Source organism: Bos javanicus, chromosome 17, assembly GCF_032452875.1.
Source record: "Bos javanicus breed banteng chromosome 17, ARS-OSU_banteng_1.0, whole genome shotgun sequence".
Lineage (NCBI taxonomy): Eukaryota > Metazoa > Chordata > Mammalia > Artiodactyla > Bovidae > Bos > Bos javanicus.
Window position 1 is genome coordinate 27,469,425 of NC_083884.1, and position 72,089 is coordinate 27,541,513.

General features: G+C 38.0%; 1 pseudogene; it reads left to right on the forward strand.

Annotated features, from left to right (window-relative positions):
* The first annotated feature begins 6,939 nt into the window (after window positions 1-6,939).
* Window positions 6,940-38,299, forward strand: LOC133229273 (craniofacial development protein 2-like; annotated as a pseudogene).
* Window positions 38,300-72,089: the final 33,790 nt, after the last annotated feature.

Here is a 72,089-nt window from a genome sequence, read left to right on the forward strand (position 1 = left end):
TTCTTTTTATACTTTTTATCCTTAATCAGATTAATGAAATTCTCTTCTAATTCTGGCTTGCAATTAAGTATAATTGGATAATGGGTTTTATTAAATGCTTCCCTTCTACTTTGAGATGATCAAATGATTTATGGTTTGAGATGAGCATGATTTATATATTACATTGTGTTGTTGATTTGTACATGTGAAAAAAACTTAAACAATTCCCCAAATTAGCCCACCTTCATTGCTATAAGTTGTTGTTGTCACTAAATCCTGTCTGACTCTTCTGCAACCCCATGAACTATATATAGCACACCAGGCTCCTCTGTCCATGGGATTTCCCAGGCAAGAATACTGGAATAGGTTGCCATTTCCTACTCCTGGGGACCTTCCTGATGTAGGGATTGATCCCCTATCACCTGCATTGGGAGACAGATTCTTTATCACTGAGCCACCTGGGAAGCCACATACTGAGACATTAAAAAACATAGTCTTTTAATGGTCTACAGGGCTCTGCAGTATCTGCAGGTTTATTAACTCCACAACCATATCTCTTACTATCTTTTCTCTGGTTTACCATGCTTCAATCATAGGGCCCTCCTTGTTCCTCACACAGAACTCAGGTATTTGCAAAGAGCAGTTGCCTTTGTCTAGAATGCTGCTGCTGCTACTGCTAAGTTGCTTCAGTCGTGTCCGACTCTGTGCGACCCCATAGACGGCAGCCCACCGGGCTCCGCCATCCCTGGGATTCTCCAGGCAAGAACACTGGAGTGGGTTGCCATTTCCTTCTCCAATGCAGGAAAGTGAAAGTGACGTCGCTCAGTCGTGTCTGACTCCTGGAGACCCCATGGACTGCAGCCCACCAGGCTCCTCCATCCATGGGATTTTCCAGGCAAGAGTACTGGAGTAGGGTGTCATTATCCATCGGAGAAGGCAATGGCAACCCACTCCAGTACTCTTGCCTGGAAAATCCCATGGACAGAGGAGCCTGGTGGGCTGCAATCCACGGGGTCGCTAAGAGTCGGACACGACTGAGCGACTTCCCTTCACTTTTCACTTTCATGCATTGGAGAAGGAAATGGAAACCCACTCCAATGTTCTTGCTTGGAGAATCCCAGGGACAGGGGAGCCTGGTGGGCTGCTGTCTATGGGGTCACACAGAGTCGGACACTACTGAAGCGACTTAGCAGTAGTAGCCGCAGCAAGCTAAGGGAACTTAAGCCGACTTATCCACAACCACTCAGCCATGAGTTTGGGAAGCAGGATTTAAACATAAACTTTCTATTGCTTTAATTATTATTGTATATTGCCTCTTGATTGTAAATTTCACACACAATTAAGCACAACAGGGTAAGGGACTGTGACTCTTCATTTGATGGTTTATCTCCACCATCCACTCAGTAATAGCTGATATGCTGTGGAAACTGAATAAATATCTGTTTATTATATTAAAGGTAAGTTTTTTTAAATTTGATAATGGATTCTTTAAACAGAGTATTTAGTATAAAATATCTGCATTATAGTCAAGAGATAATTTTAGCATCCACTACAAAAAGGAAGTCTTTAAAACCACTGAAAGAGCAGACTTGAAGGAAAGCTACAGGATGAATATGTGGTTGAAACTTTTTTTATATAATGTTCAATTTAAACAGTCTGTTTCTGATCATTCCATTAAAAATGACCAATATATAAAAAACGGTTAATAATTAGTTTTCTCATAAACACTTAATAAAAAAAATAAAACACATTACTAAGAAAACAGGAGGTTAATTAAATTATAAATTATTTTAGACCTCTCAAAACTGTCAGAGCATTGTGGAATTTTTATAGTCCTTTTCACATCTTCTGTCATTTTTTACTTATGCCAAATTTATAGTATAAATAATGTAAAAGCTATACTGATTTTGAAAACTTTGATTAGTTACATTTTCACACTTATCTTTATCTATAATTAACCCATAATGAGTTTAAGCATGTGCTAAATATATTTACACAAAGAGAATCATATTCAAAATTTAGATTTAATTATTTTGGACAAATATTTATTTTAAAGAGAGAAAAATTCAAGATTTATTGCATAATACATCATATTAGGAACTCAATTTTAACTCATTTCAAGTTCCCTAAGCACCACTTACCACCCACTGAATAACTTTTATAGTAATATCTTCTAAATTACATATTTCAAAACAACATATTATATATTACATAGCTAAAAATAAAAGTAGATAAGACAGGAGAGGACAAAGGAAAAGTTCTACCCCCATTTTGTAAAAAAGATTTGTTGTAAGCATTGACACAGGTATCCTGTCACAAGTAGGAAAGCACAGAGATTATAGGAGTTAATGGCAATTTTAATAATGAAGAAAGAGAGAAGAGAAAGATAGAACCATGGCTATCCGCTAGTCTATGCTGTGTAACTACCAACCACAAGCTTTCATGGGTATGGAATAATAAACATTGCAAATGTGTTTATGACTGGACAGGGGCAGAATGACTTTGCTAACCCTCTCTGTGTTCTGGGCCCTGGTCTGAAGGAACAGGAGCTACAGAGAAAGCTTTGCTTGTGGCAACAACAGAGACACAAGCATGTATGAATACATGCTTTGCTGTGCCAACAGATTTTAAATTCCTGCTTTAAAGAATTTTATCATAAATGGGTATTGATTTGCCTCAAATATTTTTTTTAACAAAATTAAGTTTGTCAAATTATTTTTCTGATTTATTTTTTTACTCTGTAATCACTATGAAGTTAAATTAAGAGAAAAATAAAATTTGTTTTAAAGACTAGATAAATTATTTTATTTATTGATACATTTATATAAGGGAGGTTTCCCTAATGGCTCAGCAGGTAGAGTCCACCTGCCATACAAGAGATGTGGCTTGGATCCCTGGGTTGGGAAATTACTCTGGAGAGGGAAATAGCAACTGACTCCATTATTCTTGCCTGAAGAATCCCAAGGACAGAGGAGCCTGGTGGGCTACAGTCTAATTTGCCAAGATTCGGACATGACTGAGAGACTAAGCAGGCAATCACTTTCCAATTCTGGTACAAATACAAATTCAACATAATATAGTATGGCTTTTTATATATTACTGCTTTCTATTTGCTAATATTATGCTTATAATATTTGTGTCATATTACATAAGTGAAATAGGCTTATAGATTTTCTCTTCTATCCTTTGTGGAGTTTGATGTCAAGGTTATGCAATCTTCTATAATGCATGGGGAGCATTTGAATAGCATAGCATTCTGATTTAAAAAATGTAACAGCACTATAGAGAATGTGTCAAAATTACAGATTTAAAGACACTTTACTTTTAAGATTTGTTACATCATCTAATTCTATCCATAGGATTTGTATAGAGTGTACCAGGATTATAAACTTAAGAACATTTATTTTATCTGTAAGAATAGCTACCTTTAAGAGTAGAAAAAGCACCAAGCATGCAAAATGTGGTGCAAGCTATAAGCAAGACTAACTGATTGCATCAAAGCTTCTTCTCTTCCACATGCTCCCAGCCCTGGTCCCTGAAATGTCAACCTAACTTTGGGTTCTGCCTATCAGCATTTCTATCATTTTCATGATTCCATTTGATTCCATTAGGAACATCTCTATATTGACAACTGATTTTCTCAACAGAATTATAATCTGTTTTCTCCTTTCCTGATTTTCTAATTATTTTTCCCCTTGAGATTCGTCCCTGGGATTCTGCAGGCAAGAACACTGGAGTGGATTGCTATTTCCTGCTCCAATGCATGAAAGTAAAAAAGTGAAATTGAAAGTGAAGTCATGTCCAACTCTTAGCGACCCCATGGACTGCAGCCTACCAGGCTCCTCAGTCCATGGGATTTTCCAGGCAAGAGTCCTGAAGTGGGGTGCCATTGCCTTCTCCATTTTTAGTAAAAATTCCCACATAAAAACCCTAGTAAAGGCTACTCTACAATGACAAAATCCACAAGTCACTAGTCTCCTAGTTTTCTAGGAGAGGAATAGAGAGATAAACTACAAAGGGGCAAAAGTTAATTTTTTGGTGATAGAAATATTCTATATCTCATTTGAGGTTGTTATTACACGGGTGTGATACTTGATACATATATTTTATTGTTTCTAAATTATACTGCAATACAGTTGATTAAAAATGAGAGAAATATTCTTTCTGGAGTTTATTAGCTATTCATTTATAAGATGTTCTATTTAATCTAGGTGCAGTGTTCTTTGAGCACATCGTCACACATATAGCATGTGATAGAAGGGATGCAAGGTGACACTGGTTAGAGATGTCCTCTTCCACACTATTATTTCAGTTCTTCTTTAGTTGGTATCAATTTAATACATTTTATCTGGTCAAATTTATGTCAGGGCACTTGATAACTATTGAATTTAACAAGATTAACTTCTATAGTATATCATGAGCCCTTAAAAATATCATTTCATGCTAGGAAGGTATAGAACTTGGTCATACCAAAATGAAAAGAATTCTATAGAAAAATTACTTTTAAAATGACAATTATGTCTTACTGTTTTGGCCCTGATTTGCAATTAATTAACTTATGAAACTAGTCGTCATCCACCAGATAATATACTGGCTTTTTATGTAGCATAAGTTATATAAATGAAGACAGACTAGTGGTTTCAGGAAACATACTCATAATACAGATATGATTAAAATATAAAGATTCTATGAACCCCATTATCTTTGAAGTGGAAAGCATATATTAAAAACTCTTGCTACAACTGATGGTTTATAGAGATTCATTAATGACTCTACCAAGAAAATTACCAAGACAGAAGGAAAGTAGGCCAGGTTGAACATCACGTGAGTAAATACAAGTTCTCGCAAGAACTGAAAATGCCACACAGAGCATTCTGCACGTCTATACACTGCTCTTTGTAATCAGTCAGTTCAGTAACTTATGTGTGTCCTACTCTGTGACCCCATGGACTGAAGCACACCAGGCTTCCATGCCAATCACCAACTCTCAGAGATTGCTCAAACTCATGTCTAATGAGTTGGTGATATTTATGAAATATTTGCTTTTTAAAATATTTCAGTTCAGTTCAGTTCAGTCACTCAGTTGTTTCTGACTCTTTGCAACCCCATGAATCACAGCACGCCAGGCCTCCTTGTCCATCACCAACTCCCGGAGTTCACTGAGACACATCCATCGAGTCAGTGATGCCATTGAGCCATCTCATCCTCTGTTGTCCCCTTCTCCTCCTGCCCCCAACCCCTCCCAGCATCAGAGTCTTTTCCAATGAGTCAACTCTTCACATGATGTTCCCAAAGTACTGGAGTTTCAGCTTTAGCATCATTCCTTCCAAAGAAATCCCAGGGCTGATCTTCAGAATGGACTGGTTGGATCTCCTTGCAGTCCAAGGGACTCTCATGAGTCTTCTCCAACACCACAGTTCAAAAGCATCAATTATTCGGTGCTCAGCTTTCTTCACAGTCCAACTCTCACATCCATACATGACCACTGGAAAAACCATAGCCTTGACTAGACAGACTTTGTTGGCAAAGTAATGTCTCTGCTTTTCAATATGCTATCTAGGTTGGTTATAACTTTCCTTCCAAGGAGTAAGAGTCTTTTAATTTCATGGCTGTAAGCACCATCTTTAGTGATTTTGGAGCCCAGAAAAATAAAATCTGACACTTTTTCCACTGTTTCCCCATCTATTTCCCATGAAGTGATGGGATTGGATGCCATGATCTTAGACTTCTGAATGTTGAGCTTTAAGCCAACTTTTTCACTCTCCTCTTTAACTTTCATCAAGAGGCTTTTTAGTTCTTTTTCACTTTCTGCCATAAGGGTGGTGTCATCTGCATATCTGAGGTAATTGATATTTCTCAGGGCAATCTTGATTCCAGCTTGTGCTTCTTCCAGCCCAGCATTTCTCATGATGTACTCTGCATAGAAGTTAAATAAGCAGGGTGACAATATACGCCCTGGGTCATAAATATAGTGTTTGTATAATTCTTTTTTTTTTTTTTTAATCTACCTTGTCTTAATATCTTCTCCTTCTGTTAAGTCCATACCATTTCTGTCCTTTATTGTGCCCATTTTTGGATGAAATATTTCCTTGTCATCTCTAATTTTCTTGAAGAGATGTCTAATTATTAACATTATGTTGTTTTCCTCTATTTCTTTGCACTGATCACTGAGGAAGGCTTTCTCATCTCTCCTTGCTAATCTTTGGAACTCTGCATTCAAATGTGTATATCTTTCCTTTTCTCCTTTGCCTTTAGCTTCTGTTCTTTTCTCAGCTACTCGTAAGGCCTCCTCAGACAGCCATTTTCCCTCTTTGCATTTACTTTTCTTGGGGATGATCTTGATCACTGCCTCCTGTACAATGTCATGAACCGCCATCCATAGTTCATCAGACAACCTGTCTATTAGACCTAGTCCCTTAAATCTATTTCTCACTTCCACTGTATGATCATAAGGGATTTGATTTAGGTCATACCTAAATGGTCTAGTGGTTTTCCCTACATTCTTCAATTTAAGTCTCAATTTGGCTTGTTATAGTTCATGACTGAGCCACAGTCATCTCCTGGTCTTGTTTTTGCTGACTGTATATGATTCTCCATCTTAGGCTGCAAAGAATATAATCAATATGATTTCAGTATTGACCACCTTGTGATATCCATGTGTAGAGGCTTCTCCTGTGTTGTTGGAAGAGGTGTTTGCTATGACTAGTGTGTTCTCTTGGCATAAGTCTGTTAGCCTTTTTCCTGCTTCATTTTGTACTCCAAAGCCAAATTTGCCTGTTACTCCAGGTATCTCCTGACTTCCTACTTTTGTATTCCAGTCCCCTATAATAAAAGGTATCTCGTCACGGCTGCTCCAGCAAAGCTCAGCCATTGCTCCTTACCTTGGAGGAGGGGTATCTCCTCACTGACACCCTTCCTGACCTTCAATGTGGGATAGCTCCTCTAGGCCCTCCTGTGACCATGCGGCCACTGCTCCTTGGACGTGGGGTTGGTCCTCCCGGTCACCACCCCTGGCCTCGGTCGTGCGGTTGCTCCTCCCCGCCGCCACCCTTGGCCTCGGGCTTAGGGGCTTGGGGTAGCTCCTCCCGCCCATCACCCCTGGCCTTGGTCTTGGGGCATGGGATATCTCCTCCTGGCCGCTGCCCCTGGCCTCGGACACTGGGTATCTCCTCTTGGCCGCCCCCCTTGACCTTGGACGTGGGGTAGCTCCTCTCAGCTGTTCCTGTGCTGTCGCAGTCTGGTACTCTCGGCCGCTGCCCCTGACCTGGGACGTGGGGTAACTCCTCTTCGCCACCGCCCTTTGGGCATGGGGTCCTCCCAGCTTCTGCCCCTGACCTCAGGCATGGGGTGGCTCCTCTTGGGCGCTCTATGGCACAGGGTCGCAGCTGCCTGCACTATGAGGCGACCGTCGCAGCTGCCTGTGCTATGGCACGCCCGTCGCAGCCGCCTGCATCAGAGGACAAATACACTGAAACGAATCACAGAAAACTAGACAATCTAATCACACTAGGACCACAGCCTTGTCTAACTCAATGAAACTAAGCCATGCTCGTGGGGCAACCCAAGATGGATGGGTCATGGGGGAGAGATTTGACAGAATGTGGTCCACTGGAGAAGGGAATGGCAAACCACTTCAGTATTCTTGCTTTGAGAACCCCATGAACAGTATGAAAAGGCAAAATAATAGGATACTGAAAGAGGAACTCCCCAGGTCAGTAGGTGCCCAATATGCTACTGGAGATCAGTGGAGAAATAACTCCAAAAAGAATGAAGGGATGGAGCCAGAGCAAAAAGAATACCCAGCTGTGGATGTGACTGGTGATAGAAGCAAGGTCCGATGCTGTAAAGAGCAATGTTGCATAGGAACCTGGAATGTCAGGTCAATGAATCAAGGCAAATTGGAAGTGGTCAAACAAGAGATGGCAAGAGTGAATGTCGACATTCTAGGAATCAGTGAACTGAAATGGACTGGAATGGGTGAATTTAACTCAGATGACCATTATATCTGCCACTGCGGGCAGAAATCCCTCAGAAGAAATGGACTAGCCATCATGGTCAACAAAAGAGTTCGAAAGGCAGTACTTGGATGCAATCTCAAAAATGACAGAATGATCTCTGTTCATTTCCAAGGCAAACCATTCAATATCATGGTAATCCAAGTCTATGCCCCAACCAGTAATGCTGAAGAAGCTGAAGTTGAGCGGTTCTATGAAGACCTACAAGACATTTAGAACTAACACCCAAAAAAGATGTCCTTTTCATTATAGGGGACTGGAATGCAAAGGTGGGAAGTCAAGAAACACCTGGAGTAACAGGTAAGTTTGGCCTTGGAATACGCAATGAATCAGGGCAAAGACTAATAGAGTTTTGCCAAGAAAATGCACTGGTCATAACAAACACTCTCTTCCACCAATACAAGAGAAGACTCTACACATGGACATCACCAGATGGTCAACACCGAAATCAGATTGATTATATTCTTTGCAGCCAAAGATGGAGAAGCTCTCTACAGTCAGCAAAAACAAGACCAGGAGCTGACTGTGGCTCAGACCATGAACTCCTTATTGTCAAATTCAGGCTTAAATGGAAGAAAGTAGGAAAAACCACTAGACCATTCAGGTATGACCTAAATCAAATCCCTTATGATTATACAGTGGAAGTGAGAAATAGATTTAAGGGCCTAGATCTTATAGATAGAGTGCCTGATGAACTATGGAATGAGGTTCATGGTGTTGTACAGGAGACAGGGATCAAACCCATTGCCATGGAAAAGAAATGCAAAAAAGCAAAATGGCTGTCTGGGGAGGCCTTACAAATAGCTGTGAAAAGAAGAGAAGTGAAAAGCAAAAGAGAAAAGGAAAGATATAAACATCTTAATGCAGAGTTCCAAAGAATAGCAAGAAGAGATAAGAAAGCCTTCTTCAGCGATCAATGCAAAGAAATAGAGGAAAACAACAGAATGGCAAAGACTAGGGATCTCTTCGAGAAAATCAGAGATACCAAGGGAACATTTCATGCAAAGATGGGCTCGATAAAGGACAGAAATGGTATGGACCTAACAGAAGCAGAAGATATTAAGAAGAGATGGCAAGAATACACAGAAGAACTGTACAAAAAAGATCTTCACGACCCAGATAATCACGATGGTGTGATCACTGACCTAGAGCCAGACATCCTGGAATGTGAAGCCAAGTGGGCCTTAGAAAGCATCACTACGAAGAAAGCTAGTGAAGGTGATAGAATTCCAGTTGAGCTATTCCAAATCCTGAAAGATGATGCTGTGAAAGTGCTGCATTCAATTTGCCAGCAAATTTGGAAAACTCAGCAGTGGCCACAGGACTGGAAAAGGTCAGTTTTCATTCCAATCCCAAAGAAAGGCAATGCCAAAGAATGCTCAAACTACCACACAATTGCACTCATCTCACATGCTAGTAAAGTAATGCTCAAAATTCTCCAAGCCAGGCTTCAACCATATGTGAACCGTGAACTTCCAGTTGTTCAAGCTGGTTTTAGAAAAGGCAGAGGAACCAGAGATCAAATTGCCAACATCCGCTGGATCATGGAAAAAGCAAGAGAGTTCCAGAAAAACATCTATTTCTGCTTTATTGAATATAAATATGCCAAGCCTTTGACTGTGTGGATCACAATAAACAGTGGACAATTCTGAAAGAGATGGGAATACCAGACCACTTGATCTGCCTCTTGAGAAATTTGTATGCAGGTCAGGAAGCAACAGTTAGAACTGGACATGGAACAACAGACTGGTTCCAAATAGGAAAAGGAGTACGTCAAGGCTGTATATTGTCACCCTGTTTATTTAACTTATATGCAGAGTACATCATGAGAAACGCTGGACTGGAAGAAACACAAACTGGAATCAAGATTGCCAGGAGAAATATCAATAACCTCAAATATGCAGATGACACCACCCTTATGGCAGAAAGTGAAGAGGAACTAAAAAGCCTCTTGATGAAGGTAAAAGTGGAGAGGGAAAAAGTTGGCTTAAAGCTCAACATTCAGAAAACGAAGATCATGGCATCCGGTCCCACCACTTCCTGGGAAATAGATGGGGAAACAGTGGAAACAGTGTCAGACTTCGTTTTTCTGGGCTCCAAAATCACTGCAGATGGTGACTGCAGCCATGAAATTAAAAGATGCTTACTCCTTGGAAGGAAAGTTATGACCAACCTAGATAGCATATTCAAAAGCAGAGACATTACTTTGCCAACAAAGGTTTGTCTGGTCAAGGCTATGGTTTTTCCTGTGGTCATGTATGGATGTGAGAGTTGGACTGTGAAGAAGGCTGAGTGCCGAAGAATTGATGCTTTTCAACTGTGGTGTTGGAGAAGACTCTTGAGAGTCCCTGGACTGCAAGGAGATCCAACCAGTCCATTCTGAAGGAGATCAGCCCTGGGATTTCTTTGGAAGGAATGATGCTAAAGCTGAAACTCCAGTACTTTGGCCACCTCATGCGAAGAGTTGACTCATTGTAAAAGACTCTAATGCTGGGAGGGATTGGGGGCAGGAGGAGACGGGGACGACAGAGGATGAGATAGTTTGATGGAATCACTGACTCAATGGTCGTGAGTCTCAGTGAACTCCGGGAGTTTGTGATGGACAGGGAGGCCTGGCATGCTGCGATTCATGGGGTTGCAAAGTGTCGGACAGGGCTGAGCGACTGATCTGATCTGATAATGAAAAGGAGATCCTATTTGTGTGTTAGTTCTAGAAGGTCTTGTAGGTCTTCATAGAACCATTCAACTTCAGCTTCTTCATCATTACTGGTGGGGCATAGATGTGGATTCCTCTGATATTGAGTGGTTTGCCTTGGAAATGTGCAGAGATCATTCTGTCATTTTTGAATTGCACCCAAGAGCTGCATTTTGGACTCTTCTGTTGACTACGAGGGCTACTCCATTTCTTTGATGGGGTATTCTTGCCCACAGAAGAATTAATGGTCATCTGAGTTAAATTCACCCATTCCAGTCCATTTTAGTTTGCTGATTCCTAAAATGTCAATGTTTCATTCTTGCCATCTCCTGTTTGACTACTTCCGATTTGCCTTGATTCATGGACTTAGCATTCCAGGTTCCTGTGTGATATTGTTCTTTACAACTCCCATCACCAGTCATATCCACAACTGGGTGTGTTTTTTTGTTTGTTTGTTTGTTTTGTTTTGCTTTGGTTCTGTCTCTTCAATCTTTCTGGAGTTATTCTCCACTCTTCTCCATATCATATTGGGCACCTGCTGACCTGGGGAGTTCATCTTTCAGTGTCCTATCTTTTTGCATTTTCATACTATTCATGGGGTTCTCAAGGCAAGAGTACTGAAGTGGTTTGCCATTCCCTTCTCCAGTGGACCACATTTTATCAGAACTTTCCACCATGACCCATCCATCTTGGTGGCCCTACATGGCATAGCTCATAGTTTCATTGAGTTAGACAAGGCTGTGGTCCATGAGATCAGTTTGATTAGTTTTCTGTGATTGTGGTTTTCATTCTGTCTACCATCTGAGGGCAGAGAAGTCAATGGCACCCCACTCCAGTACTTTTGCCTAGAAAATCTCATGGATGGAGGAGCCTGGTAGGCTGCAGTTCATCGGGTCGCTAGAGTTGGACACGACTGAGCGACTTCACTTTCACTTTTCACTTTCATGCATTGGAGAAGGAAATGGCAACCCACTCCAGTGTTCTTGCCTGGAGAATCCCAGGGACGGGAAGCCTGGTTGGCTGCTGTCTATGGGGTCGCACAGAGTCGGACACGACTGAAGCGACGCAGCAGCAGCAACCATTTGAGGGATAAGGATAAGAGGCTTTGACATCAGATGTCAGCAAACTTTCTCAGTAAAGAAAAAGATGGTAAATATTTTAGGATCTATGGGGTATTTTGCTTCTTTCATTCTATTCCATTCTGCCATTGTAGTGTGCAAATAGTTAAAAAAACTATTTTCAGACTTTCCTTGTTGAAATTATTTTCTATCCTCTTTCTGTGTGTTTGTTTTAGTTATATGAATTTTCTTTTCAAACAAGAGAGCTACTAGTAAATGAATGACTGTGTCTATGTTACAGTGAAAGTAAGAAAGACAGGAGGCTGGGTGGGAATTACCTACAGGTTGTACTGACTCCTGTTCTAAATTATCATTGGAAAACATATGCTACACATTCCAATAGGCTGCTATACTTTATGCTTGCCTCACATAAATTTAGGAATATTTAAAGGTTATACTGTTACCAGAACTGTCATTTCAATGATGTGTAAATGTAAAAGCTATTTTATATTCCCCACTAGTAAGGTAAGTTCACAAGTGAGTTAGAATGCAATAAATTATATTTAATGAAACTTGTTGGAGTGTTATAGATTACAACACTAACTGAGCAGTGTTGAGATCTTTGAGGTGGACTTTAAAATATGGCACACTTCAATTTCAACCAAGTTCTTCATATGTGAGAAATAAACCAGTTAAATAAAATAAAAACCAAAATATCATATATATTTCTGAAAGAGGCCAGGTCAAAGGAAAGGGCTTAGTGGGAGAGACAAACTGTCCTGCTAAATAAATCTAGAATTAAGCATATTTGTCCAACCTACAAAGTAATGCTATAGTTTATGGACCTCTGCCCTTAAGGAGAAGAAACTAGGACTGTTCTATACATTGTGAACTTCAAGAAAGGGAAGGGAATACATCAAGGCTGTATATTGTCACCCTGCTTATTTAACTTTTATGCAGAGCACATCATATGAAATACTGGGTTGGATGAATCACAGGCTGGAACCAAGACTGCTGGGAGGAACATCAACAACTTCAGATATTCAGATAATACCACTCAAATGGTAGAAATCAAAGAGGAAGTAAAGAGCCTATTGATGAGGATGAAAGAGAAGAGTGAAAAAAAAACTGGCTTAAAACTAAGTATTAAAAAAATAAAACCATTGCATCCTTTCCCATCACTTCATGGCAAACAGATGGGGTAAAAAGGAAACAGTGACAGATTTTCTTTTCTTTGGCTCCAAAATCACTGTGAGCAATGACTACAGCCATGAAATTAAAAGATAATTGCTCCTTGGAAGAAAAGCTATGAAAAACCTAGGCAGCATATTAAAATAAGCAGAGAGACATCACTTTGCTGACAAATGGTGTGTAGTCAGAACTATGGTTTTTCTAGTAGTCATGTAAGGATGTGAGAATTGAACCATAAAGAAGGCTGAGCACTGAATAATTGATGCTTTCAAATTGTGGTGCTGGAGAAGACTCTTGAAAGTCCATAGAACAGCAAGGAGAGCAAACCAGTCAACACTAAAGGAAATCAACCCTGAATATTCATTGCAAGGACTGATGTTGAAGCTCCAATACTTTGGACAGCAAAGAGCTGACTTACTGGAAAGACCCTGAAGCTGGGAAAAATTGAGGGCAGGAACGGGGGGCGGGGGGGGGGGGTGCGGTGACAGGATGAGATGGTGGATGGCATCACCGATCCAATGGACGTGAATTTTAGCAACTCCAGGAGATAGTGAACAACAGGGAAGCCTGATTTGCTGCAGTCCATGGGGTTGCAAAAAGTCAGACACGAGTTGATAAGTGATCAGAACCAACAAACCAGTGATCCCTCCCAAACTGACTGATCATTCATTTCACCTCCCATAATCAGAGTGACCCAAGCATAAAGGAAGACTGAATCATTTTCCACCAACAAATAGATCATGTCTCTTATTAGAGAATTTATATTTTGTACAACTATTATTCCAATACATCTAACTTGCTTCTTCTGACAAGTAAACATTATTTTCACTATCTTAACTTCAGAGACTACTGTTTGATACTTGTTTTAGTTACTTTACAAAAATCATTAATCTTTGGTGGGTTCTAAATACATTTTTTCAATTACTGCAATCACAGTCACTAAGCATATCAGTGATGTTTTAGTGATTATAACACTACTGATTGTAGTGAAGTCATCTGAGATTTATGTAGAATAATATTAATATTTATTTCCATAAAATATTCTACTGCAATGTAGAATTAGTTGAGTTTGGCTGATTTTTGCAGTTTTGGGGGGCTGCCAAAATTTGGTTTTTGTGTGTGTTTTCTTTTCTCATTGTTAATTATGTTAAATAATATTTCACTTTTACACAAATGAAATTTTACTATTAAACTAAGCATTTACAACTGTCAGAAATGATGAACGAAACCTCCTAATTTTATGCTGATAAGAGGATTGGAAGTGAAAGTTAAAGTGTTAGCCACTTAGTTGTGTCTGATTCTCTGTGACCCCATGAACTGTAGCCCTACAGGCTCCTCTGTCCATGGAATTCTCCAGCAAGAATACTGAGTGGGTAGCCATTCCCTTCAGGAGATCTTCCTGACCCAGACATTGAACCCAGGACTCCTTCACTGCAGGTGATTCTTTACTGTCTGAGCTCCCAGGGAAGCCCAGTATGAGAATTCGACAAATAAAATAATATTGTCCCACATTTTTTAATTGTAACTTTATACATATAATGTACATACAGATTATTTATAAAAAAGGTATCATTGCTTTTTTATTACTTTTTCTCCAGTTTAAAAAGAAAACAAAATTGAAATAATCCCACTCGATAATTTGATAGCTAAAGTTTCAGAAGGAAAACACTTAGAAGTAAATTAAAAGAGTTTCTGTTTGCATGCATGCATGTGTGTGCATATTTTTTGCCTAAATAAATTAAGACTAGGCATTGGTTGGATGAAAAAAGTTAAAATACAACACAAAAGTGCTATGAAAAACATGCCCTGAACATGAAAGCATATTTTCCTTATGGATCAGAGTGTTTATGTGAAAGGACTGATTTCAAAATTTGGATAGCATTTTCTCAAAAATTTACCTCTGAGTTACGTTTGTCTCCAGTCAAAACCTGTTTTTCTTTTTTTTTTCCCCTGACACATAGTAAGCAACATTTAAAATGTGGATAGATAGATAGAGCAGATAGGTAAATAGATAGCCCTATTAGTAAAATCTTAGAAACAGAATTGTACTTATTTCTCAGTGATATTTTAAGTTCAAAGTACTATGACTTTAAGAAGGGATAAGCTAATTGTGAAGTTGCTTCATGTCTCTAAAATACACCTTAGCACAAGAGAATGCTCCCTCTGATTTCATTTAGATTTGTGACATTTCTTTTTTTTTTTAATTAATTTTTCTTTTTTTAAATTTTATTATTATTTTTTTTACTTTACAATATTGTACTGGTTTTGCCATACATCAACATGCATCCACCACGGGTGTACATGTGTTCCCCATCCTGAACCCCCCTCCCAACTCCCTCCCCAAACCATCCCTCTGGGTCATCCCAGTGCACCAGCCCCAAGCTTCCTGTATCCTGCATAAAATCTGGACTGGCAATTGGTTTCTTATATGATATTATACATGTTTTAATGCCATTCTCCCAAATCATCCCACCCTCTCCCTCTTCCACAGAGTCCAAAAGACTATTCTATACATCTGTGTCTCTTTTGCTCTCTCACATACAGGGTTATCGTTACCATCTTTTTAAATTCCATATATATGCATTAGTATACTTTATTGGTGTTTTTCTTTCTGGCTTACTTCACTCTGTATAATAGGCTCCAGCTTTATCCACCTCATTAGAACTGATTCAAATATATTCTTTTTAATGGCTGAGTAATACTCCATTGTATATATGTACCACAGCTTTCTTATCCATTCATCTGCTGATGGACATCTAGGTTGCTTCCATGTCCTGGTTATTATAAACAGCGCTGCGATGAACATTGGGGTACACGTGTCTCTTTCAATTCTGGTTTCCTTGGTGTGTGACATTTCTTATACTTCCTTTTGTCCTTGCATTTTTTTTTTATTTTGGATAATAACTTAAATGTGTATGTGTCATTTTATTCATGGTTCACTTTATTATACTTAGCAGTGTTGTGTTTTTTTACAGATTGAAGGTTTGTGGGCAAGCCTGCTTTAAGCTAGTCTATCGGCACCATTTTTCCAATAGTATTTGCTCAGTTAGTGTTTCTGGGGCACCTTTTGGTAATTCTCACTGTATTATTATTATATTTGTTATGGTGATCTGCGATCAGTGATCTCTGATGTTACTACTCCAAAAAGACTATGACTCGATGAAGCCTCAGATAATGGATAGTACTTTTCAGCAATACAGTATTTTTAAATTAAACCATGTATATTTGTTTAGACAAAATACCACTGTACATTTAAAAGACCACAGTGTAATGAAAACATAACTTTTATATACACTGGGAAACCAAAATATCATCATGGCTTGCTTGGTTGCAATATTTGCTTTACTGTGGTGATCTGGAACCTAATCTGCAATATGTAGTAGTTTATTCAGATTATTATAAATATCTTTATAATAATCTGAATATACTACATACTGTATAGATTAACAAAGATGAATACAGAGATTACTTTTAAAAACTTCTCCAGCAGCCTCTCTGCATTGTACTAAACCCCATGACAGTTTTTGCCTTCCCCTAAGTCATTGCTGTGATGAATTTAGAGTTCATTTCCTGAATGTTTATATACTTTAACTAACACACAAACATAATCTACAACACAAATGATTCTTAATGAGTGTGCTATTCTAAACTGTGTTTCTTTCCTTCAAAGACACTTTTCATAAATGTCAAGTTAATAGATGAAGGGTGAGTTAATTTTAATTATTTAATAGAATTCCAATGGTTAGATATTAAACATGCGTTTATTCAACAACCATTGATAGACATTTAATCTATTTCAAATTCTCTCTTAAACTATGCTACATTAAAAAAGAAGTGTATGAAAATTCTCATGTTCATTTGTGACTTTTTCTAGAAAATATATATAGAAATAAAATCCCCAGGTTTTACCAAGATATACCAAGAGTATATCTGATTATAATTACCCTTGCTGAAGAGAAAATTCATCAATTTCTATTATAATTTATGCTTTTGTGGTTTGTCAAAGAAAACTTTTCCTATTTATACATCACATAGCTTGTCTCCTATGTTTTTCCTCTTACACTTAAGTTGCCTCAATATTGAACTGGAGAAGGCAATGGCACCCCACTCCAGTACTCTTGCCTGGAAAATCCCATGGATGGAGGAGCCTGGTGGGCTACAGTCCATGGGGTCGCTAAGAGTAGGACACGACTGAGCCACTTCACTTTCACTTTCGTGCATTGGAGAAGGAAATGGCAACCCACTCCAGTGTTCTTGCCTGGAGAATCCCTGGGACAGAGGAGCCTGGTGGGCTGCCATCTATGGGGTCGCAAAGAGTCGGACACGACTGAAGTGACTTAGCAGCAGCAGCAGCAGCAATATTGAATATTGTACCCATTGAAAATTATTTTATTCGTGGTGTATTGCATTAATCTAAATTAATTTTTCTCCACATATTACCAATTGTCTCAGAAGAGCTACTAGCATTTAATATTTTACACTATCACATAAAGTTTCCACACATATGCTTTTCTCATTCTGAGGTTGTTAATCTTACTTATCCATTTACCTAATTAAAACTATTAATAATAGTCATAATAATAAAATAATAATTCAACCTAGTACTTTTTAATGTGTCACATATTGCCCTTAGCACTTTATAAACCACTGTTTAATCTTAAAGCCATTCTGCAAGGTAAATACTTTTTTACCCCCATTTATGGTAAAAAGAACAAAGAGTGTAAATAATTTGCCTAGATCTCATATACAAGGTGGATAAGGCAATAGCAACCCACTCCAGTACTCTTGCCTGGAAAATCCCATGGGCAGAGGAGCCTGGTAGGCTGCAGTCCATGGGGTCGTGAAGAGTTGGACACGACTGAGCGACTTCCCTTTCACTTTTCACTTTCATGCATTGGAGAAGGAAATGGCAACCCACTCCAGTGTTCTTGCCTGAAGAATCCCAGGGACAGGGGAGCCTGGTGGGCTGCCGTCTATGGGGTTGCACAGAGTCGGACATGACTGAAATGACTTAGCAGCAAAAGCAGCATACGGAGTGGAGTCAGGTGGAGTCAGGTTTAAGCCCAGACATTTGGCTTCAGAGTTTGGACTTTGAACCTTCAGCTATCCTTCTTTTCTAATATAATGTCTGTGACACAATTATGTGTCACCAAGACCCATTTCCTTTTCCTCTTGGGAATACTACTAATCTTTAATTTCCCAGCCTTCCTTTAGACAAGATATAGTTGTGTGACTGCATTCTGACCAATGGATAGTGAAAATAGTGATGTGTGTGGTTCTGGTTGGCTCTTAAAAGCTTTCACTTACAAACTTGTCTTCCACTGTTCATAACAAGATGCAGAAGGTCAAGTACAGGATTATGAAATCCTAAAAAGCAGAATAACCATAGATGAATTGATCCTGGTCTCTGAATCACAGTGTGGAATACAGATGCTGAACAATTGTCTTGTAGTTTTAGGTAGTTAGGAAATAATAGTCTAGAGGTGCATTGGCCCTAGTGGTCACTGCAGCTGCTGCTGCTGCTAAGTCGCTTCAGTTGTGTCCAAATCTGTGCGACCCCATAGATGGAAGCCCACCAGGCTCCCCCGTCCCTGGGATTCTCCAGGCAAGAACACTGGAGGGTTGCCATTTCCTTCTCCAATGCATGAAAGTGAAAAGTGAAAGTGAAGTCACTTAGTCATGCCCAAGTCTTAGCGACCCCATGGACTTCAGCCTACCAGGCTCCTCCATCCATGGGATTTTCCAGCTAAGAGTACTGGAGTGGGGTGCCATCGCCAAAGGATATTTCATTTATATTTAAATAAATGAAAATTTTAGTCACACAGGCACATTAGCACCAGTACAACTATTCAGTAGATACATATAGTCAAATAGTCTCATAAACACAAAAATGTTCTGTGGAACGGCACCATTCCAAAGTGTTCACCTATTGAGATCTTGAAGATTATTACAACATTCAAATTACTTTGACAACAATTTTATTATAAATATGATTTTTTTCATTAATCTTGAAATCTTATAAATTATATCACTTTGTACATTTTATTGTTCAGAATAGTCTTATTTTCTCACTGAACTGTGGTGCTAACTTAAAATCCCAAGCAATGTTTTGTATCTTCACTAGCACTTTATCCTGTAAGTCATTTAAAGTTTAGCCGTTATTGTTATGTTATCAAAATGAGGGTTTCTTTAGTATTTATTGATACCTAATGGGGTAGGTTTTTTTTTTCATATGTTCATTTATCATTTTAATATCCTCTTTTTTGAAATGCCAGTCAAATTTCCCATTCAAGTCTTTATTTGTTTCTTTTTCTGCTATGAATCCTTTTCAGTTTAATGTATTTCACATTGTTTGTTAAAAAAGCTAGGCAAAATTCAGTTTGTATAAGAAACATTCTCACTTTATCTTTATACAACCATAAAAATAATCATACAAATATAATTTTAAAATCAAGTTCTAATTATTGATGTTGCTCTCTTCTCATTATCTACCTATTCCTTCATCTTCCAGTAATTCCTCAAAACTAAAGATATTTTGACTGTGTCCCAAATTTTGTTTTTTTCAGAATGTTATATATCTAGAAACAGCCATTGTTGTTTATAGACTGCTTTTTCCCCCTCTTAGTAATATGAATTTAAGGCTTTTCCATATCTTTTCATAAATTGATGGTATATTCATTCATCAGTTGATGTACACTTGTGCTAATACTATAATGATGGCTATATGCCATTATACATTTGTTTGACACAGTTTACAGGTTAGACAAATGTATAGTGACATTTATCCATCATTATAATATCATACAGACTCCTTTTTCTGCCCTAAAAAACTTCTGCTGCTGCTGCTGCTGCTAAGTCGCTTCAGTCCTGTCCGACTCTGTGTGACCCCATAGACGGCAGCCCACCAGGCTCCCCCGCCCCTGGGATTCTCCAGGCAAGAACACTGGAGTGGGTTGCCATTGCCTTCTCCAATGCAGGAAAGTGAAAAGTGAAAGTGAAGTCACTCAGTCGTGTACAACTCTTCACGACCCCATGGACTGCAGCCTACAAAGCTCCTCCGTTCATGGGATTTTCCAGGCAAGAGTACTGGAGTGGATTGCCATTGCCTTCTCCAAAAACCTTCTATGCTCTGCCTATTACTTTGCCAACAAAGGTCCGTCTAGTCAAGGCTATGGTTTTTCCAGTGGTCATGTATGAATGTGAGAGTTGGACTGTGAAGAAGGCTGAGCACCAAAGAATTGATGCTTTTGAACTGTGGTGTTGGAGAAAACTCGTGAGAGTCCCTTGGACTGCAAGGAGATCCAACCAGTCCATTCTGAAGGAAATCATCCCTGGGATTTCTTTGGAAGGAATGATGTTAAAGCTGAAACTGCAGTACTTTGGCCACCTCATGTGAAGAGTTGACTCATTGGAAAAGACTCTGATGCTGGGAGGGATTGGGGGCAGGAGGAGAAGGGGACGAGAGAGGATGAGATGGCTGGATGGCATCACTGACTCGATGGACATGAGTCTGAGTGAACTCCGGGAGTTGGTGATGGGCAGGGAGGCCTGGCGTGCTTCAATTCATGGGGTCGCAAAGAGTCGGACATGACTGAGTGACTGAACTGAACTGAACTGAACTGATTCATTTCTACCATCCAATCTCAATTGCTGGAAACCACTTTTCTTCTGACCATTTCCAGAGTTTTGCCTTTTTAAAAATATCACATAATTTAAATCATACAATATATAATGGTTTCATTGTTGGTGAGAATTTGGAGAAACTGAAACTGAAATCCATTGCTAGTGGGAAAGTAAATGGTGCCATCATTTTGGAAAACAGTTCAATAATTCTACAAAATGTTCAATATAGAATTACCATTAAAGTCAGAAATTCTACTCCTAAAGGATAACCAAGAGTAATGGAAATATATCAACATTCAAAAATTGTACATGAATGTTCAGTTTAGAATTATTAATTATACCCTAAAAGCAAAAATGTCAATTAACTGAATAAAGAGTAAGTAAATGTGGTATATTCATACAATCGAATATTATTCATCAGTAAAAGAAATGAAGTGGTGATACATGCTATGTCATGGATGTACTTTAAGAATTTCATGCAAAGTAACAAACAATAGTCAAGAAGAACTATTGTATGATTCCTCTTGTATGAAATGTCCTTAAGAGACAAATTCATAGAGACAGAAAGTAACCTGTTTGTTTTCCAGTGAATTCTAACACACAGAAGTTTGTTTTAGGATGATGAAATGTTCTAAAATTAGATATGGATGATGTTTACACAACTCTGAATATATGAGAACCACTGAGTGTATAAACATTGAAAAAAAGTAAAATTTATGGTGTATAATGATACTTCAGTAAACTGTTATAACAATATCACATTACTATGTGTGTATTTACATTTCTTTTATTTATCCTGGTATGTGTTTCTAGGTGAAATTTCTTGGCTTGTTCTTGACTATATTACTGCACAATTTTGCTATCTTTTGCACTAATGGCACCCCACTCCAGTATGTTTGCCTGGAAAATCCCATGGACGGAGGAGCCTGGCAGGCTGCAGTCCATGGGGTTGCTAAGAGTGGGACACGACTGAGCGACTTCACTTTCACTTTTCACTTTCATGCACTGGAGAAGGAAATGATAACCCACTCCAGTGCTCTTGCCTGGAGAATCCCAGGGACGGGGAGCCTGGTAGGAGGCCGTCTATGGGGTCTCACAGAATCGGACACGACTGAAGCGACTTTGCAGCAGCAGCACATAACCCCATGTTTATTTTGGCTCACATATGAGAAGCAGAGAGTATTAAATGATAATTTATCATTAGATAAATTAATTAGAGCTATCATCATAGCTCTAGCAGACTGGAAAGATCAAAGAAAAGATACTCTCTGAAGAAAATCTACAGAAAAAAGATAAATTTGGAGTGGTTATTGCTAAGAAGATAATCAAATTGCTAACTAATTTTAAAAAAAGGCTGAAAGAGGAAAGTGACTAACATAATGGGAAATATATATTGAATGATTTCCAAACACTATTAGGTACTCAAATTACATGCTTTTCAAACTGTTTTTACCTAACATTATCTACTTTTAGTAAAATATCCAAGCAGGGCTTTACTTATTATATTCGCCTCTGCTTCTGTTTCTTGATAGAAAGATTGGAGGAAAAACAACTAAGACAAATGTATTTTTAAATATCTACATACTAAACACATTTAACTTTGACTTCTATCCATTATAAATAACTAGATAATTAATTGATTATGCAATGCAAAATATAAAAATAATAGTAACACTTATCTAACACTTATGATCCATAATTCTGATCATTTTACATAATTAATTGATTTAAAATGTGGGTGATAGAATTGCCAGATGGTGAAAATGAGACAGAGAAATATTAAACATCTAGCTTATACAGTATGATTAAAGGACTCCTGACTCTTGACTTCCCACTTTATTTGTAAGTTCTATATGAAATGACAAAGCATTGATATATAATTGAATGCAGACTGCATCAATGCCTTAAATAAGTCCAAGCCTATACTTAGAATTGAGATCTCCATAACACAATTGTTTGTCCATCTTTAAAATCAGTTCTTGTAGGTCAGAGACATTCTATTTTTTAACTACTGAATTGGTAAAATAGCAAAAACATATTCATATGAGTAAGTGCTTCATTCACATATACATGCTCTAAATTTTCCTGGTCTTTTCCTGGTTGAATCTAATTTCAATGTTCTGTATCAGTCAAATTCTGTAAAGTATAAGAAGTAGATTTCCTCCTAGAAATTTCCCCCACTAGTATCCAATAATCCAATCACACCTGATAATCATTTTCCTGCTTTTGGGGCAGACTTTATGGCTTTCATAACTATTGAAATCTCCAGAATCAGAGATAAACAGCCTTTAATCTGGAGTATGTTAATATAAGTAAATTCTGCTACCTATGAGACTGTCTCTCCTAATTTTTTTTCTCAAAGATTATATTTTCTCTACTGCATGTTCTAACTTTGTTAATGGATTATGAGCTTCTTTATAGTTTTATAGTTAAGATATTTTCTAGTGTTCCCTATCTTTACAATACACCATTGTGACAGTAAATACCATAATATAAGTATTTTGTGTAGCAACTCCAGATTCCACTGAAGAAAAGTTCAATAATCAATGTTCTCTGAATTCATTATATTTTCTGAACTCAATATATGTTTTTTCCATGGGGGTGGGAATATATATGTATATATATACACACATACATATGAGCTTCCCTGGTGGCTCAGATGGTAAAGAATCCACCTGCAGTGTGGGAGATCTGGGTTTGATCCCTGGGTTGGGAAAATCCCCTGGAGGAGGGCTTGGCAACCCAGTCCAGTATTTTTGCCTGGAGAATCCCCATGGACAGGGGAGCCTGGCGGGCTACAGTCCATGGGGTTGCAAAGAGTTGGACATGACTGTATATATACTGTATCCTATTGTATGTTGAGTACTTTGGCCACTTGATGCGAAGAGCTTACTCATTGGAAAAGATCCTGATGCTGGGAAAGATTGAGGGGAGGAGGAGAAGGGAGTGGCAGAGTATGAAATGGTTGGGTCGCATCACTGACTCAGTGGACATGAGTTTGAGCAAACTCCAGGAGATAGGGAAGGACAGACAAGCCTGGCATGCTTCTGGAGGCACATGGAGCCCATGGAGTAACAAAGAGCCAGACATAACTTAGTGACTGAACAACAATAACATACAATATTTTACGAATTAAACCAAAAATGAGATCTGAAGATATTGTTGATATTAAATGGCAAATAATTTGTTAATTTAAAAATAGTTTTCCAACTTTGGAATGTGGATGAACTTTATACATGTATCAGAGAGAAAGAGGAAACAATGGTTATAAAATTGGAATTCTAAGGCTGAGAACACCAGCCTTAGAATTAGTAGTAATAATTATGACATTAATTTATTGATTTATTCATTTAGTCTAAAATATTTAGCTAGCAGCTTCCCATCTTTGTCGTTTCAATGTCACCTATGCCCTAGAAAAATTGCATGAATTTCTTTATTCAATACCAGCATGCTTGTACTATTGACAAGTTCTCTCTTTTATTTATTTTTTTTAATTTTTTTTCTTTTTATTGGGCAGTTTATTTATTTATTTTAGTTTAATTTTATTTTATTTTTAAACTTTACATAATTGTATTAGTTTTGCCAAACATCGAAATGAATCCGCCACAGGTATACATGTGCTCCCTATCCTGAACCCTCCTCCCTCCTCCCTCCCCATACCATCCCTCTGGGTCGTCCCAGTGCACCAGCCCCAAGCATCCAGTATCGTGCATCGAACCTGAACTGGCAACTCATTTCATACATGATATTATACATGTTTCAATGCCATTCTCCCAAATCTTCCCACCTTCTCCCTCTCCAACAGAGTCCATAAGACTGTTCTATATATCAGTGTCTCTTTTGCTGTCTTGTACACAGGGTTATTGTTACCATTTTTCTAAATTCCATAAAAATGCGTTAGTATACTGTATTGGTGTTTTTCTTTCTGGCTTACTTCACTCTGTATAATAGGCTCCAGTTTCATCCACCTCCTTAGAACTGATTCAAATGGATTCTTTTTAATGGCTGAGTAATACTCTATTGTGTATATGTACCACAGCTTCAGTTGAATATGGTTGTACTTACTTTTACTTAACCAGGCTATCACCATATTGGATAGGCTCAAGGTAGTATAACATCTAGTTAAGAATGGCCAAACTCTGATATTACATAGTGTATCTCCCTGAAAATTCTAACACAGGAAAAATGGGTTTTAAATAATCTGTTTCCAAAATAATATGCGCCACTATTTCTTTTCTACTTGAACTTATTTTTTATGTTTTTAAATATGAATTTATTTATTATTAATATCTGATAAATCAACCTGAGGGCTTTAACCCTCCTGCTACTGCTAAGTCACTTCAGTCGTGTCCAACTCTGTGCGACCCCATAGATGGCAGCCCACCAGGCTCCCCCGTCTCTGGGATTCTCCAGGCAAGAACACTGGAGTGGGTTGCCATTTCCTTCTCCAGTGCATGAAAGTGAAAAGTGAAAGTGAAGTAACTCAGTCGTATCCGACTCTTTGCAACCCCATGGACTGAAGCCTACCAGGCTTCTCCATCCATGGGATTTTCTAAGCAAGAGTACTGGAGTGGGGTGCCATTGCCTTCTCTGTTAACCCTCCTAAGCAGTGATAATAGTAATAGTTGTAATTATAATATTAATTTATTGATTTATTCATTTAGTCTAAAGTATTTAGTAAGCAGCTTCCCATCCTTGTCCTTTCAATCTCACCTCCTACCCCCAAAGCAACTGAAGTTATCAGTTTAGAAATGCTTGACATTTGTCTATGACATGCAGATAAAAGTATTTACAAAGGTAGATAATATTTTTGGAATGTTATCTGACCTCTAGTAATGCAACAAGGAAAATCAATTTTTTGCCTGGTAGTTTAGACCCTGCCTTGCAATTTCCACATTCTTTACTCTCTTTTGGGAATGCAGATTTGAAGACAAATTATTTTAGAATACAATTTGAGATATTTGGGATGCCTCTGAGATTACATAGATTGTGGCTATCCACACATGTGTGTGCTCAGGCGTGTCTGACTCTTTGTGACCCCATGGACTGTAGCCCGCCAGGCTCCTCTGTCCATGGGATTCTCCAGGCAAGAATGCTGGAGTGGGTTGCCATCCCCTCCTCCAGGGGATCTTCCAGACCCAGGTAACAAACCCTCATCTCCTGTGTCTCTTGCACTACAGGCAGATTCTTTACCAATGAGCCACTGAATCTTGTCACTTTTTTGCACATATGCCCCAATATGGGATGACTAGATAATCAAAGTGGTGTCTAGAATTAGAAGACATAGGAACTCCGTTTTGCTATTGTTCTGTAAAGGATGCTGTTTATTCCATGTTATTCAAAAATAAACTTGTAGCTGGGAAAAGCTCACTGTTTCTCAGGAGTTTGTCATTCCAAACCCAAGTCCACTGCAGTGATAGAACAGAGTAGATAATACAAAATATGTTTATCTGATACACTCATTCAAATGAAGGAACTTGAGAGGGAGCAAGTCTTTCTTAGAAGTGTGGACTTTCTGCTAATATTTGGTCTCAAACAAGACAAGAGATTTATTTTTAAAACAGAAAGGCAGTGAGGATGAAGGGGCCAAGACAGATTCCAGAGAGGTTTAGAACACAGATGCAATAAAACTTAGAGATTAATATATTAATATGGAAAAGAAAGAATATTTATACCACTGAGTAAGAGACACAGAATGAAAAACAAGTGTTAGAAAGAAGGTGATATATTTTTTAAACCTGTTTCTGAAGATATACCAAAAAGGGGTGTGTTGGAATTAATACCAACTGTTTGTATCATTTGAATAATTTAATTAAATATAAATCAAGCCTCTTTTTATCTTACTAATAATATAAAGAAGTATTTGCTCTAGCTCATATTTGACTTTCCCTCAGAGACCTCACCTTGAATGGATAAAATGGATTACATAGTACTGAGAGGGTAACAGGCAGGAAGGCTGCTGCTGCTAAGTTGCTTCAGTCATGTCCGACTCTGTGCGACCCCATAGATGGCAGCCCACCAGGCTCCCCCGTCCCTGGGATTCTCAAGTCAAGAACACTGGAGCAGGTTGCCATTTTCTTCTCCAATGCATGAAAGTGAAGAGTGAAAGTGAAGTCGCTCAGTCATGTTCAACTCTTAGCTATCCCATGGACTGCAGCCCACCAGGCTCCTTTGCCCATGGGATTTTCCAGGAAAGAGTACTGGAGTGGGGTGCTATTGCCTTCTCTGGGCAGGAAGGCTAGGGATCTCCAAACCGAGGAAATAGGCTGCAAGTGTCAGCCTTTTTTTTTTTTTTTTTTTATCTCTCTCTTAAATAGCAGGAGGAAACAATCTCTCTATGGAAATGCTTTTCTTAAGCTATGTTAATGAAACTATGTATTTGCTTTGGAATTTGCCTTTCTTTAAAATAGTTCCACCTAAGACTATCTTTTTTTCTTTTCTCAAACCTTGGGCTGATAATAGCTCAACAAAGCGGTATTCATATCAATTGTTTTATGGCTGGGGGATGACACACTTGTGCCATCCTATCTCAAAAATGCATATTGTGGGAGAGGGGCCTGGTGAAACTCCTTCAGCCTTGAGGTGCCTCTCACCTGATTAATAGCTTTCCAACAGATGTAAAACAGCTTGCTAAAAGTAGCAAAGGGGGCACTCTCCGTCCCACTTCTGATGTGGATTTCAGAAGCTTCTCTGTCCCCTTTTCACTTTAATAAAACGCTGCTACACGAAAGCTCTTGAGTGATCAAGCCTGGCCCCTGGTCTTGAAGCTAAATCTCCTTCTTTAGAGATCACCAAACCAACACCATTCACTGTAAGTTGTCAGTACTCCCATAGATTTACTCCTTTTTCTTGTCTCACTGTCATTGTTCAATTTTTAAGAAACTGTTGGACACATTCTTAGGTACTGATCTCAAATCGACTTTTCATATCTATAAGATTGTCATATTAAACACCTGCAAATAAACTCATCTGTGAATTCTCAGTTTGTAACATAATAAGAGCAAAAATTATTTGGAGCTTTTCTGTGTGTGCAGACAATCTGCTAAGATTTACATATATATCTAAATATATTGTGTCTATCTCTATATCTATCAATCTATCTGTCTAACTTTATCTTTTAAAAGTTAAAAAGATAAGGCCGGGCTGGGGGGACCTACCCCACGCCCGAGGCCAGGGACTGTGGCTGGGAGGACCTACCTCATGCTCGAGCCCAGAGTCTGCAGCCTGGAGGACCTACCTCACACCTGAGACCAAGGGCGGCAGCCAGGAGGAGCAACCCCACCTCCAAGGAGCAGTGGCTGCAGGCGAAGGAGGGCCGAGAGGAGCTATCCCACGTTGAAGGTCAGGAAGGGCGGTGGTGAGGAGAAACCCCTCGTCCAAGGTAAGGAGCAATGGCTGCGCTTTGCTGGAGCATCCATGAAGAGATACCCCACGTCCAAGGTAAGAGAAACCCAAATAAGACGGTAGATGTTGCAAGAGGGCATCAGAGGGCAGACACACTGAAACCATAATCACAGAAAACTAGTCAATCTAATCACACTAGGACCACAGCCTTGTCTAACTCAATGAAACTAAGCCATGCCCATGGGGCAACCCAAGATTGGCAAGTCATGGTAGACAGGTCAGATAGAATGTGGTCCACTGGAGAAGGGAATAGCAAACCACTTCAATATTCTTGCCTTGAGAACCCCATGAACAGTATGAAAAGGCAAAATGATAGGATACTGAAAGAGAAACTCCCCAGGTCAGTAGGTGCCCAATATGCTACTGGAGATCAGTGGAGAAATAACTCCAGAAAGAATGAAGGGATGGAGCCAAAGCAAAAACAGTTCCCAGCTGTGGATGTGACTGGTGATAGAAGCAAGGTCCGATGCTGTAAAGAGCAATACTGCATAGGAACCTGGAATGTCAGGTCCATGAATCAAGGCAAATTGGAAGTGATCAAACAGGAGATGGCAAGAGTGAACGTCGACATTCTAGGAATCAGTAAACTAAAATGGACTGGAATGGGTGAATTTAACTCAGATGACCATTATATCTACTACTGAGGGCAGGAATCCATCAGAAGAAAGAGTAGCCATCATGGTCAACAAAAGAGTTTGAAAGGCAGTACTTGGATGCAATCCCAAAAACGACAGAATGATCTCTGTTCATTTCCAAGGCAAACCATTCAATATCACAGTAATCCAAGTCTATGCCCCAACCAGGAATGCTGAAGAAGCTGAAGTTGAATGGTTCTATGAAGACCTACAAGACCTTTTAGAACTAACACCCCAAAAAGATGTCCATTTCATTACAGGGGAGTGGAATTCTAACTAGGAAGTCAAGAAATACCTGGAGTAACAGGCAAATTTGGCCTTGGAATATGGACGGAATGAAGCAGGGCAAAGACTAATAGAGTTTTGCCCAGAAAATGCACTGGTCATAACAAACACCCTCTTCCAACAACACAAGAGAAGACTCTACACATGGACATCACCAGATGGTCAACACCGAAATCAGATTGATTATATTCTTTGCAGCCAAAGATGGAGAAGCTCTATACAGTCAACAAAAACAAGACCAGGAGCTGACTATGGCTCAGATCATGAACTTCTTATTGCCAAATTCAGTCTTAAATTGAAGAAAGTAGGGAAAACCACTAGACCATTGAGGTATGACCTAAATCAAATCTCTTATGATTATACAGTGGAAGTGAGAAATAGATTTAAGGAACTAGATCTGATAGAGTGCCTGATGAACTATGGACTGAGGTTCATGACATTGTACAGGAGACAGGGATCAAGACCATCCCCATGGAAAAGAAATGCAAAAAGCAAAATGGCTGTCTGAGGAGGCCTTACAAATAGCTGTGAAAAGAAGAGAAGCAAAAAGCAAAGAAGAAAAGGAAAGATACAAGCATCTGAATGTAGAGTTCCAAAGAATACCAAGAAGAGATAAGAAAGCCTTCCTCAGTGATCAATGCAAAGAAATAGAGGAAAACAACAGAATGGGAAAGACTAGAGATCTCTTCAAGAAAATTAGAGATACCAAGGGAATATTTCATGCAAAGATGGGCTCGATAAAGGACAGAAATGGTATGGACCTAACAGAAGCAGAAGATATTAAGAAGAGGTGGCAAGAATACACAGAAGAACTGTACAAAAAGATCTTCACAATCCAGATAATCACGATGGTGTGATCACTGACCTAGAGCCAGACATCCTGGAATGTGAAGTTAAGTGGGCCTTAGAAAGCATCACTATGAACAAAGCTAGTGGAGGTGATGGAATTCCAGTTGAGCTATTTCAAATCCTGAAAGATGATGCTGTGAAAGTGCTGCATTCAATTTGCCAGCAAATTTGGAAAACTCAGCAGTGGCCACAGGACTAGAAATGGTCAGTTTTTATTCTAATCCCAAAGAAAGGCAATGCCAAAGAATGCTCAAACTACCGCACAATTGCACTCATCCTCACACACTAGTAAAGTAATGCTCAAAATTCTCCAAGCCAGGCTTCAGCAATACATGAACCGTGAACTTCCAGTTGTTCAAGCTGGTTTTAGAAAAGGAAGAGGAACCAGAGATCAAATTGCCAACATCCGCTGGATCATGGAAAAAGCAAGAGAGTTTCAGAAAAACATCTATTTCTGCTTTATTGACTATGCCAAAGCCTTTGACTGTGTGGATCAAAATAAACTGGAAAATTCTGAAAGAGATGGGAATACCAGACCACCTGACCCGCCTCTGGAGAAACCTCTATGCAGGTCAGGAAGCAACAGTTAGAACTGGACATGGAACAACAGATTGGTTCCAAATAGGAAAAGGAGTATATCAAGGCTGTATATTGTCACTGAGCTTATTTAACTTATATGCAGAGTACATCATGAGAAATGCTGGACTGGAAGAAGCACAAGCTGGAATCAAGATTGCCGGGAGAAATATCAATAACCTCAGATATGCAGATGACACCACCCTTATGGCAGAAAGTGAAGAGGAGCAAAAAGCTTCTTGATGAAGGTGAAAGAGGAGAGTGAAAAAGCTGGCTTAAAACTCAACATTCAGAAAACGAAGATCATGGCATCCGGTCCCATCACTTCATGGGAAATAGATGGGGAAACAGTGGAAACAGTGTCAGACTTTATTTTTGGGGGCTCCCAAATAACTGCAGATGGTGACTGCAGCCATGAAATTAAAAGACGCTTACTCCTGGGAAGGAAAGTTATGACCAACCTAGATAGCATATTGAAAAGCACAGACATTATTTTGCCAACAAACGTCCATCTAGTCAAGGCTATGGTTTTTCCATTGGTCATGTATGGATGTGTGAGTTGGACTGTGAAGAAGGCTGAGCACCGAAGAATTGATGCTTTTGAACTGTGGTGTTGGAGAAGACTCTTGAGAGTCCCTTGGACTGCAAGGAGATCCAACCAGTTAATTCTGAAGGAGATCAACCCTGAGATTCCTTTGGAAAGAATGATGATAAAGCTGAAACTGCAGTACTTTGGCCCCTCATGTGAAGAGTTGACTCTGGAAAAGACTCTGATACTGGGAGGGATTGGGGGCAGGAGGAGAAGGGGACGACAGAGGATGAGATGGCTGGATGGCATCACTGACTTGATGGATGTGAGTCTGAGTGAACTCTGGGAGTTGGTGATGGACAGGAAGGCCTGGCATGCTGCGATTTATGGGGTTGCAAAGAGTCAGTCACTACTGAGTGACTGAACTGAACTTTATCTTTTACATATACTTTCATATGGCTCTAAGTTCATCCTATGTTCAATTCCATATGTATGTATGTGTATCTGTATATATTTACACATCTTAACCTACATACAGAATTAAAAGACTTCCAAAACATAGTTCTACATCTGGCTAGTTATGCCACTTAGTTGTACAATTATTTCTCAGGGCTTTCAAAATGTTTTCAGTGGACAAAATGGCTGAATGAACAAATAATGAAATCTTCTCTCAGTGAAATGTAGAGGAAGAGAAAAGAACCCTATCTATTTTAATTAACAGATATTTTAATGGGAAATTGAAGAAAATACCATACAAATAGATATGATTTTATTTTACAGATATTCTGTAAATTTTAACAACACCTCAAAATCACTTTCAGATGAATTATCCAAAATTCAGTTCAGTTCAGTTAGAGACTCAGTTGTACTGACTCTAGTGACCCCATGGACTGCAGCATGCCAGGCTTTCCTGTCCATCACCAACTCTTGGAGCTTGTTGAAACTCATATCCATTGAGTCAGTGATACCATGCAACCATCTCATCCTCTGTTGTCCCCTTTTTCTCCTGCCTTCAATCTTTCCCAGCATCAGGGTCTTTTCGCATCAAGTGATCGAAGTATTGGAGCTTCAGCATCAGTACTTCCAATGAATATTCAGGACTGATTTCCTTTAGGATGGACTGGTTTGATCTCCTTGCAGTCCAAGGGACTGTCAATATTCTTCTCCCACACCACAATTTAAAAGCATCAATTTTTCAGTGCTCAGCTTTCCTTATGGTCCAGCTCTCATACATACATAACTACTGGAAAAACCATAGCTTTGGCTAGACAGACATTTGCTGGCAAAGTAACGGCCCTGCTTTTTAATATGCTCTCTAGGTTGGTTATAGCTTTTCTTCCAAGGAGCAACTGTCTTTTAATTTTATGGCTGCAGTCACCATTTGCAGTGATTTTGGAGCCCAAGAAAATAGTCTGTTACTGTTTCCACTGTTTCCCTGTATCTATTTGCCATGAAGTAATGGGACCAGATGACATGATCTTAGTTTTTTGAATGTTGAGTTTTAAGCCATCTTTTTCACTCTCCTCTTTCAGTTTCATCAAGGGGCTCTTTAGTTCTTCTTCGCTGTCTGCCATAAGGGTGGTGACATCTGCATATCTGAGGTTATTGATATTTCTCCTGGTAATCTTGATTCCAGCTTGGGCTTCATCCAGCCTGGCATTTCACATGATGTACTCTGCATAGAAGTTAAATAAGCAGGGTGACAGCATACAGCCTTGATGTACTCCTTTCCTATTTGGAACCAGTCTTTTGTTCCATGTCCAGTTCTAACTGTTGCTTCCTGACCTGCATACAGATTTCTCAAGAGGCAGGTATGGTGGTCTGGTATTCCCATCTCTATAAGAATTTTCCACAGATTGTTAGAAAAGGCTTTAGCATAGTCACAATAAAATAGAAGTAGATGTTTTCAGGAATTCTCCTGTTTTTCTAAGATCCAATGGATGTTTGCAATTTGATCTCTGGTTTCTCTGCTTTTTCTAAATCCAGCTTGAACATCTGGAAGTTCTCACCTCACATACTGTTGAAGCCTAGCTTGGAGAATTTTGAGCATTACTTTGGTAGTGTGTGAGATGAGTGCAATTGTGCAGTAGTTTGAACATTCTTTGGCACTGCCTTTTTTTGGGATTGGAATGAAAACTGACCTTTTCCAGTCCTGTGGCAACTGCTGAATTTTCCAAATTTGCTAGCATACTGAGTGCAGCACTTTAACAGAATGGTCTTTTGTGATTTGAAATAACTTTGCTGGAATTCCTTCACCTCCACTAGCTTTGTTCGTAGTGATGCTTTCTAAGGCCCACTTGACCTTTCACTGCAGGATGTCTGGCTATAGGTGAGTGATCACACCGCAGTGGTTATCTCGGTCATTAAGATATTTTTCATATAGTTCTGTGTATTCATGCCACTTCTTCTTAATATCTTCTGCTTCTGTTGCTGCTGCTGGTGCTAAGTTCCTTCAGTCGTGTCCGACTCTGTGTGACCCCATGGACTGCAGCTCACCAGGCTTCTCCGTCCATGGGATTTTCCAGGCAAGAGTACTGGAGTGGGGTGCCATTGCCTTCTCCCTGCTTCTGTTAGGTCCGTACTATTTCTGTTCTTTATTGTGCCCATCTTTGCATGAAACGTTCCCCTGCTATCTCTAATTTTCTTGAAGAGATCTGTCATCTTTCCCATTCTATTTTCCTCTATTTTTTTTCATTAATCACTTAGGATAGGTTTCTTATCTCTCCTTACTATTCTTGGAACTCTGTATTCAGATGGTTATATCTTTCCTTTTCTCCTTTGCCTTTTGCTTCTCTACATCTTAATTAACATAAATAAAGTTGTTTTCTACATGTAGACATGCATCCTGTTCCTAAACTGATAAATATTAATCTTGAGACCTTTCCAAGAGTATAAAATTTATACAACATACCTATGCTAAAGAAATATATTCCTTTGAAATTTGAGATTTGAAAAAAATGTTAGGTGTTCCCTGGTGGCTCAGTGGTAAAGAATCTGCCTGCCAGTGCAGGAGACTAGGGTTCAATCCCTGATCCAGGAGAATCCCACATGCCATGGAGCAACTAAGCCCATATGTCACAATTATTGATTCTATGCTCTAGAGCCCAGGAGTTGCAACAATTGAGTCCATGTGCTTCAACTCCTAAAACCCATACTCTGCAACAAGAAAAGCACTGCAATAAGAAACTCAGCTCATGTATCACAATTAGAGAGTAGCCTCCACTCGCCACAACTAGAGAAAAGCTCATGCAGGAGCAAAGACGCAGCACAGCCTATAAATAAATAAATAATATTATATAAGGAATCCACCTCCCAGTTCTGAATGATTACTCTTAAATAAAATATTTTTAGAACAGAAACTCACAAGAGTGATTTTGTTTCTTTTATGGGAATTTTATAAATATATTCTTAATCTAAAGAACTGTCAGTTAAACATAGAGGGAAAGAGCAGGCAAATTATATTTTATATAAGACTGTCATGAAAAGTTATAGTTTTAAATAGAAACCTTCCAACAAAAATTATATAGAGAGAGTCATGTGCTATCCAATATAACTTTCTCTGATGATAAAAATGTTCCACGTATGTGTTATCCTATGTAATAACAGTCAGCCACCTCTTGTTAATGAGCACTTGAAATGTAGCTAGCAACACAGAACTGAATTTTTAATTTATTTCCACTTAATTGAGTTTTATTTAAATATACACATATGATGAATAGCTAAAATATAAGAAAGCAAAGACTAACAAATTCTACTCAGTCAGGACTTTATGTAGAAGCTTGTATCTTCTAGAAAATACTACACATAACGTCTGTGAAAACGAATCATCACTTTTAGCCTTTTATAGTAGGAAATTGCCACAGGGATACACAAAAGTCTAACAATAAAAAGAACAAACAAGTATAGATGTACTGCTATGTTAATTAGCGTTTAAGGGTGTTAAGAAACAACAAACAAATAAAAAGATAATAAGGATATGATAAGATACTTGCTGGAACTACTCAGGGAACAAGAAAACATTCTACTTTTAATGCCTAAATTTGATAACATTTCTATAAGTCTGCCAAGGATAATTTTCTTAAAGACACAATTGCCCAATTCAAATATACTATATGGGATTTTGCTAACATGATTACCTTAAAAAATAGAAATAATCTTCATTTGTTTAAAATCTAGATAGGAAAGTATATATAAATTACATTTATCATTTTTCTATTTCTAGTTATTCTGAATGGCATTTTACATTTATTTGTAAGAAGCCAATAAAAACTTCTAATTATTTTGCCTCTGGTTATTTGGGCTTCCCTGATAGCTCAATTGGTAAAGAATCCACCTGCAATGCACCAGACCTGGTTTGGGAAGATCCCCTGGAGAAGGAAAAGGCTGCCTACTCCAGTATTCTGGCCTGGGGAATTCCATAAACTCTATAGTCCATAGGGTCACCAAGAGTCAGAGACAACTAAGCGGCTTTCACATTCTCCTTTCTTTTCTGGTTATTTAGATAATTTGAAATTTTTTTTTCCAAATTAGTCTAAGTCTTTGAAATATTCTAATTTATATTTTTATAATGAATGTTTCTGTTGAAAGTTTGAAAAATGTAATGCAATATATTAAATTTATTTAGTGTAATTTTGGGGAGAGTAAAGATACATATTTTCTATGTAACCAATGTCAAATTGTTTTAAAATGCTCTCACACAGGTTCATAAAGTAAATTGCAATCACACTGATTATAATATCAAGGTTAGAGAAAATACTTTGAAAATAAGGACTAACTGAAAAGGAAAAATAATAAAAAGAAATGTGTATAGCTAAATTTACTAAAAATCATTAGTCACCATAAGTATTAACTCTGAAACCTAAATATCAACTCAATGTCTCCCACCAGTCTATGAAAATGGAATCAAAGTGAATTATGGCAATCTTACTTTCTAGCAAGTCTTTAATAAAAAAGACTCACATAATACCAACAGAAAAAAGAAAGCATTTTCTTTGTCTAAAATCTGATGAGAATTATCTGGTATTTTATATCTTCAATAACAGATGTATAGATGTCTTTAGGACACTCATATGTTGACCTTGTACAACAAAGAATCAAAAGTTAAGTGCATATTCATCAAAATATTAACTTCAAGTTTTGCTTCTGAAACTAATCAGATCACAAGAAACTTTTATCCTTGAACATACATTAATATTGTTAGATTGGGACTTTTTGAATATAAGTAAGAACCACACCAAGTAACTACCATAAGGCAGAATTTAAAAGTATTTTCCATAGGAAAAAATTAAAGTGTATGTAAGTAAGTACATACATACTTATGCATATATAGGCGTACAGACATATTCTTTTAAATTATTTAATTATCTGTCTGTCTGGAGGCATCACACATCAGCTGAAGCAAGCTGGTTTTGACGAGACAGGATCACAAACAAGGCGCCAACAGTGGAGCACAAGGAAGTGAAATGACTTCGTGTCCAACGGCAGCTGCACGTTTCCTGAGACGTTTGTCATGTCTCTGTGCTGTGCAAGGGGGTGAGGACAGAGCTCCCTTAGCTGAGGGGCAATGTGAAGATACAGAGAAACAAGCAAAGGATTTGAGAGGTTTTGTGAAACAGTGTGAGAAACTATACGAATGAGGATCCTGGTCAAAAAAGCAGGGTGAGTTCTCAGTTACTAGCTCCATTTTCCCCTCAAGAAGTTGGCTGCAGTCTGGAGCCATTCAAAGGTGAAAGCTATGAAATTGAACGGAAAGTTTCTTAAAAGCAGAGCAGAAATTGTGAACTCTTTCAGTCCTGGGGATTTAAGGAATATGGTTTGGAAGGAACCCCAGTGAACATGAAGGACTCACAGAATTTCTGAAGGTTATACCTTAACAGTTGAGGTAAACCTGAGGCATGGAGTCTATGCCTGACCCTCCTCAGCTTATCCCTTAATGCATAAAGGGGATGAATCTACTCTACCTGTGAAGAAGACAACAATGTAAACTCTTAAAGGATAACTATAGCATCACCAAGAAAGAAAAAAAATAACTAAAAAGTAAGTAAATAGATATGATCAATAAAGAGGTAAAAATATCAGAAATCTTGTGTATGCCTATGTGCTAAATTGCTTCAGTTGTGTCCAACTCTGAGACCATATTGACTGTAGCCTGCCAGCCTCCTCTGTCCAAGGGACATTCAAAAAATAGAGATTATACAATTATTTTTTTATGTCTATAAACTTGACAATCTACTTGAAATGGACAGACCTCCTGAAATTCAAAATTGATATAAGCTGAAAAAGAGAAGTTAAATAGCTCTATATCAACAAAATTTAACTTGGTATTAAAAACCTCTACAAAAATAAATATCTAAGCCTAGATGGCTTCACCTTCAAATTCTACCAAATGTATAACGATGGGGTAATAGTCATACAAAAACTTCTTTCACAAAATACTGAAACGAAATAAATTCTAAAATTCATGATGCCAAACTAGATTTGGGCATTATGAGAAGAGAAAAAAATAGAGACTCATATCCATAATGAATATGGATACAGGCAAGAATCTTTTAAAAATACAGACAATAGAATTCAAAAAATTGAAAAGAGATGATATATTATGACAAAGTAAAGTTTATTTCAGGACTGTAAGGTTGTTTTAAGATTTGGAATCAGTCAGTGTACTTTACTGTGCCAACATATCAAAAGGAAAAAAGCATTTAATTAATAGATGCATAAACATTATACAGAAAACTTATCACCTACCTATGGGTGAAAAATAGCAAACTAATAACACAAGGGAACTTTATCAATTTGATAACATAGATACGTAGAAAAATGTACAGCCAACATGATATTGGCAATGAAAGATTGAATATTTTTGCCCTAATATCAGGAAAAATATATGGAAACTTGATTTTATCACTTTTATTCAATGTTATTCTATATGAAGTAGTCAGTACAAATTTAAGAAAAATTAAAAAATAAAAACAATGGAAAGGTATAAATAAAGTTTCTATTCCAAGGTGCCATATTTGAGTAAATAGAACATCCAAAGGAATTACAGCCACAGATACACACACACACACACACACACACAAAGACCAATAAAAAGTACAAGAACTAATAAGCAAACTCAACAAGGTAACAGGGATGTCTTTACATGAAAGCAAAAAGCACATGTAAAATTAAAGATAAAAATACCATAGACTGGATTGGAATTACATAAAATATTCAGGAAAGTTTTAATAAAAGATTTGCAAGTGAGCTTTACTGAAAGCTACAAACAATTGTTGAAAGAATTTAAGGAAGACTTAAAGAGATGTACCATGTTTACGTATTAGGATCTTAATATTGTTAATGTATCTATTTTTCTCATATAACCTTATAGATTATATGCAATCCCAATTAATTCACAGCTGACAAGCTTCTCTAATTTATATGAAAATTCAAAGGACCTCAACCATGAAAAACAATCTTGAATGACAAAATTAACAATAAAAAAATGGTATGAGGATCGTCGATGGGAAACAAATAGACTAACAGATATTTCTCTAGGAAAGATAAGTTTACTCAAGATCAGCAGGGAACTGCAGTTTCAGATCTATAACCATGGTAAGTCACATGCAGGTTCCCCAAACTATGGTTGTATAGAGGGGAGAAGGAAATTGGGATGGCAATAGTAAACAAGCCCATGGCTTTTCACTGGCTGAATTGAATCCTTGCCAGGAACAAAGACTCTGCTTTTCTCCTTCCTATTGGGCTCTGCTATCTTAACAGGGTATTAACTTTTTACATTGTCTGATTTTGTTCAATATATTCCTCTGAAAGCATCTAGAATCGGGTTTTCCAATTTCAACTGAAAAATTTCCCGGTTTTCCAATTTCCAGCTTTTTGTCCCTTGATGTTAAGAAGGAACTTTGCTGGGTGCAGTATCTTACATCAGAAGAAAGTGCACAGACTGGAAACCTATCAAGGTCACATGAGTAACAATGAGGGGTAGGAAAGGGAATGATTAGGCCCTCTTCATCCAAGGTCCATATGTCATTAAGCTCACAGACACTGGTGATCATCTAAAGTGTTATGCAATCACAAAAGGCTTGGTCCAGATTTCTCTGGGAAGCTATTTATCAGATGTTGTCTGCTTTATTTCCAATGAAATATTTATTTCAAATCATCAGATAATGTGCAGGTCCCGTCAGGGTTTGATGCTTTCTTATGTGTTTTGTGAATCCAAGAGTTTATTCTTTGAAGTTGGATTGACTAGCAGTACTTAAAGTGGCCTTTCTAGCGAAGTTTGAAGAAAGTTCTTCTATTTTCCAATAAATAAAATCTCCAGGTTGCAAACTGTGGTGCTTGAGATCTTCTTTCCCAAGGGCATGATGTGAAAAAAATTGTTCTACCAAAACATGGTTATTTTTAATAGAAGCAATTAGGTATTTGCTGTATTGGTGTATCTCCCCTAACATCAATTGTGGGTCAACAGAAGCAGGAGCCAAGTGCACTGAACATCTTCTATCTCAAATGGAGAGTTTATTAATTCAAAAAGGAGTGGATCTGAGAATTAGAAGGACAAATGGCAATGCTTTTGGCCAACATATTTGGACAGCCTCTACAAATTGCACCAGTTGGGTCTTAATAATGTCATTAGTACATTTGACTAAACCAGAGGATTGTACACACAATAAAAGTGTTATAAAACCAGGCAAATAGCATAGACTTCTTAAAATGCATAGACAATAAATTAGATTTTTCAATAATCATGCAATTTGAAAGGAATCTCCCAGTAGGCATAATACTTTCCAAAAAAGATTTTAGCCACAGGGAAGACAGTACTTGTCTGCTTCAGTCAACTGTGAAAACATACAGACCACGGATAAAACATATTTGTATCTGTTAAATGGAGGAAGTTGATGAAATCCATTTGCCAGATGCTAAATTGTGCATTAGGCAGTTTAAAATGCCCAGGAGCAGTGTGAACAGTCTTCTTTGGGTTGTACTTTGGGTAAGTGAGATAAGGGAGGTAGGAACTTTTTGCAGCCCTGTTGATATTTCCCCTCCAATACTGATTCAGGAATGCTATCATTCTGTCAGTTGACCAATGATTTAATGCCCATACTGTGGTGAGAACTGGGAACTTGAGAGTCTCTGGTAGGACTGGGTTGTTATTTGATCCAAACCAGAGCTTTCTCTTCTTATTAAATCAACAATTGTTGACTTTCCTATTTTGCTTTCCCTTCCCTGAGCCCAATTTTCAAATTTCTCTATCCAGTTTTTCTAAATTGTCATTTGGGGAAATACCTGCTTGGACCATCACAGAGGTTTGGTTGCTATTGGTTCCTTTAAGGGCAACATTTCTTGCAAAAATACAAGCAAGGTGATTTCCCTTAGCTTCCAGTCAAGTTTAGAATTTCAATAATAGCTAAAGCAGCAGGTATTGCATTCAATAATTTCTGAATACAAGAGGCTATTTAATATTTTTAAGTTTATTTCTCCTGGAAGGAGGAAAGCCATTTTGCTTACACAATATATCAAAATCATGATTTACTCTGAAAGCCTATCTGCTATCAATATAAATAATGGCAGTTTTGTCCTTGGCTAAAGAACAAGCCCATGTGGAAGGGTACAAGCCCATGTGGAAGGGTACAATTCAGGTTCTTGGGTTAAAGTAGCCATGGGTAAACATGCTACCTCAACAACATGGAAGGGACTTATAACAGCATACCTGGCACAACATTTGCACCATCATTGCCTTTTAAATAAGAACCATCAGTGAATCGTAAGAAGTCAATATTACTCAACAGAATTTCCAGAATATCATGACAAGGAGCCAGAACGTGGTCCATTAGGATTAAGCAGTCATGAATTGCTTTATCTGTGATGGAGAGATGAAAAGTAGCCAGGTTAGTATTACTACAATGTACGAGTTATACAACGAACACTTAACAAAAGGACTATCTAGGAAGTGAGATGGCTGGCTGAAACTCTGACTGTGATGAGAATTCATGAGAACATCTACTTCCTGAGATACAAAAATGTTTAAAGGAGACTCTATAATGATTTCCTCAGTGGTATTAACCAAAAATGCAATGATCTTAATGCAAGGAAGGTATTAAGATCTTAAGGCAAGGAAGGTGTCCCCTTATGTCAGAGCCTAGCTGTTGGCTAGAATATCTGATGAGTCAACAGTGGTCCAGTGTTCTGGGGTGAGTACCCCAACAATATACCTTCCTTTTCTTACACAAAAAGGGGGAAAAAGGGGGAATCTGATAATTTAAATTATCTGAAAGGGAATCTGAAATTCTTAATTTCTTTAAGAACTTGAAGGCCCTGTAGTCCAATTCTTTAAAATGTAACCTTAATAGGTTTCCAGGCTGTGCACTTTCCCTCTGATATGAGACACAACACCCAGGGAAGTTTCCTCTTATTTGAGGAATAAAAAGCTGCTGAACTAGAAAACCTGACTCTTTATCTGTGATGTCTTCAGAGAAAAATACTCATCAATAAACATGAAAAGGCACTTGACATCCCTGGTAATCAGGGAAATACAAATCAAATTGCAATGTTATGTCACTACACACAGACCAGCGTGGGTAAAATAAAAATGCAATGTCACTTTTTGCAAGGTTGTGAAGAAACTGCTTACATTAATAGTGAAGTTTTAATTTTTTATACTAACTTAGAAAAATTATCAGCACCTGCTTAAATTTAACATCCACAGCAATTGCATTCTTAGCAATACACAGTAGAAACCCATATTCATGTTAACTAAATACATGTTTACTTTTATAAGCAACTAACAAAATGTTTTGTGAGTGACTGTACTGATTTACATTCCCACCAGCAACATAGGAGTCATCCCGTGACTGTGCACCCTTACTAGCATTTCATGTTATCACTCTTTTTAATTTAGCTATTTTGATACACATGTAATGACATTTCATTGTGGTTTTAATTTTCACTTCTCTATATTATGTTAATACTAGTCCTCTGCCAGATGTGTTATTTGCAAATATTTTCTTCTAGTCTGTAATTTGTGTCTTTATCCTTACCTGTTCTTTTTGCAGAGCAAAATTTTTAATTATCAGATTTAACCTTATAGATTTTCCTTTCACATTTTATGCTTTTTGTGTCAAATCTAAGCAGTCTCTGCTTAGACCCAGATCCTATAGATTTTCTCATTTTCTTTTTTTCTAGAAGTTTCATAGTTTTATGTTTAAGACCATGATCCATTTTTGTTAATTTCTATATAAACTATGTACTTTAGATAAAGGTTCACTATTTGTTGATGTTCTAGCACAATTTATTGAAGGTTATGCCTCTTTCATTGAATCACTTTTATTAGTTTGTTTAAAAAAATATGGGGCATATTTGTGTGGATCTATTTATGCACTTTCTATTGCAATTTCACTTTTAATAGCCAGGAACAAAAAGCAGTCCAAATTTCCATGAACTTTAGATTGGTCAAATAAAGGGTAGTATATTCACAGAGTGGAGTATCAGAAAATTCTAAGAATACCAGATGATTACTGCAATGCACATGCAAATACACACACATAATGGATGAATTTCAAACTTAATATTGGGAAAAAGAATTCAGGTAAAAACAAAAGCATAATCTGTGTTCACTTTGCACACAAAATTCAAAATGGTTTGACTAATTTATGGTGTTAGAATTAGGAATGACAGCTACATTTGTCATGGGAAAGTGACTGGGAAGGGTCACAAGGGGGCTTCCCAGGTACAAATTACCTTCTATTTATTGATGTGTGTGTGTGATGGTTAGCCTAGCATTCACTTTGTGAAAATTTTCCTAATTGTGCATTTATGATCTGTACATCTTCTGTACGGTGGTTATATTTCAATTAAAATGTGTAAAAATATCTAATCTCTTTCATTCCTTGATGAGCTTACATGAAGACAGCATATACTTTTCATGAACATGTAATATGTGCTAGAGGGACTCGGAATCCTGCTTGCCTTGTGCATTACTCAATGAATTGTAGAAATGACTCTGATATCCCATGAATCCAATTCTTTCATGCTTCTAAAAACTGAGACTAATTTCTTCATATTTTATATTACTTAAATATTGGCTGTGATATGAGAATCAGGAATTAACTGTATATACTTAAACTGGCTGAAATTAGCAAGATAGTTTTTATTTAGTGGAATTCAACGTACATTTTAAGTACTTTAGAGTTTTTTTTTTTTTTTTTACTCAGCATCATTCCAATGTATGATGAAACCATATGAATAGAATAAGGCATAAAAATGCAAATTTGCAAAGCTAAATTTTACCTTTTTTCAATATATATTTTAAGAAATTTGAAGAAATCATATTATAATCGCTTAATAGAATCCTTTGATAGGTTTCTCTCTTCCAGTGTCTTGTAATCTCTAACACTGCAGAAAACAAATGAATTAGAGTCACAAAGAGAATAATCCCTTAAAGAATTTAAGATGGGTTCTTTATAGAGGAATTCATGATTTCCCATGAGTCTCCTTATTCTAGTCTCCTTCCAAATATTAGGAAATATTATCTATACCTACAGGAGTTGATGCAGGATGTATTTCCCTTATCATTAGAATTTAATTGCACAAGTGTAACATACCGTATCTGAAATAATGCATCAATGTGTGTTCTTTCTGTAATTTATACATATGGTTTTATTAGCTGGTAGTACTTATTTTCATTTTACATTATTATGCAGAATATTGTTAATCCCTTTATACTCTTTCTCCTTTTAACCTTTAATTAATTATTTATTTATTTTTAAAGCCATAAACTTCTCATAGCGAATGGCTACACTATTACAAAAAGACCTTGTCAAAACTTTAAATACCCAGAGTTATCTTGCATTAACTTCTTGGAGAAGTCTCAAATTCCTACAGTTTCTGTTGCGTATGCCCATGGGTATTGTGGTTTATTCAGTAATACAAGGAAAAAATTAAATTGGCAAACAAAGGATAGAGAGCTTTTCTGCTACATAAATAATTAGAAGACATGATGGATGATGGTTTAACAGGGATGTAGGGAATTAGTAATCGTAGGAAGTTGAAATAAATCTTTAGACAGACTGTAAAAGTCTGATAAGCAATTCTAGCTTAAATTAGGGAACTGGAAGTACATAAACAATACAGTAAGCAAAATAAACAGTATAGTAAGTAATTTGACAACCCAATCAAATCACTCAGGATATTAAAGAAATATATAAAGACTAGATTTTGAAATGTTTCTTAGAGTGTACTGCGCTTGACAAAAAAAGAAAAAGTAAAGTTTAAAACAGTAAATCCACAATGAATACAGAAAAGATTTGATCTGTATGAATGATTTTAAGAGTATGGAAAACAACTGATATAGTTGGCTATGATTATAATGGACTTGCAAATGTAGGTCACTGAAATAATGGTTATGCACTGGTAAATTTTTTAACCAAATTAAGCAATTTAGGAAGAAAATCTAGATTTGCAGAGCTAGAACAAATAATTTAACAATTTGTATGGAAATACAAAAAACCCTGAATAGCCAAAGCAATCTTGAGAAAGAAGAATGGAACTGGAGGAATCAACCTGCCTGACTTCAGGCTCTACTACAAAGCCACAGTCATCAAGAGAGTATGGGACTGGCACAAAGACAGAAATATAGATCAAAGGAACAAAATAGAAAGCCCAGAGATAAATCCACACACCTATGGACACCTTATCTTTAACAAAGGAGGCAAGAATATACAATGGATTAAAGACAATCTCTTTAACAAGTGGTGCTGGGAAAACTGGTCAACCACTTGTAAAGGAATGAAACTAGAACACTTTCTAACACCATACACAAAAATAAACTCAAAATGGATTAAAGATCTAAACGTAAGACCAGAAACTATAAAACTCCCAGAGGAGAACATAGGCAAAATACTTTCCGACATAAATCACAGCAGGATACTCTATGACCCACCTCCAAGAATATTGGGAATAAAAGCAAAAATAAACAAATGGGATCTAATTAAAATTAAAAGCTTCTGCACAACAAAATATACTATAAGCAAGGTGAAGAGACAGCCTTCAGAATGGGAGAAAATAATAGCAAAGAAGCAACTGACAAACAACTAATCTCAAAAATATATAAGCAACTCCTGCAGCTCAACTCCAGAAAAATAAATGACCCAATCAAAAAATGGGCCAAAGAACTAAACAGACATTTCTCCAAAGACATACAGATGGCTAACAAACACATGAAAAGATGCTCAACATCACTCAGTATCAGAGAAATGCAAATCAAAACCACAATGAGGTACCATTTCATGCCAGTCAGAATGGCTGCTATCCAAAAGTCTACAAGCAATAAATGCTGGAGAGGATGTGGAGAAAAGGGAACCCTCTTACACTGTTGGTGGGAATGCAAATTAGTATAGCCACTATGAAGAACAGTGTGGAGATTCCTTAAAAAACTGGAAATAGAACTGCCTTATGACCCAGCAATCCCACTGCTGGGCATACACACTGAGGAAACCAGAATTGAAAGAGACACGTGTACCCCAATGTTCACCGCAGCACTGTTTATAATAGCCAGGACATGGAAGCAACCTAGATGTCCATCAGCAGATGAATGGATAAGAAAGCTGTGGTACATATACATAATGGAGTATTACTCAGCCATTAAAAAGAATACATTTGAATCACTTCTAATGAGGTGGATGAAACTGGAGCCTATTATATAGAGTGAAGTAAGCCAGAAAGAAAAACACCACTACAGTATACTAATGCATATGTATGGAATTTAGAAAGATGGTAATGATAACCCTGTATGTGAAAAGCAAAAGAGACACAGATGTATAGAACAGACTTTTGGACTCTGTTGGAGAGGGAGAGGGTGGGATGATTTGGGAGAATGGCATTGAAACATTATAATATCATATATGAAATGAATCACCAGTCCAGGTTCGATGCAGGATACAGGATGCTTGGGGCTGGTGCATTGGGATGACCCAGAGGAATGGTGTGCTGAGGGAGTTGGAAAGGGGGTTCAGGATGGGGAGAACATGTACACCCGTGGCAGATTCATGTTGATGTATGCAAAACCAATACAATATTATAAAGTAATTAACCTCCAATTAAAATAAATAAATTTAATTTAAAAAAAGAAAATCTAGATTTGAGATAGGAAATGATAATTTTTAAATGGATATATGCACACATTTTTAAAAAGGCAATATCTATTTATAATAGTCAATCATTAATTATATTTGACTCTGGATGTCCTACATATATTTTCAGGTTTTATTACCAGTCATAGAGGGTAAATGTGACTTTACCGGGGACATCAACACCCTGATGCAGAGGCAGGGGATAGTTTTGCAGAGTCTGCCAAAATTCACATCAAGATCTCTTAGTGGATCAAGAATAACTACTTTTAATAGGGTAGTTAAGTATCAGAATGTAGCCCAAGCAGTAAGCAATGTATGGGGGTGGTGGTGTGTGCGTGTGCAAGCATGTTGCATCATTATATAAAACAAATTTATTCCTTACTGTGGATTGTTTTAAAAAGGATAAAACTCACTGCTATAGAGAACAAATAAAGCACCTTGTGGAGACAGGTGTTTTGGATTTGAATCCTAGATCCATCTATGTCAAGTATGTTGCACTGACATGTTAATAGAAATATGTGAAATAACTGAAAAATCAGATGATACTATACTTTATAACATCTTTATAAAGTATAAGATGTTATAAACATCTTATAGACTTGCTGGAATGGCTAAATGAGAAAATATATGTGTCATGCTTATAAGGGCGCAGAAATCATTTTAAGTACAACGACTCAAGTCACATGTATCCTCTTGCTGTGCAACAATGCAAGAGCACTGACCATTCAGCAGTCACTTTTTTATACTGCAGATGCTAGGGAAGTTGCCAGCTTTAATATCATGGCTGCTAAAGGAGTGTCAGATCCTGGAAGTAAATCTTTAGACAGCTGCATAATCCACAAGATTACAGTCAGAAAGGGGCTGCAGCTAACCTGGCCTAAACTCTTGAATTTAAAGGCCTTTCAATTCCTTTCATATTCTTATGCTCAGAGCAGGCAAGCTTCTAAGCCAACTGGTCAGAGTCAGTTGTATCAAAGTTTTAAAAAATCTTCTTTGGCTCCAATAAATTTTTATTAGAGATCAATAAAAAATATCCAGCCTTTGATAAAATTATGAAACCAAAATAATTTCTGTTTAAAAACAATCAGAAAAAATGAAATTCTTTCTAAAATGTTTTTTATGCTTAATTTGATGAGACATAAAATTTAATCTTAAAAATGACTTATGTTTTGCTATTTTACAGATTTTTGTAACTATTCCCATTTTCCTCCACAACCATGTTAAGTTAAAACTTTTCATCGTTCTCTGTCCCACGCCCTTTGGAGTTTGTAGTTGAAGCCTAATTTGTCCATTAATGTCTTCTAACCTCTCATCCTTCCTCAGATATAATTCAACTTTTTTTTTCTCCTTCACCATATCACCTTTGATTTCTCCATCTTCAGTTTTACCAAAGGGTCACTCTCCAACCCAAATTTAAAGCATTATATTCAAAACACAAAGTAAATACATCAATACTTAAATAATGCTCTTAAATCAATTACTTAAGTTAATATGGAGGAGGGTAAGAAAATAACATGTTAGACATTAGATATTTTTCTAATAATTTTTGTTAAGTATCATTTCCTACAAAGTAGCTATAGTTAAAAGATAACAAATAACATCTATGGTAAATATCACAGAGTAATTATACTTTCACTGTTTCAGATAATTCTTTTCTTTTTATTAAGTTTTTACTTACATATAATTTGATCATCCATGTGAGTAACATTCTGAAAATTTAGATAGCAATGGCATCTTTGTAAATATTAGTATATCTAAACAAGAAACTGTCTTTAAAAAAAGTTACTTAAAACTTCAAATACCCTCAGCTGTGTAATCCATTAAAATTAATGTTCAGAGATGTCAATGCTATATGAATAATCAATAGACCATTACACGTTATTCCATCGGGGCAAGGAAATAAATTGGAGAACACAGAGAGCCATCTTTGTACTTTTGTTACAATTAATAAATTTCTTAAACTTTCTGTACTTCTGTTTCCTCATCAACAAATAGGGATAAGACAAGTGACAAGCTCAAAGGGTAGTAAACAGTAAGAAAGCTGATATATGCTAACCATTTAGAATAAAGCCAGATATATGAGCCATACATGCTACCTGTTTATTAATTATTTGAAAGGTTAATATTACAAAATCCTGAAAACTCAGAACCTATGACATTTTCATAAATGATGTTATTCTATAAAACTCCCTTTCCTAGAGAAACACATTTAACTATTCTGACTCATTTCATTTCAAAATTTTATATTTCACATATTCTTAACAGTTTTATTATAATAAGGAAGGCAATGTTTCTAGACTATCTGAATTTGAAATATGGAAAATATTAAGAACTTAATTCTCAAATTTTATAATGTAAATGTATTATAGAAACAAATGCAGATGTCTACCCACATAATCTTTGAATTCAAACTCAGTAAATATATGCAATTATCAAGAGCTATAGGAGATTTTGATGCAGGTAGATCTAGAAAAACACAATACAATGAAAAAAGAAGTTTCCCTCAAAGGCTGTCCCCAAGTTTCTTATCTATGATGAATGGTATGTAAGCTGATTTAATTTCATATGTAAACTCAAATGGTAAACATAAAGACCATTCTTCAATATTAAAAACATGGGTAAGAAAACTAAATGCTCAAAAAAAAATTTTAGATCAGATAAAATAGTAATTTTTTTCTTTCTGCCAATGGATGTTTCCAGCTGTAAGATTAAAGAGAGAACAAATTATAATGTAAGAAGGGTATGTGTGGAATGATTATATTTTATTAAATAACTATTTATTTTCAGTTGAATAAATAATAAGAAATAGACTAGATTAAAATCAATGAAATAGAATGCAAAAAGGAGAACTGCTACAGGTGAATTGTCTACAGGTGGATGTGTGCGTGCTAAGTAGCTTCTGTCATGTCCAACTCTGTGTTCCCATGGACTGGAGCCCAGCTGGCTCCTCTCTCCATGGAATTTTCCAGGCATGGATACTGGAGTGGGTTCCCATTCCCTTCTCCAGGGGATCTTCCCAATCCGTAAAAATAACCCATGTCTCTTATGTCTCCTGCATTGGCAGGCGGGTTTTTACCACTTGCATCACCTGGTAAGCCCGGATTTTCAGGATAATTCTGTAATACTTTTATCTAGTGAAATATTAAGGTGGGAAAGAATAATATGTATTAAAATCTTGTTGTGCTGTGCTTAGTCACTCAGTTGTGTCTGACTCTTTTCAACCCTATGGACTATAGCCTGCCAGGCTCCTCTGTCCATGGGGATTCTCTAGGCAAGAATACTGGAGTGTGTTGCCATGCCATCCTCCAGGGGATCTTCCCAACCCAGGGATCAAACCCAGGTCTCTCGCATTGCAAGTGAATTCTTTACCATCTGAGCCACGAGGGAAGCCCAAAAGGTAGCTGTGGTATTTAATAAGATTTCTAACACTGAAACCACTCCAGTACTCTTGCCTGGAAAATCCCATGGATGGAGGAGCCTGGTGGGCTGCAGTCCATGGGGTTACTAAGAATCTGACATGACTGAGCGACTTCACTTTCACGTTTCACTTTCTTGCATTGGAGAAGGAAATGGCAACCCACTCCAGTGTTTTTGCCTGGAGAAGGAAATGGCAACCCACTCCAGTGTTCTTGCCTGGAGAATCTCAGGGACGGGGGAGCCTGGTGGGCTGGCGTCTATGTGGTCGCACAGAGTCGGACACGACTGAAGCGACTTAGCAGCAGCTGCAGCAGCAGCAGCTAACTCTGAAAGTGGGCTGTTTTGTCATGGATTACAGAATTTAACATTTTACAAAAATAAGACAGATTTATTAATAAAGATCTGAGTCAGCACATACATATACAGGGTTGTTGAATACTGAGAAAAGGAAAAAAGACATCCCAGAACTAAGACATGAGCAGTTTAAACTATTGTTTTGCCTCCCTGTTTGTGGCTTGGAAAAAAAAAAAAAAATCACTGATGATAGTCTCTTAAAAAACAGAACCTATTGCTTGGTCCTAGGCTCCCAATCTCTGTGTGACGCCATTTCCTGCCTCCATGCTTGTCAGGCCCTATTGGATCCTACTGACAGGAGATGAACTCCTGTTATTCCAACTTTAGACACAGATTTGACCATCCCATTTGTTTCTTCAGTGTGTTGATTTTGCCTCCAGACAAAATTCCACACACCAGGTATCTTTCTCCCAAAAGCCCCAGACCTCCTATGTAAAATCCAATATGGACATGAGACTTATAAGAACTTGTAAACTGAAAATGCGAATTTTTTTTCTTAAAATGAGCTGCTTATGTAAGTATCCTTGAACCTCTTTTTTTCCCTCTCAAACCTCTTTATTCCCCCTTGAACATTTTTATTTCCCTCACTTTCCTGCTTTATTATCCAGAAATTAAAAATATTTCTGTAAATGGTTGATATTAATAAAAATCTGTTTTTAAACAAAAATAGTTTTAATGAAACAATGCTATATAAAAAAGGAAAAAGAAAAAGAGGGAAGGGAAACATGGAGAAAATTTCATAGTATGATTAAAACAAGTAATTGCCAGAGTAATATTTTAGTAAAGGGAAATATAACTAGAAAAAGGAATTATATATATGAGTACCATAGCATTCTAATCCATGAACTGTACTTTGTTTGGCTTGTCTCTTATTGAAAGAACACGGTAAAGGGATTTTTACTTTTTAAATTGTTCTGTGTTGACACAAGAAAACAGAAAGATGGTGCTGTAGAGTACCCAGAGATAATTTGGAGTTATTAAGAAAGTTAAATTATATTTTTTTGTGTTGCCTGATAAGAACAAGTAGCTACAAAGGCATTTTCAAGCAGATCTATGGCAACAACAGAAAGACATGACAGGGTCCCTAAAGTTTTGGATTTAATGAGACAGGATAAAATTTATTTTGAAATTAGACTCAGGCTAGATTAGTTTGTGACTGATGACAGGTGATGTTCATTGATATAAGAAATGCACGAGGCAAGAAGATACAATGGAGAAAAGACAATCTCTTTAACAAGTGGTGCTGGGAAAACTAGTCAACCACTTGTAAAAGAAGGAAACTAGAACACTTTCTAACACCATACACAAAAAATAAACTCAAAATGGATTAAAGATCTAAACGTAAGACCAGAAACTATAAAACTCCTAGAGGAAAACATAGGCAGAACACTCTCTTACATAAATCACAGCAGGATCCTCTATGACCCATCTCCCAGAGTAATGGAAATAAAAGCAAAACTAAACAAATGGGACCTAATTAAACATAAAAGCTTTTGCACAACGAAGGAAACTATAAGCAAGGTGAAAAGACAGCCTTCAATATGGGAGGAAGTAATAGCAAATGAAGCAACTTACAAAGAATTAATCTCAAAAAGATACAAGCAGCTCACACAGCTCAATTCCAGAAAAACAAACAATCCAATCAAAAAATGGGCCAAAGAACTAAACAGATATTTCTCCAAAGAAGACATACAGATGGCTAACAAACACATGAAAAGATGTTCAACATCACTCATTATCAGAGAAATGAAAATCAAAACCACAATGAGGTATCATCTCACACCAGTCAGAATGGCTGCTATCAAAAAGTCTACAAAAAAAAAAAAAAAAATACTGGAGAGGGTGCAGAGAAAAAGAAACCCTCTTACACTGTTGGTGGGAATGCAAACTAGTATAGCCACTGTAGAGAACAGTGTGGAGATTCCTTTAAAAACAGGAAATAGAACTGCCATATGACCCAGCAATCCTACTGCTGGGCATACACACCAAGGAAACCAGAATTGAAAGAGACAGGTGTACCCCAATGTTCATCACAGCACTGTTCACAATAGCTAGGACATGGAAGCAACTTAGATGTCCATTGGCAGATCAATGGATAAGAAAGCTGTGGTAAATATACACAATGGAATATTACTCAGCCATTAAAAAGAATGCATTTGAATCAGTTCTAATTCAACTGGTGGATGAGGTGAATGAAACTGAAGCCTATTATACAGAGTGAAGTAAGTTAGAAAGAAAAACACCAATATAGTATACTAAGGCATATATATGAAATTTAGAAAGATGGTATCAATGACCCTATATGCGAGACATCAAAAGAGACCCAGATGTAAAGAACAGTCTTTTGGACTCTGTGGGAGAAGGCTAGGGTGGGATGCTTTGAGAGGGTAGTGTTGAAACGTGTATATTATCATATGTGAAGCGGATCACTGTACCAGGTTCAAGGCATGAGACAGGGTGCTCAGGGCTGGTGCACTGAGATGACCCTGGGGGATGGGATGGGGAGGGAGGTGGGATGGGGGTTCTGGATGGGGAACACATGTGCACGCATGGCTGATTCATGTCAATGTTTGGCACAAACCACTACAATATTGCAAAGTAATTAGCCTCCAATTAAAATAAATAATTAAAAAAAAAAAAAAAGAAATGCATGCTTAGTCTCTTTAGTCATGTCTGATTCTCTGTGACCACATGGAGTGTAGCCCACTAGGGATTTCTATCTATCTATCCATGGGATTTCCCAGGCAAGAATACTGGAGTGAGTTGCCATTATATTTTGATAAACATTACCTTGTTAATTATAAAGTAACTAAATTTTTGTTGTTATATTTATAATGATTAATTTTGGGGTGAAAGCAGGTTAGTTTAGTCGATAATATACTAAAAATACTAAATTTATCTGATTAGATCATGAAAAGATTTGAGTTGTCAGTTAGTGGCAAGCATACACATTTATATATATAACCTAGGAAGAGGTACTCATAATCTCTGTGAACAAGAATTTGGATAAGTTAGAACAGTAATTACACATAATCACAGAATCTGCCAATACTTTTGAAATCTCATCTCTCAAAACTTTTTTTTCAATCCATTTAATAAATGAGTATGTATCTTACTTTTCACTGTACACTTTTTTAGACACTAGAAACATAAACAAGAAAATTCGATTTCTGCTTCCACAAAAATTTGACTGTTATCAGAAATATACAAATATAAACAACTGGAAACAAGACAGTAAGAATACTGAAATTAACACTACTAATAAATTATTATAGATTCTAAAGAGAGGCATAGGTAATAAACTCTGGACCTCAGAGGCAATGTCAACTTACTTTGTTGGAATACAGGTGAGAAGTCTAGAAACAATTTACAGAGAAAGGTGGTGATCAAGATGGCAATGCCAGAATAAAAATAAAATTCAGAAGTTTATGCTATTTATGAAGTCCATTACGGAAGAAAATGATCCATATTTTAAAACTGATGCTAGAAAAAAATGTTAAAAATTGGCTATAAACAATTAAACTTAGGTAAGATACAGTCTTATGTAGAGTCCATCATGACACCCAGATAGATAATACACTCTGCTATGATTAATCTGATTCAGAAAATCACTCATAAAAATCAGAGCATGACTTTTCGGGATTAAAAACAAATGACGGTTTTGCTCCCACTGTACCTTAAAACAATTTTTTCATCTCCTAAGTTTGTCATTCTTTCATCAATTGTTCTCAGAAGGAAGCTTGCTCTTCAAAATCTCTCTTCAGATATTGCTAAAAGTGGAATTACACTGAACAGTTTTAAAATCTATGAGAATGAGAGTAAAATGACTAATAAAAACTCTTTGTTTCGCATGGCAAGGAGTTCACTAGAAATCTGTAAGTATACTATGTAAGCAGGGCACTGATAAAAGTTTGAAAACAAAATAAATAAAAGTGAATGATAGAGAAATAAAATGATTACATAAGGCTAATTCTTTCAAGCAAGAAAAGCTGTGAAGGTCAACACGTGGTGATGCTTAGTTGAGAAAGATGTCACTGAATTTTCTATTTTATTGGTAGGGAGCATATTTATAAGCAAATCAATTCAAGAAATATGTATATGAAATCAATCATCTTAAAAGCACTGCCCTAGGTAATAAGTAATACAATAAACAATTTTTAAAATCATGATATTACTTAGTCTACAAAATATAATTCAAGATGCAAATGATTCAAGTAAATTACAGTACGCATGGAGAATAATCCAGAATGAATTAGGTCAGCTGCACCTAATACATATCTATTGAGTAAGCAAGATCAGAATAGGTAGAAATATATGTTGCTCTGTCACTGAAACACTAATTTATGTGCTATAACTTTATTTCTAAGCAAAAAATTAACAAATTAAATGATAAAAATTACTATTATATTATAAACACTATTGAGACCCAGAAAAGAAAATGATTTAGCAGTTATTACTAGATAATCAAAGTGCTAGAATCAAGGATGCAATTATATGCCTTAGTAAAATAGTAGATCATTTGTTCACTAGAAATGAGTTTTAAAAAAAGAAAACATGCAAAAGAAGAGAGTTATGTGTGAAAAGTGCCTCAAAATAATAAATGTGTAGCTTGGCCAGGAAACATCATATTTAAATACATTTGTCTTGAAGAAAGTCTTTTCATTCTAGGATCTTAATGAAAAAGAGATGTTTCATTGGCTATATTGGTCCAGAATATATATTTAAGTAAGAACTAGACAGTTTAAAAATAACATATTATTTACTTAATTTAGCAAGGCAGCACTTAAATAGATTAGAAAAAAAATGATGAAATATTTTATGCTGACTAGTTCATATTACACAGTACTTCTGAGAACTTTTTAGAACACTAGGAGGTTGCAACCTTTAAGAGGAATATCAAATCAGATTTACTTGCTAATCTTTCTGCAACACAGTTGTAAAGTATTAGAGATCTACGCATATGTGTCTGTGAAGTATTTGGAGAAAACACAAATAAAAACCGAGTGCCCTTGTGTATATGGGTGGGTATACAAGTAAACTGAATATATGCATGCAAGAGTAATATTCATTGGCATGAATCTGATTAACAAGATTAGGTTATGAAGTTTTTTGGTTGGGAGGGTAAGATTATATCTGAATATTGAAATTACAATGAAAAATCTACTTTGTTTTAAACTGCATACTAAAACAGAAGAGAATGCATACTAAGCAAATAGAGCACATATCTGTCAATGCAATTAAAATTTAAGTTGGCATTTTAGAGATGACAAAATGAAATGCTGCTAAGAAATCAAATTAATAGAATATCCATATAAACCTAGGCAAGGGAGTTTCTTAGCTAAGTGGTTTGGAAAGCAAACATTAAACACACTTTCCTAATGTGTGAAAATATTTAAAATGGTCTATTCTGTGGAGGAAGTAAGCCATTCTGTCTTCTGTAACACCAGATTCTAGCTTTATTGATATATAGTTAAGTGATTTGATCCACAGCATTTCTACATATTAAAAGTTGAAAAACCAAGCGAATTTATCCATCAAAGGCCAACCAGGAGACAGAAGCCACCTTAGCATTTTTATAGAGAAAAAAATATAATAGTTAACTCATTTTAAACTTGTTAATTAATAACAGAATGGGTAGAAAAAGAATTCATAGGTATTATGAATGTAGAGACTTGGGCTTCCCTGGTGTCTCAGTGGTAAAAAATCTGCCTGCCAATTCAAGAGACATTGGCACAATCCTTGATCTGGGAAGATCCTACATGCTGCAGAGTAACTGAGCCTGTGAGCCTCTGAGCCTTTGATCTAGAGGCCAGGAGTCTCAACTGCTGAGCTCACAAGCTGCAACTATGAAGGTGCATGCCCTAAAGCCTGTGCTCTGCAACAAGAGAAACCACTGCGATAAGCCCCTGCTTGTCACAACTAGAAAAAAGTCCGCACAGCAAGGAAGACCCAGCATGGCCAATGAATAAATAAATAATTGCGGGGAGCCCGCGTGAGGACCTCCACCTGTGGCAAAGGTCATGAGGAAGGAGGCTCGACATACACAGAGGCAGGGTAGAGCCTCAGGAGTCCCCCTGGAAATTCTTGAGCATCTACCCCCAAAACCAGAGCCTGCCTACTTTACTACTTTGTGCTCTCTCCTGCACCTCTGACATTACAAGGGGCTGTCCCCCACCACCTCTTTCAGAGAAGGAGTTAACTTAGAGCTCCAGTTAATAATAATTCCTGGGCATGACACGAGTGTTCCAAACTTACAAACTCCTCTGAAGGTTCTCTAGCCTGCCTGACAGGCTTGTCCGGCCACATGTGATTGCTCACAGCCTCCCAACCATGAGAGGCACGAGATGCTTTAAACCTTTTAAAAACAGGTTCTTTAGAGAAGTTAGAAAACTATTAGTATAAGTACAGTGGGCTGATTAGAAATTGTATTGGTGAAGGGTTTTTCATTTGTTGAGCCAATGTTCGCTGCTAAGTCTCCACATCCCCTGCCCTTATACACATTAATGAATATATAGAAGAAATAAGTATTAACCTTTGATATTAATCACGTTGGACCTTAGGCTAAGTAAATTCTTTCCTTAATTAAAACCCACCACACCCTCACCCTATAGGAATGTAACTTTAACTGGTACCTTCGGAAGGTGATGTCTGTTTCAAAAATAATCACCCCTGGAGAAATAAGTGTTCTGGTAGACTGACCGCTATCACAAGGAGATGGTCATAAATTGTCAGCAGGCCCCCCCAGCCAGAAGATGATGTAACACCCCTATGACATCTGTATACATCTGTATGAAGCACCTGACTTTAATAAAAGTCAGGACTGCTGTCCCTGCGTGACTTTTGTATAACATCTCAGTGTATAAAAACAGACCCTGGAAAATAAAGAACGGGATCAGTTCCTCGAAAGACTGGTCTCCCCATGTTGTTCTCTCTCTCAAACTCTGGCTGAGTTTCCATCTGGAGCGTGGAACCCGCCATGCTTACTAATTATGCCTGGGTTTCTAAGATCCGACCGGGGAGGCCTCAGTGTCTCCTCTCCTTCGGGAGAACAGAAGGACGCCTGCGGCCTACGTAAGTGGTGCAAGCTTCTTGTCTTGAAGTTTTATTGGTTTCCCGTGTAAACCAAGCTACTCAGCCTCTTTTTTCCACTGAATTTTCCTGCTGAGCTATCCACATTCTATTACTCTCTATATCTCTAATTAATATTTAATTAAAGCCAGTGTATCCAGTGAACTCGCCGAAGCCATCTCCCCTTCGAATACCCTGGATCAGCCAGGACTGGACCTGGCAAATAATGAAAAAAAAAAAAAAGTAGGGACTTGAAGTAGCACCAACTACTCCAATCTAAACAAAGAAGTGACAAGCCTGGCAAAATGACAATTTAGAAACTGACAGAAGAGACCTGAGAAGCTGAAACTCAGACCTCTGAGGAGAGGATGCTGCTCAGCTAGTGTCCTATCTCTCAGAGGAGGGGTCCAACACCTTATCTAAGGGAGGGAAATCCTCTTAGCTGGTGCTAGTGTCTCTAGCGGAGAAGGCAATGACACCCCACTCTAGTACTCTTGCCTGGAAAATCCCATGGACAGAGGAGCCTGGTGGGCTACAGTCCATGGGGTCGCTAAGAGTCAGACACGACTGAGTGACTTCACTTTCACTTTTCACTTTCATGCATTGGAGAAGGAAATGGCAACCCACTCCAGTGTTCTTGCCTGGAGAATCCCAGGGACGGGGGAGCCTGGTGGGCTGCCATCTATGGGGTCGCACAGACTCGGTGTCTCTAGATGAGACAATGATGCCATATATATATATATATATATATATATATATATATATATATATATTTTAACATAAAAAGTGCAAACTGCTGCTGCTTCAGGAAGGTGGTTGAATGAAGCTGCAGTAAAGCTCATGAAAACTTCAAGAGACAGGAAGCCACTGGCTAAGAGCAAGACTTCCCTCTCCTCCTGCCTCAAAGTCTCCATCTGCTGCTGCTGCTGCTAAGTCGTTTCATTCGTATCCGACTCTGTGCGACCCCATAGATGGCAGCCCACCAGGCTTCCCCGTCCCTGGGATTCTCAAGGCAAGAACACTGGAGTGGATTGCCATTTCTTTCTCCAATGCATGAAAGTGAAAAGTGAAAGTGAAATCGGTCAGTTGTGTCCGACTCCTAGCGACCCCATGGACTGCAGCCTACCAGGCTCCGCCGTCCATGGGATTTTCCAGGCAAAAGTACTGGAGTGGTGTGCCACTGTCTTCTCCAAAAGTCTCCATTTGCTGCTGCTGCTGCTGCTGAGTCAGTTCAGTCGTGTCCGACTCTGCGTGACCCCATAGACGGCATCCCACCAGGTTCCCCCGTCCCTGGGATTCTCCAGGCAAGAACAATGGAGTGGGTTGCCATTTCCTTCTCCAGTGCATCAAAGTGAAAAGTGAAAGTGAAGTTGCTCAGTCGTGTCCAACTCAGCGACCCCATGGACTGAAGCCTACCAGGCTCCTCTGTCCATGGGATTTTCCAGGCAAGAGTACTGGAGTGGGTCGCCAGCTACTGCCCCCTATTGAAAGATTCTCACAAAGAGGAGCCAGCAAAGGAGAATACAGAAGAACAGCTTTCGAGCTGAGAGGAAATAACATAATAACCTGCCTAACACTGGATGTTAGGTCAGAGGAGTGAGAAGTTATCCAGTTATTGACCTAAGTGTAAACACATGTAACTTTTAAAAAGTACAGCAAGAAATTTATTTCTTTACTGGAATCAACCTAGATTTATAGTAATCCAGAGATCAGACCAGTCAATCCTAAAGGAAATCAACCCTGAATATTCACTGGAAGGACTGATGCTGAATTTGAATACTTTCGCCATCTGGTGCAAAGAGCTGACTCACTCAAAAAGACCCTGATGCCTGGAAAGATTTTAGGCAGGAGGAGGAGGAGACGACAAGGATGAGATGGTTGGATGGCATCATTGACTCAATGGATGTGAGTCTGAGCAAACTCTGCGAGATAGTGAAGATTGCTGGGAGAAATATCAATCACTTCAGATATGCAGATGACACCACCCTTATGGCAGAAAGTGAAGAGGAACTAAAAAGCCTCTTGATGAAGGTGAAAGAGGAGAGTGAAAAGTTGGCTTAAAACTCAACATTCAGAAAATGAAAATCATGGCATCTGGTCCCATCACTTCATGGGAAATAGATGGGGAAACAGTGGAAACAGTGTCAGACTTAATTTTTGGGGGCTCCAAATCACTGTAGATGGTGACTGCACCCATGAAATTAAAAGACGCTTACTCCTTGGAAGGAAAGTTACGACCATATTCAAAAGCATATTCATAAGCATATTCAAAAGCAGAGCATATTCAAAAGCAGAGACATTACTTTGCCAACAAAGGTCCGTCTAGCCAAGGCTATGGTTTTTCCAGTGGTCATGTGTGGATGTTGACTTTGAAGAAAGCTGAGCACTGAAGAATTGATGCTTTTGAACTGTGGTGTTGGAGAAGACTCTTGAGAGTCCCTTGGACTGCAAGGAGATCCAACCAGTCCATTCTGAAGGAGATCAGCCCTGGGATTTCTTTGGAAGGAATGATGCTAAAGCTGAAACTCCAGTACTTTGGCCACCTCATGTGAAGGGTTGACTCACTGGAAAAGACTCTGATGCTGGGAGGGATTGGGGGCAAGAGGAGAAGGGGACGACAGAGGATGAGATGGCTGGATGGCATCACTGACTCAATGGACGTGAGTCTGAGTGAACTCCAGGAGTTGATGATGGACAGAGAGGCCTGGCGTGCTGTGATTCATGGGGTCGCAAAGAGTCGGACACAACTGAGCGACTGAACTGAACTGAACTGAACTGAACTGAAGGACAGGGAAGTCTGGTGTGCTGCAGTCCATGGGGTTGCAAAGAGCCAGACATGACTGATCCACTGAACAAGTAGCAATTTGATCCATCAGTACAAACAGTGATATGACCCCAAACAAACAAACAACAACAAAAGTGTAATCATAACATCATATCCTTTAAATACTGAAGAATTTTAGGAGACATATTTTAAAGGTGAAAAAAATGTAAAGGATCATTATATAACCTGCAACAAATCATAACACAGAATAATGATGGGAAGAAAATCAAAACTGTTTCTTGACATTTTCTATTTGTTAATACTACAAAGTTCCTTTCCTCATCTACTGATAGGTGATTATTTGTAGCAGAGAATATTTTTTAATGTCTTTATTTTGGATATAAAGAAGCTGAATGAGACCTTAACGAGTGAAATGAATGTAAAATCACAGAGCGAGCCTATAGTAAGCATCCTTCTCATCTCAGCCACAACTTCTTCCTCTACTTGACTGTTCCTTTAACACTGTTGTGAATCTGATTCAATTATGGGAGAATTCCAGAGTTACTGTTGACTATTTTTTTTTTATTATATCTATGATTGAATGTTTAAACACAATATTTAAACATTAGATGTATTAAGAGAATTGTAAATGTGCCATATGCCTTCAAAATATATCACTAAGATACAGTAAAACTAAGTGAACTGTTCCCCAATTCTAGTGGATTCTTTACTGTCTGAACCCCCAGGGAAGCCCAGATATAGAATTTATAGAAGAAACTGTCAATACAGAAAATCAATAATTTATTGATATGTCTGTACTAATTATCTATTGTTGCACACAAATTCCTTCAAAACGAAATGTCTAAAAACAATAAAAACATATAACACATAGTTTCTGTAGTTCAGGAATTGGGTCTGTCTTAGCTGGGTCCTCTAGCTCAGGGTCTGTCACAAAGGCTATAATTGAGCTACTGACTCTGCTGCAAGCATCATGAGGTCTGGCTATAGGGAACCGATCCCCCATTTTATGTGGCTCTTGGGAGGCTCTAGGTCCTCCATGGCCATTGATTTGCCTGAAAAAATGCCACTTCCAACTTATTCACATGACTGTCAGCAAGCCTCCGGTTCTTGCTGACTGCTGGTCAGATATCTCAGTCCCTTGCTATGTGGGGTGCTTCACACAGACAGATACACTAGATGGTTTGTTTCTACCAGAAGGATACCATCCAAGAGAAAGTCGGAGATGACAAAGTTCATATTCTTTTTGTAACTTAATCTTGGGTGTGATGTCCAACCACTTTTGCTGTATTCTGTTCCTTAAAAGCCAGTCACTAAATCTAGCCCATATTAAGGGGAGGGGTTACATAAAGGTAGGAATACAAAGATGTAGGGACCATTTGGAGTAATTTTAGAGACTGTTTACACAAGGTCCATCTCCAGTCTCATAAAGGAAACAAAGTGCATATATAGTCAAAATAATTTCTTTCAGTCTCTACTCACTCCAAGTCCCTATTCCATTAAGTCCTATTTAAACATTCTAACTAATATTTACAGCAGAGCAAATGGAAAAAAAATGTTTTGCCATATGACAGAACTATCAAAAACAGATCAAATAGATAACATAATTTGTGAAATCAGAATGAGTTTTTAAAAAAGAAACACTATGTAACTATTCAAAAAAATCTCTCATTAATATAAAAACATTATCTGTGAAAATGAGATATTTTTAAATATTCTGTTTTCACTATATGATTTGCTTTGTCCTAAATACACCAGCTTCAAATTTCAGGTTTAAAAAAAAAAAAAAAGAATCAAGTTTTAAAATAGTCACAGGAATTTTAGTTCACAGTGGATTCTAAACTAACTTTCAAACTCTGATACCGTTATTATTTAAAATTCTGATGAGGTTATTTTATTGCACACTCACAGCACATGTTAATTTAACCACTGATTCAAACAGTGTAACTAGTACAGTATAACTGGCTTTTATATTTTTATCTTTCAGCACTGAAAGTTGCTTTTTTTCAGGTGCATACGTATGTGCTCAGCTGTATCCAGCACTTTAGGTTCCTCTGAACATGGAATTTTCCAAGCAAGAGTACCGAAGTGGGTTGTCATTTCCTACTCCAGGGGACCTTCAGTTCAGTTCAATTCAGTTGCTCAGTTGTGTCCGACTCTGTGCGACCCCATGAATTGCAGCACGCCAGGCCTCCCTGTCCATCACCAACTCCTGGAGTTCACTCAAACTCACGTCCATCGAGTCAGTGATGCCATCCAGCCATCTCATCCTCTGTCGTCCCCTTCTCCTCCTGCCCCCAGTCCCTCCCAGCACGAGAGCCTTTTCCAATGAGTCAACTCTTCACATCAGGTGGCCAAAGTACTGGAGTTTCAGCTTTAGCATCAGTCCTTCCAAAGAACACCCAGGACTGATCTCCTTTAGAATGGACTGGTTGGATCTCCTTGCAGTCCAAGGGACTCTCAAGAGTCTTCTCCAACACCACAGTTCAAAAGTATCAATTCTTTGGTGCTCAGCTTTCTTCAAAGTCAACATCCATACATGACCACTGGAAAAACCATAACCTTGACTAGATGGAACTTTGTTGGCAAAGTAATGTCTCTGCTTTTCAATATGCGATCTAGGTTGGTCATAACTTTCCTTCCCAGGAGTAAGCGTCTTTTAATTTCATGGGTGCAGTCACCATCTGCAGTGATTTTGGAGCCCAGAAAAATGAAGTCTGACACTGTTTCCACTGTTTCCCCATCTATTTCCCATGAAGTCATGGGACCAGGTGCCATGATCTTAGTTTTCTGAATGTTGAGTTTTAAGCCAACTTTTTCACTCTCCTCTTTCACTTTCATCAAGAGGCTTTTGAGTTCCTCTTCACTTTCTGCCATAAGGGTGGTGTCATCTGCATATCTGAAGCTATTGATATTTCTCCCGGAAATCTTGATTCCAGCTTGTGCTTCTTCCAGTCCAGCGTTTCTATGATGTACTCTGCATACAAGTTAAATAAGCAGGGTGACAGTATACAGCCTTGATGTACTCCTTTTCCTATTTGGAACCAGTCTGTTGTTCCATGTCCAGTTCTAACTGTTGCTTCTTGACCTGCATATAGGTTTCTCAAGAGGCAGGTCAGGTGGTCTCGTATTCCCACCTCTTTCAGAATTTTCCACAGTTTATTGTGATCCACACAGTCAAAGGCTTTGGCATAGTCAATAAAGCAGAAATAGATGTTTTTCTGGAACTCTCTTGATTTTTTGATGATCCAGTGGATATTGGGAATTTGATCTCTGGTTCCTCTGCCTTTTCTAAAACCAGCTTGAACATCTGGAATTTCACATTTCACGTATTGCTGAAGCCTGGCTTGGAGAATTTTGAGCATTACCAACCCAGAAATGAAACCCTCAACTGCATCTCCTACTTTTTTTCAGGTAAGAGATTCCAAATTGCAGAAGACTTTTTCCTCACTCTCAATCCTGCACTCTGTGTATCTCTTACTCTTGTCTACATAGATTATTTCAAAGATAGGTAATTCGCCTGGATTAGCAGTACAATGCTCAGATCTTGCTTTCCTTGTGATATGTTTAGGTACAAAAAACCCTCTTCCTTCTTCTGATTTTACCAAGAGAAACTCAGCCTGTAGATTCAGCCTTCAGTCAAGATACCACCTGAGAATGTTCACCAATGTGGAATAATTTAGAGTTTAGTGAAGTAGGCTGCAGTCCATGGGGTCACTAAGCATCAGACACGACTGAGCAGCTTCACTTTCACTTTTCACTTTCATGCATTGGAGAAGGAAATGGCAACCTGCTCCAGTGTTCTTGCCTGGAGAATCCCAGGGACGGGGGAGCCTGGTGGGCTGGTGTCTATGGGGTCACACAGAGTCGGACACAACTGAAGCAACTTAGCAGCAGCAGCAGTGAAGTAGACATAGTAAATCAGTGTGATCATTCTTGAGTCACTCAGCTATGCCTGAAATATGCCGTTAGTAATCATATCCAAGAAACTAATATTCTATTTGCTATGATTTTGCTAAGCATGCTTAATATGGCTTTGTGGAGTTTGCTACCTAGTCAAGTTCCAGCTTATATAGCCATTGAGTAAAAGGATGTGGATTACAGCCTGAAATCACACCTTGCCAATATAATTCAGTAATGGAAGTAAAGTCAGTGTCCACCATATATTGAATTTAGAATATTCGACTTAGATTTATATATTATAGAAACAGAAATGACTTACTATTTGAATTAACAATACCTTCGGTACTCATTTGATCAGTCACAGTTGTATGCAGAATTTAATTATCTATTAAAGTAATAATGTACTTTCACTTCAAGATCAAACTTTTAAGCAAATGTAGGGGATGTTTAAATTGTCATTGATATATCAAGTCACAACTGTATAAAGAGGGGATAAATTCTTTATGAGCAACTGAAGTAATATAAAAATGTGAATTAAAAGAAATGAAAAATCTATTTTTATATAAAACTTTCACCTTGTTATTAAACTGTTTTTAGTTGTCAGTTTGACATATCAAAGATGCTAATGTGTGTAGGTGGAAGAAAAATGTTTTAATGTAACTAAAAGTAACACTTAAGTAGGAATAGTGAAGTCTTGTTTCAGCCTTGCAGTTAAGAGGTTGTGTGACTTCAGAATGTTTTTTTAACCTCTCTGATATTTCAAAGTTAAGTTATTTTGTCTATAATAATTGAGCACTTTCTTCCTTGGATTCTTCCAAATAAAAAATCAAATGATGCAATAAAATAATTTTGGGCAAAACAATCAGTGATACACTGAAAGTCAGAAGTATATCATGCCATTATCCTGCTTATAATTTTCAAAGCTTATATGCCTTTTAAATTATGTTTATCAGTTTTAATTGAGAATCTTAAGCCTTGAATATCTGTTCTTTGTCTTCCTTTCCAGGCTTCCTGCCCACATTCTTTACAAAGACCCCACCTACTCTAACTTTCAATCATTTCTTCTACCCTATTTCCAGTGTCATACAGATTGAAAAGGCTGTTTTTTCCCTCTTTCCATAGTGGTAGTTTCTATATTTTGGCTTGCCTAAGTTCTTGTCCTTTTTCTTGTATTACCTGTTTACATATAGACATAATTTACTCCCTACATATACATATGTACATGTGTATATTTTAAACAATGGAATTATGGCTGAATTAATGTGTTCATTTTGATCTGGCTGCTTTTGGGCAGCATAATAATTTTGAGATCCTCCCCATTCTGTTTAATAGAGATGGAGTATATTTTCATCATTGTGTAGTATTCTGTTTTATGAATACATTGAAGGGTTTTTTCCCCATTCATTTATGAACATTTATGTGTCTGTCTCACAGTATTAACTGAAATAAATATTATCACAAACATCCTTTTTTGAACTTACAGATGTTAATCTATTCAAGATGCACACAAATGAATATATACACACATGCACACATTCCCATTCAAGAGTGAGTAATATAGTATTCTTATGCAAATATTATCAAACTGTTTTCCCCCAAACTTGTATCAATTTACACACCATCCAGCAAATAGATGATACCAAATGAAAGTACTAATTTCTCTAGAACTTAGTCAACATTTGGTTGTGTTTCTTATTTTTACCATCATAGAGACATACATCACCATAAACCTGTCCATATGCATGTATTCATGTAAACACACTGAGATACTGGTTTGCTAATAAATTTTTGAAAAATCTAGGTCCTTATAATATCAAGTTTTCTAATAAAAGTACGTGATATACTGATTTACATGTTTAGTTTCACTTTAATGTGGGAGAACAATATTGTAGCGTTTTCTGTACAGAGGTCTTGCACGTCTTATGCTTAATACTTGGATCTTTCTTATTTTCTAAAATTTTTGTGGTGCATAATCATTCAAATGATTTTAAGTCACCTTATATTCAATGGCTTTGCCAAATTTACTTATTCAAACAATCCATTGCTAGATTCTTCCAGATTTCTACCAACTCAAATATAGTAATATAATTAATGAATCATTTTTTCCAGTTTTGTCTTTTGTTCATTTTTATTCCCATACTGAACTAGTAAGCACTTGTAATGCAAAGCAAATATGATAACAGAGGACATGATCTGCTCATCATTGATTACAGAGAAAATCTGTGAATTTTTTGTGGATTTCTGTTGTGACTAATATCCTTATTCAGATTTTTTTGAAGTCTTGTTAGCTAATTAAGGCTTTATAATTACAAAGAATTTCATTGAATGACTTTTTTTATGTATTGATAACCCTGCATGACTTTTATTTTATTCTGCTAATCTGGTAAATTATATTGACTTATTCTTGAATGTTAAATGAACAGTATTGAGTGTATTTGGCCATGATACATATTTTCTTTATGATTAAATATTTGAATTTGATTTACTAACATTTAAGATTTTTATCAATTTTTATCATGTCCAAGGTCAGGAGCAGCAGCCATGAGAAGATACCCTACGTCCAAGGTCAGGAGAGGTGCCTGTGTTTCACTGGAGCAGCCATGAGTAGATAGCCCACATTCAAGGTCTGGAGCAGCTGCTGTGCTTTGCTGGACTGGCTGTGTGGAGATACCCGACATCCAAGGTCAGAGAAACCCCAGTAAGATGGTAGGCACTGGAGCGGCTGGGAAGAGATACCCCACATCCAAAGGCAAGGGAGAAGCCCCAGCAAGATGGTAGGAGGAGCCAAATCACGTTTAGAATCAAACCCCATTCCCGCCAGAGACGCTCAGAGGACTCAAACAAACCTTGTGCGCACCAGGACCCAGGGACCCCACAGAGACTGAGACAGAACTGTGTTTGAGCATCTCCTGTGGAGGTACAGGTTGACAGTGGTCTGCCGCAGGGACAGGTGCTCTGCGTGTAGGTATGGCTTAAGTTCTCTTGGAGGAGGTCGCCATTAACCCCACCACAGAGCTGCCAGAACTTACATAGGATGGGGAGATAAACTCTTGGAGGGCACAACAGCACTTGGTACACTAGGACCCAGGAGAAAGGAACAGTGACCCCACAAGAGATTTGCCTGTGGGTGTCCGGGAGTCTCCGGTGAAGGCGTGGGTTGTGGTGACCTGCTGCATGGTTGGGGTCAGGGACCTTAGCAGTACATGCATGGATCATTTGAGGGAAGTCACCATTATCTTCATTACCTCCACCATAGTTTGGCCTCAGTTAAATAGCAGGGAGGGAACACAGCTCCACTCGTCAACAGAAAATTGGGTTAAAGTTTTACAGATCATGGCCTCGCCCATCAGAACAAGACCCTGTATCCCCCTCAGTCAGTCTATCCCATCTGGAAGCTTTCATAAGCCTCTTATCCTTCTCCATCAGAGGGAAGACAGACTGGAAACCATAATCACAGAAAACTAACCAATCTAATCACATGGACCACAGCCTTGTCTAACTCAATGAAACTATGAACCATGCCATGTAGGGCCACCCAAGACAGAGAGGTCATGGTAGAGAGTTCTGACAAAATGTGGTCCACTGGAGAAGGGAATGGCAAACCACTTCAGTATTCCTGCCTTGAGAACCCCATAAATGGTATGAAAAGGCAAAAAGATAGGACACTGAGGGCAAACTCCCCAGGTTGGTAGGTACCCAATATGCTACTGGAAATTTGTGGAGAAATAACTCCAGAAAGAATGAAGAGACAGAGACAAAGCAAAAACAACACACAGCTGTGGATGTGACTGGTGATGGAAGCAAAGTCCGATGCTGTCAAGAGCAATATTGCATAGGAAGCTGGAATGTTAGGTCCATGAATCAAGGCAAATGGGGAAGTGATCAAACAAGAGATGGCAAGAGCAAAAAACTGACATTTAAGTAAACAGCCAACTAAAATGGACTGGAATGGGTGAATTTAACTCAGATGACCATTATATCTACTACTGTGGGCAAGAATCGCTTAGAAGAAATGGAGTAGCTATCCTAGTGAACAAAAGAGTCCAAATGCAGTACTTGGGTGCAGTCTCAAAAACAATAGAATGATCTCTGTTTGTTTCCAAGGCAAACCATTCAATATCATGGTAATCCAAGTCTATGCCCCAACCAGTAATGCTGAAGAATCTGAAGCTGAACAGTTCTATGAAGACCTACAAGACTTTCTAGAATTAACACTCAAAAAAGATGTCCTTTTCATTATAGGGGACTTGAATACAAAAGTAGAAAGTCAAGAAACACCTGGAGTAACGGGCAAATTTTGCCTTGGAGTACAGAATGAAGCAGGGCAAAGGTTAATAGAGTTCTGCCAAAAGAACACACTGGTTACAGCAAACGCCCTCTTCCAACAACACAAGAGAAGACTCTACACATGGACATCACCAGATGGTCAACACTGAAATCAGATTGATTATATTCTTTGCAGCCAAAGATGGAGAAGCTCTATACAGTCAGCAAAAAAGACCAGGAGCTGATTGTAGTTCAGATCATGAATTCCTTATTGTCAAACTGAGACTTAAATTGAAGCAGTTAGGGGAAACCACTAGACCATTCAGGTATGACTTAAATAAAATCCCTAACGATTATATAGTGGAAGTCAGAGATAGATTCAAGGGACTAGTCCTGATATACAGACTGCCTGATGAGCTATGAATGGAGGTTCATGACATTGTACAAGAGACAGGGTGAAGGCCATCCCCAACAAAAAGAAATGCAAAAAAGCAAATTGGCTGTCTGAGGAAGCCTTACAAATAGCTGTGAAAAGAAGGGAAGCCAAAAGCAAAGGAGAATAGGAAAGATACACCCATTTGAATACCAAGTTCCAAAGAATAGCAAGGAGAGATAAGAAAGCCTTCCTCAGTGATTAGTGCAAAGAAATAGAGGAAAATAATACAACAGAAAAGACTAGCTATCTCTTTAAGAAAATTAGAGATACCAAGGGAACATTTCACAAAAAGATGGGCTCAACAAAGGACAGAAATGGTATGGACCTAACAGAAGCAGAAGATGTTAAGAAGTGGTGGCAAGAATACACAGAAAACCTGTACAAAAAAGATCTTCACGACCCAGATAATCACAATGGCATGATCACCTAGAGCCAGACATCCTGGAATGTAAAGTCAAGTGGACCTTAGGAAGCATCACTATGAACAAAGTTAGTGGAGGTAATGGAATTTTAGATGAGCTATTTCAAATCCTAAAAGATGATGCTGTGATGGTGCAGCAAATTTGGAAAACTCAGCAGTGGCCACAGGACTGGAAATGGTCAGTTTTCATTCCAGCCCCAAGAAGGGCAATGCCAAAGAATGCTCAAACTACCACACAATTGCACTCATCTCACATGCTAGCAAAGTAATGCTCAAAGTTCTCCAAAGCCAAGGTTCAGCAACATGTGAACCATGAAATTCCAGATGTTCAAGCTGGATTTAGAAAAGGCAGAGGAACCAGAGAAAATTGCCAACATCTGATGGATCATCACAAAAGCGTTCCAGAAAAACATCTACTTCTACTTTATTGACTATGCCAAAGCCTTTGATTGTGTGGATCACCATATACTGTGGGAAAACCTGAAATATATGAGAAAATCAGACCACCTGACCTGCCTCTTAAGAAATCTGTATGCAGGTCAGGAAGCAACAGTTAGAACTGGACATGGAACAATAGATTGGTTCCAAATAGGAAAAGGAAGATGTCAAGGCTGTATACTGTCACCCTGCTTATTTAACTTATATGCAGAGTACATCATGAGAAACCCTGGACTGGATGAAGCACAAGCTGGAATCAAGATCACTTGGAGAAATGTCAATAACCTCAGATATACAGATGACACCACCCTTATGACAGAAAGTGAATAAGAACTAAAGAGCCTCTTTATGAAAGTGAAAGTGGAGAGTGAAAAAACTGGCTTAAAACTCAACATTCAGAAAACTAAGATCATGGCATCCAGTCCCATCACTTCATGGCAAATAGATGGGGAAAGAATGGAAACAGTGTCAGACTTTCTTTTTCTGGGCTCCAATATCACTGCAGATGGTGACTGCAGCCATGAAATAAAAAGAAGCTTACTCCTTGGAAGAAAAGTTATGACCAACCTAGATAGCATACTCAAAAGCAGAGCCATTACTTTGCCAACAAAGGTCCATCTATTTAAGACTATGGTTTTTCCAGTAGTCATGTATGGATGTGAGTTGGCCTATAAAAAAAGCTAAGTGCCGAAGAATGATGCTTTTGAACTGTAGTGTTGGAGAAGACTCTTGAGAGTCCCTTGGACTGCATGGAGATCCAACTAGTCCATTCTAAAGGAGATAAGTCCTGAATATTCGGTGGAAGGACTGATGTTGAAGCTGAAACTCTAATACTTTGGCCACCTGATGTGAAGAACTGATTCATTTGAAAAGACCCGGATCTGGGAAAGATTGAAGGCAAGAGAAGAAGGGGATGAGAGAGGATGAGATGGTTGGGTGGCATCACCAACTCAATGGACATGAGTTTGAGTCAATCCAGGAGTTGGTGATGGACAGGGAGGCCTAGCCTGCTGCAGTCCATGGGGTCACAAAGAGTCAGACACAACTGAACAACTGAACTGAACTGAACTGAAGATTTTTATGTCCACATTTATGGAAAAATTTGCCAATAACTAGCTGTTATGGCAATATCTTTGTCATGTTTTCTTGCAGGGTTATTTTAGTCTCTGAAGCAAATTTACATACGATTTTCTCCTTTACGTGAAATTGTTTTGAATAATATCTGAAGTTATTTTTCCTTTAAAGATTTTGTCATTTTATCAATGAAGACATCTTGATCTGTGGATATGTTTTGTGCGAGGTATTTTAATAAATGCTCAATTGTAATAGATATACAATAATTCAGATTTAAAATTGTCTAATATCAATTTGTATATGTTATATTTTCTTGGTCATTTTCCTATTTCATTTGTATTACCAGATATACTTTTCTAAAGGAGTTTATAATATGATTTTATAACCACTTTCACATCCAAAGCTGGGTATTGTTTTTGCTTTGGCTCCATCCCTTCATTCTTTCTGGAGTTATTTCTCCACTGATCTCCAGTAGCATATTGGGCACCTACTGACCTGGGGAGTTTCTCTTTCAGTATCCTATCAGTTTGCCTTTTCATATTGTTCATGGGGTTCTCAAAGCAAGAATACTGAAGTGGTTTGCCATTCCCTTCTCCAGTGGACCACATTCTGTCAGATCTCTCCACCATGACCCGCCCATCTTGGGTTGCCCCATGGGCATGGCTTAGTTTCATTGAGTTAGACAAGGCTGTGGTCCTAGTGTGATTAGATTGACTAGTTTTCTGTGAGTATGGTTTCAGTGTGTTTGCCCTCTGATGCCCTCTTGCAACACCTACCGTCTTACTTGGGTTTCTCTTACCTTGGGCATGGGGTATCTCTTCATGGCTGCTCCAGCAAAGCACAGCCATTACTCCTTACCTTGGACAAGGGGTATCTCCTCACCGCCACACTTCCTGACCTTCAATGTGGGATAGCTCCTCTAGGCCCTCCTGCGCCCACACAGCCACGGCTCCTTGGACGTGGGGTTGGCCCTCCTGGCCACCACCCCTGGCCTCGGGCTTAGGGGCATGGCGTAGCTCCTCCCGTCCACCGCCCCTGGCATAGGGCTTAATAGCATGGGGTATTTCCTCCCGGCTGCCCCCCTGACCTCGGATGCAGGGTATCTCTGCTTGGCCATTCCTGCGCCGTTAGTCTGGTACTCTCGGCTGCTGCCCCTGACCTGGGACGTGGGGTAACTCCTCTTGGCTGCCGCCTTTCGGGCATGGGGTCCTCCTGGCTTCTGCCACTAACCTCGGACGTGGGGTGGCTCCTCGCAGCCATACTTAGGGAGCTGGTCGCAGACGGCTGGGCTTAGCGCGCCAGTCGCAGCCGCCTGCCTATTGCATAGGAACCTGGAATGTCGGTCCATGAATCAAGGCAAATTGGAAGTGGTCAAACAAGAGATGGCAAGAGTGAATGTCGACATTCTAGGAATCAGCGAACTGAAATGGACTGGAATGGGTGAATTAAACTCAGATGACCATTATATTTACTACTGTGGGCAGAAATCCCTCAGAAGAAATGAAGTAGCAAACATGGTCAACAAAAAGAGTCTGAAATGCAGTACTTGGATGCAATCTCAAAAACGACAGAATGATCTCTGTTTGTTTCCAAGGCAAATCATTCAATATCACAGTAATCCAAGTCTATGCCCCAACAAATAAAACTGAAGAAGTTGAAGTTGAACGGTTCTATGAAGACCTACAAGACCTTTTAGAACTAACATCCAAAAAAGATGTCCTTTTCATTCTAGGGGACTGGAATGCAAAAGTAGGAAGTCAAGAAACACCTGGAGTAACAGACAAATTTGGCATTGGAATACAGAATGAAGCAGGGCAGAGACTAATAGTTTTTCCAAGAAATGCACTGGTCATAACAAACACCCTACTCCAACAACACAAGAGAAGACTCTACACATGGATATCACCAGATGGTCAACACCGAAATCAGACTGATTATATTCTTTGCAGCCAAAGATGGAGAAGCTCTCTAC